Source organism: Protopterus annectens, chromosome 9.part0 (genome assembly GCF_019279795.1).
Source record: "Protopterus annectens isolate FY-2018-M chromosome 9.part0, PAN1.0, whole genome shotgun sequence".
Taxonomy (NCBI): Eukaryota; Metazoa; Chordata; order Ceratodontiformes; family Protopteridae; genus Protopterus; species Protopterus annectens.
In genome coordinates this window covers 1557511251-1557583339 of record NC_056743.1, presented here as the reverse complement: position 1 = coordinate 1557583339, position 72089 = coordinate 1557511251, and positions in this window count along the sequence as shown.

The window sequence follows — 72089 nt, the reverse complement described above, 5'->3', positions numbered from 1 at the left end:
GAGTCACACCACTAGTGATTCACTAACCAATTTGCCAAGTGCAACCTGATGTCAAGATTATAAAGGGAATATGCACTGCTACCCTGTGTGTGGGATTCAGACATTCACACCAAGACACTAACTACTTAAACATGTTTATATCTGGCTAGCAATTTGGGACCCTTTCTCACCACTCTGTCTGTGTCTTCTAGTGTCTCTTACTCATAGTACTAACTTTCAAACAAATTATAACACACACACACACACACACACACACACACACACACACACACACACACACACACACACACACACACACACACACACACACACATGCACTTTGTGTAGAATTTTATAGCTCCCCATAGCTCTCTTCCTTACAAGGTCTGCCACTACCCTCTACATTATTGGGCTACAGACCAATGAGATACCATGCCACTCTTAATTTATAGCCAAATAAAATAATAATAAACACAAAGTGGCAATGTATGAAGCAGTCTGTCCAGATATAGACAGATACCACCAGCCGGACAACTTATGGTGCTAAATAATATTCCCTCCTCGATATTAAATAATGCATAAATTAACACAATCCATACAATATTAAAAATTGATAAGTAAAGCTTTACTTACTCAATTAAGAAACCAAGATAGTGTGGCCTTTGACTAAAAGTCTTTGACTAAGATAGATTAATTTTTAGCTGTCTCTAATTGAAATATGCTGAACCCTTAGCTATGCACTAAAACGTTACACAGGCAGAGGAAAAAAAAGAGCAAACTTACATAGATTTTATTACCTTAATGTCTTCAAAGCAAGGCTGACTAATGACCTACATTGTAAAACATATGAAGGAAAGCAGGAAGCCAGGAGTAGGTCCACCACTGTTTTATTAACTCAAATAACCGTAAGCACTTTCGTCAAGTTCATTACAAGACTTCATCAGATAAAATAATGAACTGAAAAGCCAAGTTTAAAAGTCCTTCCCATATCTGATCCACCCCAAGTTGATTAACTAATTAACTGATTAAAATCAACAGTATATGTGCAAAAGAAAAAAAAGAAAAGAAATCACATCATACAACATCTTAAAACACATAAATTTAAAACTTTAAAACCATGAATATATATATATATATATATATATATATATATATATATATATATATATATATATCAATCATGCGAAGAACTATAATAACTAAATCTATCTAAGTTGTGCCTTCATTTTTAATACACAACCAATAGATGCTAGTTCATTTAAACCAGGAAAACCCACAGCATTTAAACTTAATATCCAGTAAAGTTCCCAGAAACAACTGACAAGGTCCACCCCTTTTATTCCGTTTGACTTGCTCAGTCACAAAGAATTTAAAATAATGTGCAGGAAATTCCAGGATGTGCCTATAAAGTGCATTTGTATTTTTTTTTACCCGTATGTCATAATTATGTTCACAGATGCATTGTTTAAGCATCCGCTCCGTCTTGCCGATGTGAAAGGCAGGACATGACTGACACAATGCCCCATAAACTACCCCAGTACTATTACAGTTGTAATGTCCTTTTATCCTAAAACTGAAACCATTAATTTCAAACAGTTCCCCCACATAAATGAATTTACAAAATGGCACATGCCACATTGGTACAAACACCTAACTTGGGCATTGTCAACGTGGATTATAGGTCTTTCCACAAAAGTTTTAATGTTAAGTCCCCTTCTCCACACAATAGAAGGTTTTGTGCTAACTTTACCTCTAACCTCACCATTCCCGGTTAGAATACCCTAGTTCTTTTGTAAGATTTCTTGAATTTGCTGGTGGTCAACAGAATGTCTGGTAATAAAGGACAGTCTAAAACTAACATCGTTAGTTATTCTGTCCCATTTCCTTTCCTGTTGAATGTAGAATTACTAGTAACAGAACAGTTCTGGGGGTTTATCAAATTTCCAACCAATATGGGGGAATAAATACCCAGTTGTCTCTTAACAACTACTTTTTTAATTTCCTGTACAAAATCTGCAGGGTAGTCTTGTTTGTATATTCAGTGCTGTGATGCAGCTTCCTGTCTCGAGGGATCTTGTGAGTCACACACAGAGAAGTTGAAATGCTCTATTTGTTGAGTTACTTAAACGTCCTAATTTTATTTTGGTGATTTAAATTATTTCTGGATGCTTTTCTACTATATGTAACAAGGTTATAACAGAAAAATGACCCCACAGGGTTCAGGTCTATACCAAAGTATATTACTAACTAACTAACTGAGTGAATCAGTACCAAGTGTGTGAAATGATAACACAGTAACAAGAGTCCTAGGGCATACTATGAAACAAATCATTAGGTGAAAGCAGAATCTCTGCAATATTAGCTTTTAGGTTTTATTTCAGTAAGCAGACTCAAGTCAGCAGACACCTTCACCAGGGAACCATGCAAACTTTCTGGACAGGCTGAAGACCAACTGATAAACTATTGCATCACATGCTGAAAGAGAAAATTTGGCCACTTCTCTTGATCAGTTACTCTGAGCAATTCTAACCATTGAGTAAAGCACAACTGCAGTGTTGTACTTTGATATAGCTACTGGATGAACTAGAACAAATATATTAGGTTCACCTGACTAGTTAGAGGAAAGGTAACAGACTACGCTATAATCATACCTCTCAACCTGCAGATGTTGAAAACAGGAACAAAAGCCCTTGAAATGTAAGAAAACATCAAGCTAAAGATCTGCACACCTAATTATCATAAAATGTGAATAGCAAGTAGCACATAACTCTTTCTGTTTCCAGTAGAAATGAGGGATACTTTGCAGAAACACACATTTAAAATATACAGGGAGATAAAATCATGAAACAATATAAGAAAACATCAAGCTAAAAATCTGCACACCTAATTATCATAAAATGTGAATAGCAAATAGCACATAACTCTTTCTGCTTCCAGTAGAAATGAGGGATACTTTGCAGAAACACACATTTAAAATATACAGAGAGATAAAATTATGAAACAATATAAGCACATTATCAAATATAAATATGTAGACTTTAATGAACATTTATATTGGGAGATCTAAGATGCATATCCTCTTTCTTTAAAGTATCGTGGCCATTAGTATGTTGATCATGAGGTGAGGTTTTCTATGCACTAGACAGCTTCAAAGATCACATGTGATGAGAAGGAATTCAGCAAATTGTGTGAAGGGGTAAATTATGCCTGTAAATAAGGACATACTTCCAAAAATCGAGGCATCACATGCAGGGGTAAACCAGCTCTGAAAATAGGAACATTCCTCCAAAACAGGGACAGTTGAGAAGTCTGATTATAGTATGATTTTTCTGTAGTCAGCGGGTCCATTTATTATAAATTTTAGTGGTATATGATGAAGTGTGTCTAGAAAGCATTTGTGCAGTGAGAAAGACTGGACAGTCTTGACAGTCAAAGGACTCCAATATCTGTAATAGCATGCATAACTACATCAAATCTTGAGTCACACTACAAAATGTTGCCTGTAGATGTAAAATCATATTCCATACTTCTTAATTCAACATTTATTGTAGCTCCTAAATGCACCATTTTTCACACCCCTTATTAAGGATTCCTGATACTGGGTTACACTGGTAAAATGGAGTCAATCTAAATCTACATAAAGACCAAATGGAAGTGCTTGCCTATAGTCTGAAAACCTAGGCTTCCCTTACAAGAATGATATTCATGTCCTTTGTAGATAGAAGTTCTGTTTTTCCCCTGCAAGCTCTGTTGAAATAGTCTATTCTTTAGACCTGTACTCTGGCACTAATTTAGTCTATTTTGTTTACTTTACAGCCTGAGGCCTCCTCATGCATGTCTGTGTCCTTTACTCCTGAAAGCTATTGTCTTCTTCTTGCCATAAAACCACAAACAGCTAAAGTCTAATATGAAGTGAGCAGCTCAAATGCCATAATGATTGCATAGGCCTTCACTGTTACACCCACTCCTTCATCATAACATTTCTTCTGAATGTTAACCTTCACAAATCAGGGCACACACCACCAAACACAACCAGGAACCAAATATGTAACAGTGCGTTGTTCTCAAACACCGGTAACCATTAAAATGCTTTGTTTAATTAGATTAAAATTAAAAAAGATAAAACAAACACACAGTATTATAAAATACACACAGCCATTTAAGTGTTATTGTCTCTTCCAGGAGACTATATCAGAAACTGCATGTTCATTCAACTAGCTTCCTTTTAAACCTCTCCGTGAACATGCAGTTTCTGATGAAGTCTCCCATGAGACTTAACCTAATTAAACAAAGTATTTTTAACGGTTGCCATTGTCTGAGCTCAACACACTGTTACATATTTGGTTTCTTCTGAGCTGCCCAAATTGACTTTTTTATCATTCTGAGCTTTGCACTTTTAAAGGGTAAAACTAAACCATTTTACAGACAGTAAACTGCAGAAAGATACCCTGAAATATCACACCACAGTTCACTGATCTTTACATATTTAACTGGTCAGTGTGCTATAGTTTACAATTTTCTGCTGCAATCATGGCAAGTGATCTGCCAAGATGTGTGCAATGCCGCACAAGTTCAAAGTTCAAGGACTAGTTCATGCAAATTCTAGACCTAGAACATTTTTGCCTTCCAGCTCTTACTCCACTTCTGCAATCTACTTCCTCTGTTTCTTTTCTGTATATACTTTCAGTGACGCTGCAAGTTTAACAGTATTTCTCCTAATGTAAAGGCCACAAGCTTATCCTGGCCTGAATACAAGAGCTTATGTACTGAAACTGTATTAACTTGCAATAACAAAAAATGTGCAGCAAAAGCTTTTTTTGCAGACAAGATACTCAACCTTAAATCACTAAATGAATAATTGGTTCGTTATTTGTCCTATATCTGAAACTACATTTATTTTCTAAACTACTAAACAGGGAAGTAAATTCAAATGATTATCGTTCCACTTGTCTGCATAGTATGCACAATGAATGTGCATGTTTAAAAAGAAACAATATGAACTGAGAGCAGAATTAGAGCAAATATGCGAGTTAAACCCATGAATGACAGGGTAATTTAATGCAAGGCAAACAATCTCTAAAATCTATGGTTGTGACCTTCAAATCATTTTCCCACAACCAGCTATGTTCAAAGCTCCTGTGAAGCTCTTTACTTCTTATGGTCTCACATGGATGATTTTTTTAGGGTTTCAAACTGACATCACATTTCTAAGCATCTGACCGTTTTTCTTGCCCTTCTAATTTTTCCTCGCATGCTTCTTTGTTCCCATTCTGGATTGTCAGGCCCACTTTGGATTTTTGCATTTTCTATGAGGAAGTATGCTCTTCTCTCCAAATTCTCTGTGATAGCCCTAGTGAAATAATGGACAGTAAGCATATCATCACTGTACTGTAAGGCATTTGATTTTAATTGCCCTCTAGTTTGGCAGTACCTGCTTTAGAAACACCTTCTGTGTTATTTTACTTGGGATAACTATTAAGTATCATATTCTGAACCCAACACCCCTATTTCGTCAGCTTGCTTTAAGCCTATCACATGGAACATTACAGATATCCTATATTCTAGGTAAACCACCAACCATTCTCTGTCCAATGTTTTAGCTATATATTCTAGGTACACCACTGACCTTTCTCTGTCCAGCGTTTTAGCTATATATTCTAAGTACACCACTGAATGTTCTCTGTCCATTGTTTTAGATATATATTCCAGGTACACTACTGACCATTCTCTGTCCAATGTTTTACCCACCTAAAGAACAACAAAATTGTGTTTTGAACCAGTGCATGCCCGGATGTTACAACTCATTTATATTTAGGTGTTTCAACATTTCTTTATTAGACCTTTCATCATTTTCCATTCATGGATATAGAGCCCATATACGAGTACTTTCAGGATTCATTCATGCTGTTACTTTGTGGAGGTGTACTACTATACTGTACAGATTTTTGCAGAATGTCCAGATTTTTGCCTCATATTTTTGGTCCATTTTTCATAACATTTTGGTTTTCTGGCAAATTAGTGGCAAATCATTAAAGACTGAAAATAATGACAAACATTTGAGTTTCAGACTTCATACTCTTCAGAAAAGTCACGTTATTTTATCAGCTTTCTGTTTGTAAGAGCAATATTTAAAACTTGTCCCTATTTTAGGGCCTTTGTCCCACTTTTATTTATGGCTTTGTCAAGATTTCTTGCTCTAAGAAGTTGAGAGGCATAGTTATCATTATTCCTTCTCACTTCTAGAGAGCGAGATAGAAGGGGTTATGCAAGGCTGCCTTTCATTGTAAAGGACAGCTGAAATCAATGCTCACAGTTTGTGAGGGAATACAACACAGCCCCATCTCCATGTAACTTTCTAATGAACTGATATCTTTCATGATCATTCCACATGTAATGAAGTTTGTAAGACCTTCTTAAGAATTATACCTTTTCTTTAATGGCACTCACTGCCAAAATTATTATGGGTAAAACTGAAACAAAATCACTTATTCGATATGCATGCTTTTCTTCATCTTCCTGAAAATGCAAACTACTGATTCTTTAACCTCACAAATAATGCAGTTTGTTTTATTCCCCTATTTTATTTAAAGGCTGGATAATGCTTTGTCTCTCAGTTTTACTGACATGACTGACTCCTATTTGTGTACATCTCTTTTGTTCCCAATGGGATATCTCATCTTCCACATTTATCCCAGTGAACTTCTAGTTTAATTTTTTTCCACTGAAAGGAAGGCTGATTTTGTGGTTCAAACATCTTAGCAGTTTTTATATGAGCCATTGTGCTGTTGATAGTGTATAGTGTTCATGGTGATGGCCTTCAGACCAGCTTTCCTGACAGATAATTGGTACTGATTCACTGTCCCTTTCCAGTGTTTTAGGTTACTTTAGTTACAGTTACATGCTATACTAATGTTTTCAGCACCCCTACTTTCTCCTCTCCCTTGATATTGCCACACAGCAGACATCTTTGTCCATGTTATTTTCATTACAATATATTGTTGGATAATCCCTTCTTTTGCTACTGGATGTATCTATCCCCCTCTCCCCACTTTGACTAAATTGAATGTTAAATGACTTCTCATTTAGTATTTCACACAGCTGCAAGATTTAAGCACATGAAGGCTACCTACATTCAGAATCATCTGTCTTTAAGGCATGTCCCTGTCCCCAAGTCCCAAGGAATATTCTTACCACTGATAGGGAGTACTTAAGATGTCCTTCCTTAGATCACTGTTGCAGATCACTGTTGAAGTATTTCAAATTGTTGGTTCATCTCGCCAAATAACCCGGACATTTGGCCAGGCAACCAAATCCAAAACCTTCCATATGTCAGCCATATGTCTGATGTATAACCTAAGCTTGTGGGTATAAGGGTACATAAGTGGACATATGAGCATAAAACCTCAGATTATCTTACTGCCAGTCTAAACAAAGGTCTTGCACCCATTGGTCTGTTCTACTCATGGTTTTTGCACTGTTGGCCTTCATTGGTTCAGGTAAGTGCCCCATTGGTGAACTTTTCTTGTTTCTTTCTCATTTGCATTGCTGTTCATTGCTCTGTTAGATGTCATCTAGAAGGGAAACTGCAATTGCGGCAGATTTCATACAAGGATCTCCATTCTAAGTGCCTTTTTTGCTTAGGTGCAGAGCACGATTACAGAAATAATTTGATCTGTCAGTCCTTTTCCCAAAGACCTTATTAATGTGACTTTTCATCTCTCAACTCCTACTTGTAAATTCAGTACCTTAAGCACCTCACTCAAGCAAAGATGGTGGACCCTTCCACCTCTGACATCCCACACATCCAAAATAAAAAGTTTAAGAGGCCTTGGCCTGATATCACGACTGTCCAGCTGGACTTGGACATAACCACAGAGGTTTGTATACCCAGTGCTTGCTCAGATGACAACTACAGTGATCCTGCTGGAGACCAGTATGGTTTCTGAGGTTTGTATGTCCAAAACAACTGAAGCTACTGATGATGGTGAAAAGAGGGAACCACCTACACAAGACAGGAAAAACGAAGCAGGATATCCCAAAAATTGGTTCTTTATTGAGTCACGACACTGAAAGCACACCATAAACGCCTTAATCACATACAAGTGCGTTTTCGTCATAAAACCATTCAACTTCATCAGATGCTGGCAACTGTACAAAAACCCATTTTTATTTAATTACTTACCAGTTGCAACCTATCAGAATGCTTCAATTAAATTTAAAACAATGAATCAATTTTGTTTCCTTTTGAATTAAATATTCATGAGTAATTCATTTAAATATTCATGAGTAGTTCATTTAAAATACGCCCCTCATTCTAACGAATGTGTTCATTTAAAATCAATGTTACATGTATTTCTATAAAAGATTTTTATCATGTAAATAAGTCATTTAAATACAGTTTAATACTTTTATAAACCAGGTTAAAAAGTTAATGTCCAAAATAAAAAACAAATGCATGAACAAACAAATAAATAGATAGATAAATAAATAAATAAATAAATATATATATATATATATATATATATATATATATATATATATATATATATATATGTGCCCATGCATTTGAATCGTGTATTTGTCTTAATTAAACTAGTGCATTAAATTTTATTATTAGTCTCTTCACATCCTCACTTTCAAAACTTTCAACTATGTACATTATTCAGCTAATATAAATTGGTCCTGATTACAATTTAGCTGTTCTTAATTTTAGTATAGGTAAAATTGAGATGTATTCATTCAAACCTGGGGGGTTCCCTGCATCCAGGGTTAGTTGCCACCACAATTCCCTAACCTCAAATTTTTCTTCCCAGGGTCCCCCCCTTTCATCAAGCTTAACTTGTTCCAAAACCACAAAAGTATATTTTGCTTCAGGGCATTTTTTTAAATGTTTAAATAAAGCATTGGTGTCTTTACATGTAGCCATCTCATAATAATGTTCGTATATCCTCCTTTTGAGCTTTCTTTCAGTTTTTCCCACGTAGAAGGATTTACAAGTTATGCAGGAGGCTAAATACACCAAACCTTTAGATTCACAATTATATAGACCCCTGCTGACTAACCATTTATTTCTACTTTCTAGATAGAATCTACCTACATTCATAATATAGTGGCATTGATTACAGTGTCCACATTTGTAGGTCCCTGTTTTATTTTTTGTTGTTTTGTTATTTTGTTGATTCTCCAAAATTAACCTTATATTCTGGGAATTTTTGTATATTATTTTTTGAGGCATTTTGGATATTTTGTCTAGATCTGTAATAGCTACAAATCTTTCCCATTCTCTCAAAAATTTCTTTTTAACAATATTATTTATAGCATTATATTCTAAAACTAATGCATGTTCGTAGTTAGAACCATCAATATCTTGTCTCACTACCTCTGTTTCTTTCCATCCAACATTATTCAAAATTGGTTGAAACCTATTAGTCCTACCTTTTTCTACTTCTTCCTTAATGTCCTTGATAAACTTGGAAGGGTATCCTCTTTCAAGGAACATAGATTCTAGAAACTCACATTCTAACTCAAAATCTTCATCTGCACTCGTCATTCGACTCCCCCTTACAAACTGCCCCTTTACAATATTTTTCTTGCAGTGAAGGGGGTGGGCACTGTCGAAGTGCAAGAAAGAATTACAATATGTTTCCTTTCTAAATACTCTTGTTTCAAATTTATTGTTCACCTTATAAATTTCTATATCTAGATATTGCACATTTTTTCCAGAAATCTTATGTGTAAACCTTAAGAAATTAGTTGATTTATTCAGATAATCCAAAAATTCTTTTAGCTTTTCTCTTCCCCCCTTCCAGAAAATTATTATATCATCTAAAAATCTACGATATAAATTCCAATAGTTTCTGAATTCTGTAGGAATAATGAATTTCTCTTCCCATTTAGCCAAAACAAGGTTTGCAAAAGTAGGGGCGCAGGCTGCCCCCATAGCTACTCCTTGTGTCTGCTGAAAGCATTCCCCTTTGAAATACAGGAAGTTATTCCTCAATACCATCTCCATTAACCAAGTGTTGACCAATTTTTCTTTTTGAGTTAATTCTCTATCTTGGTAAACTATTTCTTCAAACATTTCCATACCTTCCTTCCGTGGAATGGATGAGAACAAATCCACTATATCAATGGTTACAAATAGCAAATTCTCCTTGTATAAATCATGAGAAATAGCCTTCAACAGATCCCAGGAGTCTCTCAATATCAATTCTCTACCTACCCATGTTCTTTTTAATTTTGTGTCCACATATTTGGCTAAGGGGTGTGTTTTTGACCCTTCAGCAGAAACTATGGGTCTGAAGGGAGGATCAGTATCATGTTTATGAATTTTTGGGATCCCAAACAGAGAGGGTATCCTCGGTTTGTCTACCTTTAAATATCTATAAGTGTTAAAATCAATTAATTCTTCTTGCACCATATCTAGTAAACCTAAATCAATTTTGTGATAAGCAATATTAACTTCGTTCCTTGAAACACAAGAGTACTTTCCATCTTCCCATAGAATACTGTTCATTTTACTTTCATAATGAATGTTATCCATTATGACCACCCCTCCCCCTTTGTCAGGTTTCATTACCCGAATCCTGGTGTTATTTTTCAATTCATCCAAACAATACTTTTCTTCTTTACTTAAATTGTCCTTGTATCTAATGTATTTATGTTGTTCTTTCCTTACTTCTTGTTCTACTATTTTTTCTAAATTCCTTAATTGAGGGTGAAGTGGGGGGTTGTAGGTAGTTTTCCGCCTCAATTCCTTTTTGTCTTTATTTAGAGGTGTTTGCATCACAATATTTAGGTTCACCTTTCTTAGAAACATCTTTATATCTATTAAGGTATTAGCAATGTCTCCCTTTTTGTAGGGAATGAACTTTAACCCTATTGAAAGCAGTTCAAAATGCCCCTTCTGTATATCAATGCCACTAAAATTATATATGGAGAAATTGTTAAATGTATTTTTAATTCCATTTGTGGTTACTATTTCACAATCATTTATAGTGGGGGGTCGGAGTTCATTCAGTACCTTCCTCTTCCTCCCCCCCCCCCTCCATTGAAAATTTGGCTTTGGAGATCTCTTTTTATTCATAAGCCTTTTGGATCTCCTTAAAGGTGGAAATTCTTCATCATAATTTTCATTGTCACCTCTAAACTCATTCTCTATACATAAACCCTCAAATCCCCCTCCATTTTGTTCAAAGGGACCATCCATCCTATCCCCACCCATATAATGGTTTTTGTATGGTGGTTTAGGATAGCTAACTTCATTATTGTAATCTGTGATATCTCTCTCCAATTTTTAATCTTTCTATTAATTACTTCTTTACACTTAAAATCAATATCTTTCCTTAACTTGAAGTATTTATCTTTCTCCTCTAGAATAGTGAACATAAGATCATTTTTAATGCACTGGTCAATTTCTTCAATATCTTTATATACAATTTCTAAAGCCCGATTGTTTTCTTTAATCATAAGTTTCAAAACATCTAAACCACAATTGTTAAATACAGTAAGCAGCTCTTTATGATACACAGATCCTGCCACAACATTATTCGGAAATTTCCACACCCTTAACCCCTTAGGAACAATTTCCCTGTTTAAACATTACCTTAGGTATTCGTTTTCAATATTCAGGTTCCTGTATTTGTACATAAGCTTGGATAAATTATCCAACATAGTAGCATAGGTGTTATTATTAAGATTGGAACCTTTCCTGTTGTAATTTAGCTTAAACACACATTTAGTCTTTAACCATACGTTCGTTTCTTCTTGAGAAATGTTTATCACAGTACCAGTAGTGTTTTTATTACGAGTAGGTGACTTCCCCATTGCACACCCCAAGCCATCGTTGATCTCTGTTCTCTCGTTGTTATGTCCAAAAGCATTCGGTGTATGCAAAGGATTAAAAGTTCCTTCATTTACATCACTAAGGTCGCCGGCGTCTCCCAAACTGCCAATAAGCTCCCTTCCTTCACGAATAACACCATCCACAGGTTTACTAACCCTTTCGGTTCTGCAAATCCTCCGTTTGCTTACGTCGCCATACATCTGCACCAAGGATTGGCTTAGGGGAGTCAATAGGTCAATCAGTTCCGTAAGCTGACCAATCAGCTTACGAGAAAGGCCCAAATTGTCCTGCCCCCTAGAATCAGGAAGCGAGGTAGTATCCATCTTTGTTCTGCCAAAAATCCACAAGTAACCAAAAGTAAGCAGAATCCAAGCCAAAAGTACTAGTAACCACCTACACAAGCCAGGAAAAACGAAGCAGGATATCCCAAAAATTGGTTCTTTATTGAGCCACGACACTGAAAGCACACCCCATTCCAAAAGAGGGAACCCCATTTAATTATTTCTGATGAACTCAAAGGCATACAGCATCTCCTCATTGGAGAGGGAATTCCAGAGTCAATCACTGAGGTACATCAGGGGCTGGAACCTCCACATTTAATCTAAGAGGATGTCACACCAAGGAAAAAGAAACAAAAAGCCAAAATGTTTCTTCCCCTCAGACATCCAAAGAAAAGGAGTGGATGGAGTTTTCATGGGGCCTGTTTAAGGCCATAATGGTATTCAGGCCACCATCCTTTGCAGGGCCAATTGCTACTTCTATTTCACCTACCTCTCATTAAAAAGAGATACTTAGATTCTTCTTCTTCTGGGGATGAAGATAATGAATCAGATTCAGATGAGCATTCCTTGGCCTGCTCTTCCCAGATCCAATCACCAGGCCAAGTGACTTTTGATGAGGAAGACTTGCTTCCTCCTGACTACCCTGTTGAAGAAGCTTCATTTGGGGAAACTATTGTTAATATGATACAACATTTTAAATGGGAATTAAAGCAGATTTCTGAGGTGCAACAGAGACACTATAACCTCCTGGCAGTAGGCACCCTGATCCTGTACCTGTACGGTCTGTTCTAGAGGCTTTCCTTGATGCTTTTGTATCCATTTCCACTGCACCTGGCTCACAGCCACCAGCCTCTAAAAGACCTGATAGATTTTACAAAGTACCTGAAGATTTAAGATTTCTGTACAAAACCCTGTGGCAGACTCTTCCGTGTTTTCAATATCTACAGACAAACCCTTTAAGCTACTTCCTGCTGCCAATGCTCTTCCCTCTCTAAAGACAGCACAGCAGTAGACACAATAGGGGAAAAGGTTTATATATCTTCTAGAGCTTTGATTTATTAGACCCAAATGACTAAATACTTAATGTCTATTTTGGGGGATTTAGATAAAACATTGTCCTTCCCTGAGGAAGCATGTAGTAAACAACAAGCAATATCTATGGTGGTTCAGCCCTCCCAAGGGCTAGGCATAGCATAAAATTTAGCTGTGATGCACCAGAGCAGCAGGTACAGGTTTGGTGATCAGGAGGTATATGGTCATGCTCTCAACCCCTTCCAGAGGACATAAAGGCAAAATGTTTAGACTCCTCTTTCAACAAAGACATTTTGTTCAGTCTGGATGCTGCTAGTCTTTCTAAATATTTACAAGGACAAGATAAAATTATGAGGGACTGTAGACAGATCTCTCTTACTTCTGTTCCCAGATACCAAAGAAACTGCCCTACAAAACCCACTTATTTTGTTCACAAGGAGTCTAGGCCTTCTCATAAGGCCAATCGAATGCCTAGGAAAAGATTTAAAGACAAACCAGACAGGGATTCTAGATCTAGGATGCTTGTCTACCCAGACAATTCTACATAACAATCTTCTGCCCCCCTGACTTATCCTTGCTAATATCCAAAATGCTCATCTCCTCCCTAAAAAAAACTAGCTCCTATCCCTACAGACAAATGGGTTCTTTCCATCATTCAGAAAGGGTACAGAATGACTTGGAAGGAAGTCGCCCTATTCAGTGGCATCCCTCCTCACAATCAGATACAGCTGTTTTCTCCCATCATTCAAACTTTGCTGAAACAAGGCACAATAGAACCGGTTCCTTCACAATATGTGGGGACATGGTTCTATTCAAGACTATTTCTCATTCAGACTGGAGACCTATACTGGATCTCCCCAGCTACAACAATTTTCTCTATGTTCCATCTTTCAACATGTTGCCCCTATAAACTCTTCTACAATTCATTCTTTCACAAGCCTTCCTAGTGCCTCTGGAAATAAAGGATGTGTAACTCCACATACCTCTTCACCCTGTTTTCAGGAGATTTCTGAGGTTTTTAACTTGCTCATCTCAATTTCAGTTTTCTGCTTTGCCTTTTGGAGTTTCTGCAGGCCCCAGATTCTTCACAAAGTGCCTTTCTCTAGTCATCACTTACTGCAGGATTCAGGGAATCCAGATATTTCCCTATTTGGACAACCTACTAATACAGGCATCTTCTCAGCACACTATTGACTCATCTGAACTTCACCTTGTCCCTACTTTAGCGTCTGGGATTCACAATCAACCTAAAGAAATCAGCAATGGAACCAACCTAAGAATTAGATTTCTTGAGCTGCAGACTAGACACCAAACTCATGCAGGCTTTTCCCCCACCATACAAAGTGCAGAGCCTCACCAATTACTTCTATTCTCTTCTTCCTCTTCAGATCTGTACAAGAGAGATCCTGAGAGCTCTGGGGTTCATGGCAGCAACCATTCCCATGGTGCCTTTTGCCAGACCCCATATGAGGAATATCCAGTGGTATCTGGAATTTACTTGGTCCCAACATTTCCATCCTCTAGACACCAAGATTCCTCTCTTGCCTTGTCTAAAGAACTAAATGTTTGGTGGGTATCACAGATAAAGCTCAACCTGGGGCTATCTTTCAAAATTCAAACCCAGCAACAGGCATTGCACACAGATGCATCAGTCAATGCACGTGGAGCATGGCTGGTCAACCTGAGAGTTCAAGGGAAATGGCCAACAAATCTAAGATCAGAGCACATCAATCTGAAGGAGATGTGGACACCAATATAAGCCCTGCAACTCTTTTCCCATTCTTGGAACCCAGGTCACTTAAGAATGTTCACAGACAACACAATGGTCATATTTGTACATAAACAAGTGGGGGGGGGGTGCCAGATCCTATCCACTGTCCAGACTGTCTCTTTTAGCATGGGAGTATACCACAAAAGCAAACATGTCTCTCCAAATGGTTACATTCCCTCACAAGACAAAGTCCTGGCAGACCTTCTAAGCACATCAAAGGAATAGCCCCACAAATGGATGCTGAACCAAGAGAGCTTCTTAGACATAGTCCACAAATAAGGGGGGGGATTACACAGATAGATCTATTTGCCTCCATCAACAACAAACCACTTGCATTATTTTGCACCAGGATATACTCTCCTCAAGTTTGGAAAAATGGCTATAATGTCTTTTCCTTGGAAAGGTTGGCTCTTATATGCATTCCCTCTAGTTCCTTGTTAATCCCAAGGTATTAATAAAGATTCAAAGAGACAACTCAAAGGTCTTAATAATTAGTCCCTTTTGGCTAAGGCAGCATTGGTTCCCCTTCTCTTCCACCTAGTCAAGGGCTATCACCAGATGTTATCCTCCACAGTGGACTTGCTTACACAGAAGAAGGGCTCATTACTTAATTCAACCTGTCATCCCTCAATCTGACATTATGTATAATAGGATTATGATCCCTTTTAGACAGCAGTTTTCTGTGAACGTGCTATAGGTTCTCCAGGAGACAAGAAAACCTACCACCAGGAAATCTTACATAGCCAAATGAAAAATATTTTTCATATGGTGTCATCTGCATAAACAGGACCCAGTGCCATCAAACACCCCTATGGTCCTCTGTTATTTGTGTGAGCTGTTGAAATCTGGCCTGGTGTACTCCTCTATTAAGGCATATCTCTCAGATTTTTCTGCTTGTCTATCCCTAAATCCTCCTTTTCTGCCCAGACTAGAGGTCAAACATTTCCTAAAAGTTGTACTGCACCTAAAACCTCCTATAAAAGCTATCCCCACTTACCTGGGACCTCAACTTTGTGCTGGAAAAAGTCACTGTTCCTCCTTTTGAACCAGACTCCTCTGCTTCTCTCAAATTCTGTGCTTGGAAAATCATCGTCATGGTGGCCCTTACTTTGGCTTGATGAGTTTCCTAAGTATAGGCCATTATGTCAACTCCCTTCCTTCCTCATTTTCTGTAATGACAGAGTGTCCTTGAGGGCCAATCCCTCCTTTATGTCTAAAACAGTAAATGATTTGTCTCTCATTCAAGCCATAAATCTTCCCACCTTTTTCATTGACCGAAAAAACAAGGAAGGGAGGATTTTGCATTCCCTTGCTGTACATAGAGAAGACAGGTTCTACTTGGATAACACCAAAGATTGGGGCTTTTCTGAATCTGTTTCAGTGTACTTGAGGCAGTAGGATATGGCTGAAGGACTTGATAATATCAACACTGGTTGTTCTGGCACAACCTCTATAATGAATATGGATCATTTTCAACATTTATGGGTTATGGATACTAATCCTTTGACGCGTGTCTCCAATGAACTATAGGCTACAGAAGTGAATGTTGATGTCAAGGAAGATGTATCTTTTATGGTGGCCCTGAAAGACCTGGAGAACAAACTTTTAAATTTAAGCAGCTGCAGTAGCAGTGCTTACACTTTGAAGCAGCTTTACGTTTAAAAGTTGTTCCAAGAGGTCTATAAGTTTTAAAGATGCCAATGCATGGTGACTGAGGATTCCCTGATGGTGATATTAATAAGGCTTAAAATGACATTTTCTGTAAGTTTACTTCTGAACATTGTAAGGCATCTAGTGATGAGATGTTTGAGGGTGTTGTATCCTATGAACAACGGCTGCAATTAACCAAGAAAAAGAAAATACAAAGGAATCTTTATGACTTTAAAAAGGGCAATATTTTTATGTGGCCACATGAAAGAACTGTTATATCTGCACAGACCAGTGGTGCTATAGCTCAAGATGAGGTGAATACTGAACCACTACCTTTGGCAGCATCATCTTCGGGAACTTTGAATGAATCTAATTGCAGTTTTTTACAATCATCTGGTGCAGCTGGTATTTTTTAGCAGATCAGCAATTGTCTCTTGTACAACCACTTTCTTTATCAACAGAGCATACTAGAGGGAGATCTCAGAGCTGAAACAAGAGGGGGCATGTTCGCTCAGCCAATCACAGCAATGCATTCCCGAGAATGAATATGAGAAGCAGGAATTAGTGTTTAATCTTTCGTCTGTTGCTCTCTCACCTGAGCAAGTTAAGCTTTTAAACAAGGGTTATCCTTTGTCCCAGCTAAGGCAATGGATCCAGTGGACAGTAGTATTGATTTTAAAAAGTTTGCAAGGGACGTTTCCCTGAAACTTATGTTTCCTTGTCAGGAGGTACGTACTGATATTTTTAAAAAACCTAGTAGCTTTACACCACAACTGAATACTGCCATTGACTCATTTGTTAATATGTGTGAGAATGACCTGTTTCAGGCTTGGAATAATGGGATTAAGCCGCATTATTATAATATGACTTCTGGTGAGCAAGAAGCTCTACCAATACTTCGTGAGACTCCACATTTAGCGATATGCCCTGCCGATAAAGGTGCGGGTGTGGTAGTTATTGATAGGCATTGTTATATGAGTAAAACATAAGAGCTACTGTATGATGATACTACTTACCTACGTCTTTTTAAGTTTCAAGTAGATGGCATAGTCAAGAAAGTGGACTTGTATGTATATGATTTGCATGTTACTGGTTTAATATCCATTGAAATGTATGATTATCTGTCTGTGGCACACCCAGTAGTACCTGTTTTGTATGGATTACCAAAGATCGATAAGAGTTTAGTAGATCCTTCCATGAGACCTATTGTCTTGCGTTGCGGGTGGGTCACTGAACTCTTTTCTATTGTTGTTGAAAAAATGATTGGTCCAGTTCTTAATGGGGTTCCAAGTGTCTTGAAAGACACTAAGAATGTCTTACAAGATGTCTGAGTTAGAGATCATTTTTTACTTGTTACGCTAGACATTGTTTCTCTTTTTACAGTCATTCCTAATGACCAAGGTATAGAAAATGTTCGTCTTTTTTGACTAGATGTAGTAATTTTTCTAATAATAAGGTTATACTTGTTTGTGCCTTATTGGCGATGATTTTAGAAAGCAATGTCTTTTTGTTTGATCATGATTATTTTCTACAACGTAATGGTGTGGCCATGGGCACTGTCTGTGCTAACTCATATGCCAATCTTGTGTTGGCACAGTGGGAACATGATCATGTTTACAATAATAACATTTACTTTGAACACAAACTTTATTACAAGCGTTTTGTTGACAATATATTTATTGTTTGGAAGTGTTCGGCTGAAACCTTAAAAACCTTTTTGACTACCTTGAGAATTCTACTTCGTATCTGAGTTTTAATCTGAATTACTCCTTATGAGTCCATAGGATTCTTGTATGTTAATATTAACATAAGTGATAAGGGTACATTTGTCACCAAGGTTCATAGAAAGGCATGCAAAAGGAACAATTTCTTACATAGATCTAGTATGCACCCTGGGCATGTGCCTAAAAATGTTGTTAAAGGCCAACGTTTGAGAACTATACGTTTGTATAATGATGATAGCATGGCTGCTGAATCCCTTGAGCATGTCTCTTCTGACTTTATTAACAGAGGATATTCTAGAAAGGAAGTGAGTGACTTAGCCATGGAGGTCCTATTATCCAGGGATACTGCAGCAACACCTTTTTTCTCAGATAGAGTAGTAAGTAATGGAGATATTATGAATAATACTACTGCACGTTCCATCTCTCCACATATGACCCTTACTTACTCGAGCACTATTGGTATAGTCTGTGACATAGTGAAGAGGGATGAATCTGTTAGAAAAATTGTTGGAACAACTCCTAAATTTGCATTTCACAATAATTTATAGGTTCATAGGTGTGTACTAGACCAATGGCCCTGGAGTCTTTACAGGCCTATCCCCAAAAAATTGTCCAGGCACTGTGCCACCTGATGTTAGTTCACAGTGCCCCTATCCAATAGGGCAACTGGAATGATCCCTAGAGTGAACTTTCTGCTACCCATCCACTCATCAAGATTTCTCTTGAAGAGAGACAGCGAGGTGCTCTGCTTGACATGAATGGGAAGCTTATTCCAGAGTATGGGCAGTCTTTGGGAGATGAACCTGTCCCTCCAGCATGTTCTGTTAATTGTGGTAATGAAGTTATGATCGCTGGAGCGTTAAATGCCAGTTATGCTATAAAAGTTCTGTTCGAAGACCAAGGACTCTTGATCATATTGGGACGTTCGCTTACAAACATTGTGCTGCTTGTAAATGGGTTTGGACTACTAATGTATTTGTGCACCCTAGACTTGGTCATAATATTCAGGTTAATTTTTATGGTGACTGCAGAACTACTAATGTGGTTTATTATGCTAAGTGCACAGTTTGTGAATGTTTTAATTTAGGTAAGACCAATCGTATGTTCAAGGATAGGATCCTAGACTATATAGGTGATATTCGTAATGATAAGTCTCCCAATCCACTGGCAAAACATATTAAAGATGCTGGGGGGCAGAATTCTTTTAAGTTTGCTGTTCTTAAAACTGTATTTGATAGCTTGAGGGGTGGTGATAGTCATAACAGAACTGAACTTAGAGAACTTAAATGGATTGTCTCTTTTAAAGCTGACTCCTACCCTGGCCTTGATGTAATTTCAATTAAGCCTGCCTGGAAAGCACGCCCATTGAGGCATTGATTTTACTTAGATTTAGCTTAAGCTGTTTGATTTACTATACTTGCTCATGTAATATGTTAACTATGTTTGATTGGTTGATTTTTTTTCTATAAATGTATACTGTTTGCTGTTTTTTATGATGGTCTGATGAAGCAGATTATTCTGTGAAAGCGCTCACTTTTTTTGTATACCCTATTGATTATTTTAGAATTAAATTTCTTTTTATTTTCCTGCCTTCTTTTCTTCTGTGGTGCTTCGTATTTGTTGTTTTTGCAGCATAAGACCAAGGATACCCATACATCTGACTAATTGTTTGTCTGTTTACAACATTCCAAGTTAGGGAATCCAATATCTGCAAACCATTGCTAACTTGATTTATAAACCCATTACCTTTTGCTACATTCGGCATGGTAAATCCTTACCTTATTCAGCTAAAAGACATTCTACTACAGCAGTGGCCTCATTTGGAGCCATTGACAAGGAGACTGACTCTAGAATCTTCCTAGAAGCAGCTAATTGGTAAAGGCATGTACAGAAGACCAAGCATTACAGAGTGGATGCCTTTTGTAAATCCAGAGCAGCATTTATCAGGTCAGTCCTGTCTGGATTACTGGACAGTTCTGTTTCTAATCCAGCCACCTTTCACACTTCATAAGCTTTGGAAATCAACCAACAGCTCGGAACACTGTTAACAGTGATCTAAGGAAGGACATAGTACAGTTATGTAAGAATTTACCATAACAGCAGAAGTCCTACTGATCATTGTTGCAGTATTCTTTCCCTTCCTACCTTTCGACTTTTCTTGGGCTTCCTTTCTTTTCTTCATGGACCGAGGTTGACCACTGTGTCTCTGCCTCTTCCATCTTATCTGACCATTTTGTTTTGTTACTCAAGCTTCTACAAGCTTACTAGCTTGGAGATAGCCTGAGGTTCGATGCCCATATGTCCGCTTATGTACCATTATGCCAGCGGGCTTAGGTTATATGTTGGACATATGGCTCTATGAAAGGTTTTGGCTTTAGTTTCACAGCCAGTTATCCAGGTTATTTAGCAAGATAACCCAAAAGTTTGGATTACTGCAACAGAGAAAGTGATAAATGCAGCTACTTGCCAGACAGCCTACTCTAGTCCCCTATTTTGATTCTTTCTTACCTCTGATTTGTATTTAGTCAAATTAAGTGTTCCTAAATAGTGCTGTACTTTTGTATAAAGAAGTATTAAAGGGTACAGTTAGTGGCCACGTCTCTATCCCATCATGTAAGAATGTTAAAGTGCCGCTGATTGGAGTATAACTTAAAAAGTCCAGAAGAGTGAATGTTAATAGACTGATTTCCACTGTGCAAATTAGTGAAATTTGTAGCCATCTGGTGAATATTACTGTCATATATAGTGGCTTTGATTATACCACATGGTTAATATGTAGGCCTGGGACAACAATAGTCACTAACAGCCAATGGAGATACAGTGGCAGACTTTCACTTGTGACCAGTTTACCCAGTGAATAGGAAACTGCTGGGCCTGAAATGCGTATGCAGTTTATAGTTGCATGCCCATGAGCTTTTCTGCATCTGTAGACATTATGTTCACACACACACACACACACACACACACACACACACACACACACACACACACACACACACACACACACACACACACACACACACATAAATATAATCAAACATAAGAGGTGTGCCCAGCTACCAACATATGTAACACAGTTAACATATTGTGATCTGTGCACCAATATTACCTGTTCATGGCTTCTGCTTCTCATTTAGATTCTAGCATGCTGCTAAATTTATAGATTAATCAAAGCAGTATGGGGTCACATTCTGAAAACAATTTGCTCTGGTTATTTTATGAAGTTCACAAATATGTCAGTGCTGCCAGCAGATGGAGCCCTTGCATTATACTAATTATACATGTTCAAGTTCTGTCAACAAGTAACTAAAGCTTTATTTTGCAAAAGGAAACTATGGGAACCTGCCAGAGGACTTACAACTCTATCTTTCTCATCCCATATCACTATCTTTTCAAAACTGCAACAGACGGAAAGAAAATAGACTTCTTTTGCTTTTTTTATTTTTAAGCATGCACTCTGTCAATGGGTTAAACTAATAGTGATTGATAAAACTAATATACAGAGCAATAGAAAGTAACATGGGAGAGGAACAGTCTGAATTCAGATCAGGATGCAGCACAACTGACCTAAAATATCTAGTGAGACAAACTGAAAAAGAAGCTAGGAATGAAGACATTCCCAGAATTGGATAAAGCATATGGCATGGTCCAAAGAAAGCTGAGTTGGGTGGTCCTGTGGTGGTTTGAAGTCCCAGAAACATTGGTAGAATTAGTGCAGGCTGTGTAAGGTTAGGGTAAAGGGCAGGGTAAAAGTTAGAGTTAGCATGCATTAGTAAAGTGGTGCAAGGGACCAAGATATGTACATGCACACACACACAGATATTGCCACCCATTTTAAATTAATTTTGCTATGCCCTTTTTCGAGGTTAGTATACTGTGCCTCTGTCTAACAGTGACACAGAAGTGATACCCGGGGTAAACCTACAATCTCCCATCCACTCATCAAGATTCCTCTTGAAGAGAGTCAGTGAGGGACTCTGCCTAACCTGGACTGGGATTTTATTCCAGAGTGAAGGGAGCCTCTGGGTTATGAATCTGTCCCTCCAGCATGTCCTATTTATTTCAGTGCTGAGGTTCAAGTCTCTCGAGCGTGTAGCTCGATAGGATTTGGATTTTCTGAGGTGCAGCATGTCCATTAATTCCAGGTTGGACATGGCTTTATACGTCAGGCACAGATCATCTCTGAGCAGGCGGTATGCCACTGAGTAGAGCTGGAGTTTTTTTAACCGGGCAGCATATGGCATCTGTTTGAGCCCTTTGATTTTCTTGGTGAGGTACTTTTGGGGTCTTTCCAGTTGCTGCAGGTGTCTGGTAAGGTACATCCCAAAAGGGGCATTGTACTCAATTATGGGCCTGGTGAGGGATGAGTAAAGAGGCACGATGACCTCCCCTGATCTTGATGTGAATCCATTCATGATTAGGTTGGCTATATAAAATGTTTTTCTAACCACTTTGGCCACGTGGTTGTCAAATGAGAGATTGCTATCAACTTGGGTCCCCAGGTCCCCAATTACGTCTTCTGTACTTAATGGATTACCACCTATGTGGTAATTTGTGGGCATTTTGTTTTTGCCAAAGGGGATGACTATACACTTTTTGGTGTTTAGCTTGAGGCCATGGCTCTGGCACCAGTTGTCTGTTTCTATGAGGCCCTTTTGGAGGATGCTTGTGTCGGCTGGAGAGTTGATTATGGCGCCCAGTTTGCAGTCATCTGCGAACTTGGTCAGCCACAGTCCTTCCGTGTTGGCCTGTACCTCCGAGAAATATATACCGAACAAGAGAGGTCCCAGGACTGAGCCTTGTGGGACGCCACTTGTAACTGGTTTGGAGTCTGACATGGCTCCAGCAATTCTAACCATGTGGGTTCTGTCCTTGAGCCAGTTTGCAACCCATCTAGTGACATAGGGGTTTATATTTAAGCTGGTGAGCTTATCTATAATGCCCGAGAGGGGTATTGTATCAAAGGCTTTTGCGAGGTCCAGGTAGGCTGTGTGGACCACCTTCCCCTCGTCAATGGCCTTGGTGACTGTTTCAAAGAAATCAACCAGGTTTAAGAGGCAGGATCTGCCCTTAACAAAGCCGAACTGGGTAGGATCCAGTGTCTGTAGGTCCCCAATATCTTTATTTATGAGTTCCATGATGATCCTTTCCATAGCTTTGCAGACCAAGCTAGTCAGGCTTATGGGGCGATAGTTTCCAGGATCCGTTGAGGCATCACCTTTGTGGAGAGGGACAACTGTTGTTGTACTCCACTCTTTGGGTACATATCCTGTAGTAAGGCTGAGATTGAGCAGTAGTTTTATGTTTGGGTTTAGCTCTTCTTGGAGTTCATGTAGGACACAGCCCGGGACACCGTCTGGTCCCATTGATGCTGTGTTTTTTGCTTTGAAGAGGGCGGCTGTTACCTAAGCATCTGAGATGTCAGGGGGGCAGCACTCTGCTGGGATAGATATTTGCCCTTTTGGTGGGGGGGGGGGGAGAAGTTTGCACAGAACCTGTCAGCTAGGATGTTGGCAATGTCTGTGGGTTCGGTGTATTTTTTGTCATTTTGGCTAATTCTGAGCATATCTGGGATATAATTCTATATTTCTTTTATTTATTTTAGCTGGATAGTCCGACTGGATACATGTACATTTTCAGCAGAGGCCCGGGGAGAAAAGCTCAAATAGACAAACTTACATAGATTGCACAAGAAGTTAGATAACATTAGAAAATATAAAACAAAGTGATTATGTATAATGGTTTAGTAGTGTTCCCTAGTATGGACTCACAATTCTCATGGACAGACACAATTAAAAGCAAGAGACATCAGATTGGAAGCAGAGCTTGGTTAAGTAATTACATATTACGATATTTACAGATTATGCTTTCAGTTTATAACTTAATCAGGGTTGGTACATGGGCAAAGCCAGTTCACTTTGAAATACTGTTTGAGGTTTGTTTGAAGAGACTTATGGAGGATTGTAGGGTTATATAGTTTGGCAACAAATTCCAGGTTTTGCCAACAAAGTTGGTAAACAGGAATTCACCAGCAGAGTTATTAGCTTTGTGGGTTTGGACCAGTAGTTTGTTGGTTGACCGTAGGGATCTCAGGTTGCTATATGGTTTAATAATATTTATAAGTGAGGGGGTATCCTCAGGGTGGTACAGAATTTTGTGCGCTATTAAGAGCTGATTGAATTGAATTAAGCTGTGCAATTCTAGCCACTCTAGTTGTTTCAGGTTCTGGCAGTGGTGGGTTCTATAGGTGGAACCAGTGGCGAATCTGGCAATACGGTTGTAGCTATGGGACAACTTACCTAGTTCGGATTTGTTGAGGTTTGGGAGTACAGGCAAGGCATATAAAAGAGTAGAGAGTAGGTGTGACTGGGCGATTGCAGTCCTAGCCAGTGGGGTTAACAATGTCTTGTTTCTATACAGTGATCCAAGCTTCTTATTGATGATCTGTATGGTTTTGTTGACCTGTAGGTCAAATTTGAGATTATTGTCTATGATTACCCCTAGAAGTTTGGTGTGTTGATCTGGGGAGATAGTGGTACCATTGTTAGACGTGACAGAGAATGAAAGTGTGGCAGATCTACTAGTGGGGGTGAAGAGTAGAAGTTTAGTTTTATTGGGGTTCAGCAGTAGGCGTTGGTTGGCTAGCCAGTTCTCAATAGTGTTAAATGTATTTTGGGTTAGGATTTGCAGTTTGGGTGGGGAGGTGGCTGAGCAGATCAGTGTGGAATCATTTGCATATTGAATGTAGGTAGCTTTAGGGATAGCAGTGTGTAGGTTGTTGATAAAAATAGAGAACAGTAGTGGACCTAGTATGGAGCCTTGAGAGACACCAAGTGTGAGAGGTAGCTGGCTGGAGAGTTTGCCCTGCCATAGTACCGCCTGTTGTCTACCAGTCAGGTAGGACTGGAACCAGTGGATTGCATGCTTATTGAGGGAAATTGACTTTAGAGAAAGAATGAGAAGTTCATGCTTGACCAAGTCAAAGGCTTTTGATAGGTCAAGAAAGAGGGCGGAGGATAGCCTATTGTCATTCCTGTTTTGGTTTACGGCATTAGTAAAGGAAAGGAGGGCTGAGGTGGTGCTGTGGTATGGCCTGAAACCATGCTGGGAGTTGGATAGTAAGTTATTCTGTGAAAGGTATCGCATTAGTTGCTTGTGTGCACATTTCTCCATTATTTTGGCTAGTGGGGAAAGAATGGCAATGGGTCTATAGCTGGATATGTCTGTAGAACTACCACCTTTATGGAGTGGGATGACGTGGGATATTTTCCAGAGGGAGGGGATAGCGCTTTCGGATAAGGTTCTGTTGATAAGGATATATATGGGATATGGGTGTGGTTTAAGTTTGTGGGAGTTAGTTGATTTGCTAAGGATTGGATTGTTTTAGTGAAAAAGTTATTATAAGTGCCAGCTATGGTCTCTAGGGAACTATGGGTGTGATTAGCCAGGGTTGGGGTGGTAGAATGACCTGGATGAAGTAGTTGATTTAAACCTGCCCAGAACTTTTGAGGGTTCTTTTGGTGTTTTTGTAGGAGATTTCGGTAGAAGCTTTTTTATCTAGTAAAATAGATTTTTTTGTATCATTCCTGAGATGATGATATTTTAGATGGTCAAGTTAGTTGTTCTCCAGCCGGCACAGGCTCTGTTTTTAGTTTTGATTTTAGATTTGGTATCGTTTGTGAGCCATGGTGCTGTGTTTGATCTAGATTTTATTGTACGCGCTGGAGCATGGGAATCAAGGATACTTAGGAATTTAGTATTAAAGTGAGCTATAGCCTCTTCTAATGGTAGATGTTTTTAGTTTTGACCCATCAACGGCTTTTAGTTTGTTTAGGAATATAGCAGTGTCAAAGCTTTTTCCAGTTTCTATGTGTTTTATATTTGGTCTGGTGAGGGTTTCCTGCCTTATGTTTTATGATATAGGTTAGTAAATGGTTGCTAAGGTCATCAGGGAGAGTGCTAGCTGTGTACAGTTGGGGTTGGTTAGTCTAGGATACTTTCCCTGTTGGTCAGTTTGTTTATCCTAGTGGGAGAGATTATGGTCTGTTTAAACCCAGATAAGTTTATAGGGGTGAGGGGGGGTTTGGAGGAGCAGGGGTGCCAGTCAGTATTGAAGTCACCAAAAACTATGGTTTCTTGGGGATAGGTAGTGGATAACCAGTATAAGATATCCTCTAGGGTATTTAAGTTGTTGCCTGGTGGAATGTAAGCACAGACGATGTTCAAGCATTTGTTCTGGTTAATCTGTAGTTTGGTTATGAGGAGTTCTGCATTATTGAATTGGGGTGGTTGAATGGTACCTCTATTAACAGTTAGAGTATTTTTGTACAGGACTGCTATCCCACCTCCTTTCCTTGTAGCACAGTCTAACTGGTGAATATTTTATCCTGGAGGTAGTATCTCATTATCAGTAGTACTAGGTTAGTACAGTCTAACCAGTGAATATTATACCCAGGAGGTAGTATCTCATTATCGGTAGTACTAGGTTAGTACAGTCTAACCAGTGAATATTATATCCTGGAGGTAGTATCTCATTATCAGTAGTACTAGGTTAGTACGGTCTAACCGGTGAATATTATATCCTGGAGGTAGTATCTCATTATCAGTAGTACTTGGTTAGTATGGTCTAACCGGTGAATATTATATCCTGGAGGTAGTATCTCATTATCAGTAGTACTAGGTTAGTACGGTCTAACTGGTGAATATTATATACTGGAGGTAGTATCTCATTATCAGTAGTACTAGGTTAGTACGGTCTAGCTGGTGAATATTATATCCTGGAGGTAGTATCTCATTATCAGTAGTACTAGGTTAGTATGGTCTAACTGGTGAATATTATATCCTGGAGGTAGTATCTCATTATCAGTAGTACTAGGTTAGTATGGTCTAACCAGTGAATATTATAGCCTGGAGGTAGTATCTCATTATCAGTAGTACTAGGTTAGTACAGTCTAACCAGTGAATATTATAGCCTGGAGGTAGTATCTCATTATCAGTAGTACTAGGTTAGTATGGTCTAATGGTGAATATTATATCCTGGAGGTACTATCTCATTATCAGTAGTACTAGGTTAGTACGGTCCAACTGGTGAATATTATATCCTGGAGGTAGTATCTCATTATCAGTAATACTAGGTTAGTATGGTCTAACTGGTGCATATTATATCGTGGAGGTAGTATCTCATTATCAGTAGTACTAGGTTAGTACGGTCTATCTGGTGAATATTATATCCTGGAGGTAGTATCTCATTATCAGTAGTACTAGGTTAGTATGGTCTAACTGGTGAATATTATATCCTGGAGGTAGTATCTCATTATCAGTAGTACTAGGTTAGTATGGTCTAACCAGTGAATATTATAGCCTGGAGGTAGTACCTCATTATCAGTAGTACTAGGTTAGTATGGTCTAACTGGTGAATATTATATCCTGGAGGTAGTATCTCATTATCAGTAGTACTAGGTTAGTATGGTCTAACGGTGAATATTATATCCTGGAGGTACTATCTCATTATCAGTAGTACTAGGTTAGTACGGTCTAACTGGTGAATATTATAGCCTGGAGGTAGTATCTCATTATCAGTAGTACTTGGTTAGTATGGTCTAACCGGTGAATATTATATCCTGGAGGTAGTATCTCATTATCAGTAGTACTAGGTTAGTACGGTCTAACCGGTGAATATTATATCCTGGAGGTAGTATCTCATTATCAGTAGTACTAGGTTAGTACGGTCTAACCGGTGAATATTATATCCTGGAGGTAGTATCTCATTATCAGTAGTATTAGGTTAATACGGGCTAACCGGTGAATATTATATCCTGGAGGTAGTATCTCATTATCAGTAGTACTACGTTAGTACGGTCTAACCGGTGAATATTATATCCTGGAGGTAGTATCTCATTATCAGTAGTACTAGGTTAGTACGGTCTAACTGGTGAATATTATATCCTGGAGGTAGTATCTCATTATCAGTAGTACTAGGTTAGTATGGTCTAACCGGTGAATATTATATCCTGGAGGTAGTATCGCATTATCAGTAGTACTAGGTTAGTACGGTCTAACTGGTGAATATTATAGCCTGGAGGTAGTATCTCATTATCAGTAGTACTAGGTTAGTACGGTCTAACTGGTGAATATTATCGCCTGGAGGTAGTATCTCATTATCAGTAGTACTACGTTAGTATGGTCGAACCAGTGAATATTATATCCTGGAGGTAGTATCTCATTATCAGTAGTACTAGGTTAGTATGGTCTAACCAGTGAAAATTATATCCTGGAGGTAGTATCTCATTATCAGTAGTACTAGGTTAGTACGGTCTAACTGGTGAATATTATATCCTGGAGGTAGTATCTCATTATCAGTAGTACTAGGTTAGTACGGTCTAACAGGTGAATATTATATCCTGGAGGTAGTATCTCATTATCAGTAGTACTAGGTTAGTACGGTCTAACCAGTGAATATTATATCCTGGAAGTAGTATGTCATTATCAGTAGTACTAGGTTAGTACAGTCTAACCATTGAATATTATACCCAGGAGGTAGTATCTCATTATCAGTAGTACTAGGTTAGTACAGTCTAACCGGTGAATATTATATCCTGGAGGTAGTATCTCATTATCAGTAGTACTAGGTTAGTATGGTCTAACCGGTGAATATTATATCCTGGAGGTAGTATCTCATTATCAGTAGTACTAGGTTAGTATGGTCTAACCGGTGAATATTATATCCTGGAGGTAGTATCTCATTATCAGTAGTACTAGGTTAGTATGGTCTAACCGGTGAATATTATATCCTGGAGGTAGTATCTCATTATCAGTAGTAGTAGGTTAGTATGGTCTAACCGGTGAATATTATATCCTAGAGGTAGTATCTCATTATCAGTAGTACTAGGTTAGTACGGTCTAACCGGTGAATATTATATCCTGGAGGTAGTATCTCATTATCAGTAGTACTAGGTTAGTACGGTCTAACTGGTGAATATTATATCCTGGAGGTAGTATCTCATTATCAGTAGTACTAGGTTAGTATGGTCTAACCAGTGAATATTATATCCTGGGGGTAGTATCTCATTATCAGTAGTACTAGGTTAGTATGATCTAACAGGTGAATATTATAGCCTGGGGGTAGTATCTCATTATCAGTAGTACTAGGTTAGTACGGTCTAACTGGTGAATATTATAGCCTGGAGGTAGTATCTCATTATCAGTAGTACTGGGTTAGTACGGTCTAACTGGTGAATATTATATCCTGGTGGTAGTATCACATTATCAGTAGTACTAGGTTAGTACGGTCTAACTGGTGAATATTATATCCTGGAGGTACTATCTCATTATCAGTAGTATTAGGTTTTAGCCAGGTTTCCGTAAGACACATAATGTCTGGGGAGTGGGTTGCTAGGAGGGCGTGTAGGTTGGGAATCTTATTGTTACTACTGCTAATATTTAGGTGAAATGCTAGGAAGGAACTGGTGGGAGTAGAAAGGGGTAGCTTGACTGTGGGGGTTGTGGTAGGGGAGTGAAGATTATTGGGTGTGGTATATATAGTAAGCAACATCAGAGATAAGATGAAGTACTAGTGGATGTACATAATCAGTTACAAGAGTTAAATAAAATGTTTGCACTAATTAGGCACTAGCCACAAAGGACAACAATACAACACATAAGCACCTGGTAGCTACTAATAAGAGTAGATGTGCAGAACAGGTGTAAAAAATGAGACCTAACCAATGTTAGCATGGCCACACAGCTTATGATTTATATTTACTGTCCTAGCTTGAGTGAATTGACAACAAACTTTGTGCTGAAGTGAGTTTACAACTCTACATTCAAACTACTGAATGGAAGCTGGTGAAACACAACTGATCCATCACCTACTGATTGAAAAACAAACAAAAATTGTTTAAATATATATTTTTGGAAGTGGGGCAAGCCCCCTGCACTTCTCACAGCCCTCCTACTAATTACATATACCAGCTCTGACATTGCAATAAAGTGGGGAAGGGTAAATTCCCTAATTCCCATTGTACTACCATCTGTCACTGAAAAAAGCCGGTACATGCAATAAGCTGTTATGGCTTTTTTACAGTGTAAAAAGCTTGCTTATCAGTGGATTGAATGCAACCAGCTGAAGCATATAAATACCACATATCATGTAAACTGGAGTTAGATGTGAAGAAGCCCATTTAAGGTTGAAAGTGGTCATCAATTTAATATATTTTATTTCATATAAGGTAGTATTGATTTCTAAGCAAGTTGAAAGTGCTTGATTGCTTTGAAGTCTCCATTGAGATTGTGTACAGTTCATGGTTCTTTTTCCTGATTAAAGAGGCTCAGTCAGCAACTTTATTGCTCACAAAGTACTAGTTTTCCCTGTGGTTTAATGTTTTTCCTTATGAGTGGGAGATGTCTTACCTCCTAAGGCTCGAAAACCATTGCATGTCACAATGAAGATCTGTTTGTTTATATATAACTTATATATACATATATACACACACACACACACACACACACACACACACACACACACACACACACACACACACACACACACATGCACACATATATATAGAGAGAAAGATGAGTGTATTGACTTTGGTCAATACACTCAAATGCTGCCGTCTGCAACACTGACCAGAAAACATCATCACTGTAAATATTGACATGCTACTTTGCATGCACCAAGCAACAGCTTCAGTGCCTGCAAACATAACAATAAACTATATATATATATTAAAAACTTTGTTTTTGCAAGGGGCATGCCTGCCTGCACCACCTTCTAATTATAAATACTAACTCCAAGATCACACGTCAGGGAAAGTACATATTTCTTAACCTTGAGAATTGTGCGATCTCGCAAAGCTGTCGGCTGTCTGTGCAGCTGACAAAATTTTGTCAGCCAACAAATGTCAACCAAAACTAGAGTTGTAAATTAAGTATTACCACATAGATATATGTGTGTGTGTGTGTGTGTGTGTGTGTGTGTGTGTGTGTGTATATATATATATATATATATATATATATATATATGTAAGTATATATATATCTCTGTATATATATATATATATATATATATATATATATATATATTAGCAGAAGGATGTTGCTGCTGAAAGTTGATACAGCTTCTTCCACTTATGCTATTCTTTGGATTCCATCTGTGGCAATGCATGCACTGAGCTCATGTATTTAGGCTCTTCCTCCAGTTACATAGTAATAAAACACAGAGCCAGATGCGCCAACAGCAAATACCGTGATAGTCGACCAAACTGAGAATGAGTTGCAGTAACAGTTAATACTAGTACAGCCCTGTGGCATGTGTTCATTACTACCCATGTCGTACTGCGCAATCTGCAACAAGAAGAGCGGAACATGCACTCATCTAATAGAAACAGAACAGTCTAGAATCTAGATATACAGATAAACAATGCCGTCAACAAGTAACCCTATCATTCAGTTTTTCAGATTTGACCTTGATGTTTATTCTTTAGTAGTCGGACCAGTCTTCAGGTTGTATTTAATAGTCTGAGTGTACAAATTGACAGACAATAGAGCTCCGATGAGTGGGAAGTCACTGACTTGACAATGAAGAATGGGAAACACAGATGACTCATAAAATGTCTGTAAAAGATTGTTATGCTAAAGTGTTGGTGGTGCGGAGGGAGACGATGAGACTAGTGCTACTCACCAGAACTAATGACTGATTATCTGCAAAAACACATCCATGGAAACTATGAAGTACAAGGTCACAGTGTACTTGTCTAGCCTTTATCGACAGGACTGTGTGTTGGGAATTTATAGGCAAGCTGCTTACTTACTTTCTGCAGGCTAGTTCCTAAGCAACAGTATGTCTATTGTAACATTAAATTATGGTAACTGTTAATAGAAACATTAATTGCTAGGGCACAGATTGGATTATTGTATAAAAGATAAAAAAAAATCAAAGTGGCAGAAAAAAGGCAACTACATAAAATAACAGTATTTAAAACTGTTGGATATATTGTGTATTTCTTTAAATTATTGTTTTTTTTTTCTTCTTCTTCTGAAATGACTAATAACAGATAAGTTATTTAATACTGTTACATTAATTTCCAGGTCCCATTATATCTTCATTTTGTATCACTGAACTGATAATTGATATATAAACACGCAAAACTGTAAAATGTGCCCTCTAACTGTTGCTACATCTATTAATTGATACTGCTCATTTTTTGTTGTATATTGTTTCTTTCTGCTTTGTTTTTGGTATGCACAACTTACTTCTTCTCTGTTCCACTTCTTTTCTTCTTTGTGAATTTTTTCACCCTGGCAGTACCAACAAATGGTCAGTTGTGATTACTCGTAAACAAATGTAAAATAAAATAAATAAAAAAAAAAATGATTGAATATGACTAGCATGTGCAACATCTCTTCAAGGTTGGATTTGTGAGAGTGATGCATATGCCAGGGAGATAATACCATAATAAACAAAGGCAGATTATGAGGCATAAAAGAAATGGGGAACTTTGCTGTCAGCTAAGGACTGGCTGGCCTGCCTCATCACCAAAGCCATTTCCTTTCTAAATGGAAAATTTATTGTTTACTAGTAACCAAGGGTCTCTCTCCTATGTTTTGCTAGTCTTCTACTATATGTGAACCAACTAGCACTTAGGGAGACTGTTGCACATATTGACTAATTTTCTAAAAATAGCAACAGATAGAAAACATGCAATGAATGAGTATCTTCTGATAAGTATGTGTATTTTTTAAAAGAGAAGTGGCATGTTCTGGGGTATCAAACAATGTAATTGCTTCAGCTGAAAACAAAATATACATACTCAAAAGGCAAACAAGCAAGTGATCTTTCAGTTAGCAAGAAAACAAATATTCATAAGGAACTGAGTAGCACAGAATTCACAAAGGAAACATAATGAAGAGGCAGCAAATAAGAAATATGAAACAAGGAATTCTGGCATAGTAACCATTCTATGGGGCTTCCTTTTGAGGCCATTCTTGGGGGAGGAGTTCATAATTCAATGTTAAGTAAAATTTCAGTCAATAGACTACACCCATCCATCCTCAACCCCTTTTGTACATGGGGTAGGGGTGTCACTTCAGCCGCAGTAATCATCTTGTGCCAAAGTTTACACTGCTGGGTGGCTAGCCCTGCTGTGGTAATTCATTTGTACCACACACTCGCACCTACAGCCAATTTAGAGCACCCAATCCACCTACTGCATGTCTTTGGAATGTGGGAAGAATCTGGAGCACCTGGAGGAAACCCATATGACCACAGGGAGGACATGCAGACTCAGCACAGAAGGCACCCCAGCCAAGAATCTAACCAGAGTACTTCTAGCTATGAGGCGACAACACTAATCACTGTATCACCACAGCCACCCACTACTAAAAATTAAATATTTCTAAAATGAAACTCCTGTGTTTAGCAAGCAAAATCTCATATACTGGTTATGCTGGTGAACTAGCTTCAAGCTCTGGTGCCAGGAATGGAGGGAAGAAGCAGGAGTCAGGAAGCACAATATCCCTCCTGGCACCTTCCAGTATAGAACCAACTGAAGAGATATACGTGTGATGTCAGTGAATGAAACAACCTAAAGAAGCACAGGTAGATAATACAACTATATTTGTCAATACACTGGTTTCCTTTTATTTCTTTGCATGGGATTTTATCGTGGGTAAGTTGTGCAGCATTTTATCAAGTTGTATTAGTTTGAATCATTGTTGGTTGAACTGTAAGTCTGATGGGTACATTTGTTATGAGTTAGTGAAATTGAATGGATATTTGTCATTCATGTTCACTGCTAACTGGGGAGTTATGGTAAGGGTCAGGGAGGGGGAATTTGGTCTGGAGGAAGCCTGTGTTAGAGTCACGGAGTGTGATAGGAAATTAAGACTTAGGGAGTAATCTGGAAGCTTTGGTTTAGGGAGTGGGAGGAGTCTTAGGGTTAAGGAGTGATCCAAGACTTTTATTTTAGGGAGCAGGAGGGTTCTTAGGGTTAGGGAGTTATTGGCTATATTAGGTTTAGGGAATGGGAAGGAAGTCCTAGGGTTAATGAGCAATTGTGAGCTTAGGTTTAGGCTGTGGCAGCTGGTGACTTCAAATTAAAGGGGGGCTGCAGGAGACAGCTGAATGGGTGGGGCCAATGGGAATGGGGTGTGGCCAACTAGAAAGGGGTGGAGCTATGCTCAAAATCACAACAACTGGAACTTTAATTAAATACACTGCCCTGGGTGCCAAACCGTCATTACGAGAGTCCAATCAAGACAAAAAGAAGTGTAGAAGAAAAAAATATTTCAATGCATTGGCTACATGACAACTTACTTAATATCTAGATGGAAACACAAAGGTTATGAGGCATGAAAAATAAATTGCTTTTTAAATACATTACTGGAATGCCAGTCAAAATCAAGTATATAAAAAAAAACAAGCAGCACTCAGCTCAAACCACTTCTCCTTGCACTGCAGTTCTAATTATAATTTATATTCAGCTTTATAAAATTACCAAGTAACATGCTGAAAGTAACAATCTCTGTGATACCCCCACTTGTAAAAATGTTTCTTATCCAAAAAAAGACCTGCTGCCTGACAACAACTATCTACTTGTTTTATGGGGAACACATGATCAAAGTAAAAAATGAACAGCGAACAAGAAACAAACTCAAGATAAATTGCTTAAAGGATTACTGTACAAGTTATGGACCACACATGATAGATTGGCATTCTGTTTAGTTTACGGGTAAAGCCTGCAAAGATAACTGCAAGTCTCCAACAAATGTAATGAGCTTCTGAAAATACTGTAATCCTGTCCTTTATTTCAAATACTGTAATATGCATTTCAATACCTAAGGCTTATTTGTTATCTAGTTACGTAAATATTCTCTGCATGGCAACAATGAAAAGCCTTTCAGTGTTGGTAATTTTTTAACAGTATGCTTTTTAAAGCTTACTTGCATCTTACAATCTCCAACTAGCTTACCTGATGGTCAATAAAGCATTGCTACTTTAATACAGAGCAACAGGGCACTGCAACAGCATGCATTTTCTGAATAATAAGAAGCATAAATCAACAGTATAAAAATATGACAGAAAACCAGAACATTCTGCAAAATCAAGGACAGATGAAAAGCCATGGTCATACTTGTGGTCTACCTTAGATGGGGGAATACTCTGGACACTTACACTGCATAACTGCTCCTTGCCTTGCTTGGACACATCCAGAGTCACTACAATGGGGAGTGGGGTGCAACAAATAGGTCACAGTTTGAAATGTCTCTGGCTGATGGTGATGTCTCTGACACTCATACCTCTCAACCTTAGAGCAAGAAATCTGGACAAAGCCATACAGAGAAGTGGGACACAGGCCCAAAAATAAAGACAATGTTTAAATATTGCTCTTATAAACTTAGAAAGAGAATAGTAGTAGGTCTTGCATTAGTATGAATTTTTGAAGGTATGAAATCTGAAACTCGAATGTCTGCCATTATTTTCTAACTTCAGTCTTTAATGATTTTGCTACTAATTTGCCAGAAAACCACAATTTTATAAAAAACAGACCAGAAATGTTATGCAAAAATATAAAATTGCCACACAGTACAGCTGGGAACCTGTCAAAGAAGGGATGCCTTTTTAAAATTAGTACTGTTAACTTGAGCAGCTGACAAAATAAGATCATCTACATGCATTTCTGAAATAAAAGTAATCTATAACTCGGATCATTACAGTTATTTATAATTTTAAACCCTCTGCGTTTTCTTCCAAAATTGCCATTTTGCAGAGGAATTATTAGGGGGAGAGCAACATTTTGAGCCAAAAATTGGGGACAGTTGAGAGGTTTGGATATTCCTAATTCTATAAAGTGATTTATTTGCATGTACCTCTCAACCTCTTAATGCAGAAAATCTGGACAAGGCCAAATATATTGGGGGAACATGCAAACAGTACTAAAAATTACTCTTGTATAAACTTAAGACAGTTGATAGAATAACAGATCTTGCTTTAGCTTGCATTTTTCTGAAGGTTATGACGTCTGAAACTCAATGTCTGTCATTATTTAGTGACTTCATTCCTAAATGATTTGGCAGAAAACCACAAACTTTATGTGGAACAAACCAAAAATAAGAAGCAAAATGTATTCATTCTGCAAAATTCTGGACAGTTGAGAGGCATAGCTCAGCTGGGGCTGTATGAGTTTGCTGCCCTTCCCCCCTCACAAAATCATTGTCGAATGGAGCGTTCCACCCTGCAGTCATTCCAATTTCCCATTCCTTGGTTATTTCGCCCCATTTGCCATAAACACTGTAATGTGCATACTGCTTTACTTCTGTGATGATATGGATTTCATTTGAACGTTTTATTTTATATTTTACAGCATAAACCCTAATAGATATCTGCTAAACAAAGCAATGCAGTCTCACAATGAAAATAGACTTAGCATTAAAACTTCTCTGCTCTTGAAACTTACATTCATTGAAACAGCATTGAAACCCACATTCAAAGAAAATACATTTTGCCAGTGGCAGATAAAGATTAATTTAGGTTGTTTTTAAATCATAGGCCCCTTGAATACGAAACATGCACATGCTCTTTGATACACCTTCCTGACTGTATTAAATTATATTCCTTGTACAATACAGTACAGTTGTTAGAGGGCATTTTAAATTTATTGTTTTGAACATTTTTCCAGTAAACAATGAAACAGAATGCATGCACCAATAATGACAAAACTGCCCAATTCAGATCATTTCCATCATAAAAGTCTACTCAAACTTCAACAGTCCACCAGTATCAGTATATATGCATGATCTCTGAAGAAGTAAAAGTCATCTAAATAATTCCACATTAAAGAAATCTGTTAACTAATGAAGAGATTACTGCTAACAAACAACTGTATATGTCATTGTTTATTCATCTACAAATAAAGTGCCTGTTGCCCTTGAGGAATAAATTGCTTATGTTGCATTAAAAAATTATAATGCTAGTAATATCACAATAGGGAATGGATGGCAAACTGATAACAGGTTCATAATTACTAGGTATCTTCACCAAAAAGAACTGCAGCATTCATCCCCTTTACAACAGAATACAGTATAATCAATGGATCTATCTACTCCCACAGTCTTCTGCATCAAAAGCAAGTACACTACCTGTTGTGCTATTTACAATGTAAGCAAACTCAGCATAAGCAGCACTAAACTTTTGTTCCCCTGCAGCTCTCAGCTCCTTGTAAAATCTACTCGACACTCAGCTGTATTCCTGAACTTTGCAGCACAAGAAATCTGGACAAAGCCAAAATTTATTTGGGGGGACAAAAGCCCAAAAACCAGGGACACATTTTAAACATTGCTTGTATAATGTTGGAAAGTTGCTAGAATAAAATGCTGTGTTACCACCATACATTTCACTGCCAAGTATTGAACCCAATTCCCTGTGCAAAACAGCCAGAGCAACATACCACTATGCCAAATCATCTATTTCTATGAAAGAAAGGAAGACAAACTTAAATGGCTATCATTTAGTGAATTCAGTTCTCACCATAGCTGTCAACATCTTAGCACAAAACACCTGAACAAAGCCAATAATGGGGGAATACAGTCCCCAAACATATTCAGTGAGTTCAGTTATCACCATAGCTCTCAACCTTGGCACAAAAAACCTGGACGAAATCAATAATGGGGGAATACAGTCTCAAAAATAGGGACAAATATCCACTGAAGACACCAGAGCAAACTCACACAAAAACAGGGAGGACATGCAGACTCCACACAGAAGGCACCCCAGCCAAGAATCAAACCAAACAACCCATAGCTGTCAGGCAACACTGTTACCACTGCAGTACTGTCTGTGTTAAGTAACAAAAATACAGAAACCACAGATTTTATGAGGAACAGAACAAATATGAGGCAAAAATCTGCAAATGTTTTACAAATGGTTGTGGGTAAGGAATTCAGGCTCTTGTCACTTGGGCCCAAGGTACACACACGCATGCACGCACACACACACGCACACACACACACACACACACACACACACACACACACACACACACACACACACACACACACATCTCCAGAATGGCCTGCCATTGCAGCAATCACCTGTCTCCAGAATGGCCTGCCATGTGATCCTGTACTCTGCAGCAGCCTGATCAGTCCTCCATACTGGCCCATGCATGCTGTGGTCTCCCAGAGTTTCCTGCCTTCCACATCCAAACTGCCTAACTGAGCAGTCTGGAGCTCAGGAATGCCTGACCATGCATGCTTGGAGTTCTGGTCTGCCTAACACAGCAGTCTGGAACTAAGCATGTGTGTACGGAGTCCGAGATATTTTTTAGTTTTATATGTTCTACAGTAAGCACGCATGTGCGGAGTCTGAGATATTTTTTATTTTTATATGTTCTACGGTGGGGGGAATGGGGACTTTATTTTATGCATTCTACAGGTGGGGGACCCATTTTACAGGTGAGAGGGCTGCAGTCCCGCAGTCCTATAGCACGAACCGCCCCTGGGCTTAGGGACTGGGAGTGGATTCTTAAATTTATGGAACAATTAGGGAGTTTAGGTTTAGGAAGTAGGAGAGATAGGGTTAGGGAGTAATCAGGAAGTTTAGGTTTACAGAACAGGAGGGGAGTCTTAAGGTTAGAGTCAATGACCTGGGAGGGCTATGTAGTTCTGTAAGATCGGGTTGTGTGAGAGGGTTATGTAATTTGGGAGAGTAAGGATAGTTGGAGGTAGAGACTTATGATTTTAAATTATTTTATATTTTTAGTTGGTTTCTGATAGGTTGGGATTCTGTGAAATTTATATAGATGTTAGTGGTTTTCATTTAAATGACATCATTTAAATGACAAAGTTCTGGTACACTTAGCATACTAAAACCACATCCACAAAATTAAAAAAATATATAACTGACATTAAAATACTGACTGAAGGAAAAAAAGGGGAATGGGTTTTTGCAAGACAGCAAGACAACTATAAATACAACATCATTATAACTATATACAAACTCTAAGGTCACTCAGCCTTGGGAGAAAGAATACTTCCTTATCCATAATATTTATTTAAAGACTAAGAATACAATTTATGCATTTCTTATTAATAAAAAATGGTCTTACATAGGTACAACAAAATTCCAAGGTACAAATGTTTAATGCTGCTTATATAACTCAGCCATTTTCATATATAACTACCTACCTTTCATAAACTACCTGTATACACTGTTTACACTAGGTGTTCATTTCAGCTAAAACATTTGTTTAAAAGGCAATTCTAATAAACTCAATAAACTCTATGAAATTATATATAAATTATGTTAATAAAGGATACTACACTGTTTGTTTCAATTTTCTCAAATAAATATGAGATCTTCAGTCAGAATTTAAAATGTATTGATTCAGAATTTGATTTTAATTTTATTGAGACCTCAGACTTGATATATTTCCTGTGTGTGAGAGTGTGGTATCTGATGATCTTATGTCAATAAAATGACAGTCGAGTGATGTCAACAAATACAGTGCACTCATTATGCAACACCTACTACCAGTCCTTGCGATATCATTTTCATACTTGTGCAGGAGAAAAACCTAGAAATTCCTGTCACACCAGCTGAGCTTACATTACACAGAGTGAGTCCGTCTCTGAGACTGGCAGTCCGGAATAAATATTTCTGGTTTGCAACTAGCCTGAAAATGGCCCCTGTGGATTAGTGTTCTACCAGGTTAACAAATTTAAGTAAACTAACAAAAATAAAACACACAAAAAGACATGCTAGAGGGCCATCCAAAGAAAAGGACTGAATTCAACAGTTATTTCTCTCATGGATGTAAAAAGAAAAGTCATTTTGCATTGCCTACTAGCCCCCTAGTATAGACCAGAGACCTGTAGCAGGCCAGCAGCAAGTGCAGAAAGGCTGTATCAGATGTTGGCAATGGCACCCACATGTGCACACTTCCCTGACTGATGTTCAAGCACATTATCTGCCTGATGGGGAAGGGGGGAATACTACTTCAAAACACTGACATTTCATAATGCTGAAATTCAAAAGACTGAGGCCAAAATAGCAAAATCCCAAAACACTGAAAACCCAAAACAATGAAAACTCAGAACATGGAAAGTGTGCTTCATAACATTGAAAACTAAAGTGCAATGTAAATAACATCCCTTCACCTATAACAACACCTAACCAACAAACACAGTCTACTACGTTTCTGTAGGGGGGCAAGACCCCTTACACCCCCCTAAATTAAATATACCAACTCCAAGAATGCACTTCAGTGGGAAAAAGTTAATTTCCTAACCTCACTGTATCGCGATCACCATACACTGAGGTTAGAAAATTAACTTTTTTCCACTGTAGCGCGATCTTGGAGTTGGTATATTTAATTTATGAGGGGTGTCGGGGGGAGGGGGGGCAGAAAGAAGTAGTAGAAAGTGTGTTATGTGTTGTTATAGGTGGAGGGGATCTTATTTACATGTGCAATGTAGTTTTCAGTGTTGTAAAGACAAGTTTCAATGTTCTGAAGTTTCATTGTTTTGGGTTTTCAGTGTTTCGAATTTTTGATGTTATGAATTTCAACATTATGAGATTTCAATGTTTTGAAGTAGACCTGAATACTCAGGGTAGGGTCGCAGGCAAAAAAGCATTGACTTGGAGTGTCTCAACATGTAGGACCAGCTGTTCCACAATTATCCTTAATGAAGAGAGTGCATGAGCAACATGGAACAGAAGGGGTTGAAGTTACTTGAAGTTTGTACAGGCAAAGTCAAAACATTATTAAAAATTATTCTGGAGGCCATCCCTCTAACAGCACCAGTACTAGACTATCACACTCTGTATTTGTGTGTGTTTGTAATTTGACAATAATCACAATGCTAGGGGTTTCCCAGCTAAAAGGATAACCTATCTCTAAAGAGAAAACTCAACACCTATCTGTTCAGAGGCTCTTGTTGGGCTAGTGGCAGTGACAACAGCATGGTATGCCGGGAGTCTTGGGTTTAATTTCTAAATGAGAGCTGATATCATCCCTTTACTTCAACGTTCTGTTCTGTGCTAAGCAGAGTGCTTTCTCTGTATTTATGTGTGTATATTTGTAATCTGAAACTTGAATACAGTATTTAGTGGTGATCTACAAAACAGAAAACAATTTATTCTCCTGATAACTGAGAAGATATTTTAATGAACATAAAAACTCAAGATTTGTAATTTGATTTGTTTCAAATCAAGGTTACATCTTTATGTAGCAGTTATACTCACAACAGAATGAGCATTACACCCCCTCAAGACACTTCAATTTACTCTTCAAATGCCACAACCTTATAGCAAACTAGCACTTGCATTCAATTCCCAATGAGATTCCATTTGTGTGCTGTCTTTAGTAAGAACCTTGAAAAGAATAATCAGTAAGGTAGTACATACTTTTTAAGATCCAATTTCATACAAATTAAAGCTAAGCATAACATTGTTCAGCTGAGTTTTTCAGGTGTTAAATATTGGTCTCTCTGCCATTACTTCCCTATCCCCTTCATTTCATTCTCTTCAATATTTGCACTGGACAAGAGAAAAGAACAAGATACAAACAATGACATTTTTATTTCAGTATGCTAATACCACATTACTAGATATCACATCAACACACATCCACAGGTCATGTAGTTTACTCTTCAATGGCCTGGAACAGTTATCACCATTCTATATTCCCACATATTCCTTCAGAGAAATGTACGCTGTTACTTCAATATTAAACTTGTATTATGTGCACATAGTTTGCTCCAATATTTTTTATTTTTGGTGGAGGGGCAGTGGGACTGTAGTTTAAAAACTCTCTTCACTCACTAGAGCTTATAGATACTAGAACAATCCTGACCATACCATCTTGAGTCTCCCCTACATATACACTTTGGACTTGGCTACAGATGAGACTACTTCTGTGCAACTCAGCTAAGCTGCTAGCTGCCCTCCTGAAGTAGACCAGTGCTAATATCACTAAGACAATCTGCTGTTATGCAGAACTTACATAGTTACTTCTGATTTTGCCTCATGTTTAGGGAGGCCTGCAATTATGACTCACTCTAGTTGGATTTGACAGTCCGAGTAGCGAGAACAGGAGGAAAGAGTGGACTTAGGCATTCTCTGGAGTGATGTACTTTTCCAATAACCTATGGTAATCAAATATTTTAATTATGAATGTAAATAATTTTCATAACTGGATGAGTGCACCACAGAAACTAACACATATTCATTCAACAAATGAATAGTAAAATAAGTTCATGAGAAAACTAATTTTCATGAGCAACTAATTTACGTCACCAGAAGTTTTAATGAAATCAGTGTCTTTGAACCATATTTATTGTTGTCTTATCAGTTAAGTACTTATTTGAAGACACAGTGAATTGAGATTATTTTTCACATTTTGTTTTTGTTTGTGGCACAGTGCCCATCCTCAGTCCCCAAACAAGGTGTAGTGGAGAGAAGGTCATCCCAGTATGTCACTATCCTAAGAGCAGAAGAGGCTTTTCCCCTTTGTCTTACTCTTAACTCCATTCCACCCCTTCATAAAGCATGCAAGGGCATCAGTATGGTTTATGTGTATGTGCTACCATACAAACACCTACTGTCCACTGCAGATAGTTTGTCTGTGATCCCTCTACGTTTGCCTGCCTGATCAAGGACACTCCCCAGACTCCATCAGGGGCTGCAGTCAGGCAGGAGTCCCATCATCTTTTGGAACATGCAACCCAGGATTGATACTGCTTGTTCTCACCCCAATGCCTCAGTGTCCAGACACAAAACTTGAACTCAGGTCTCGTAGGTCACAGTCACTGCTCAGTTCCTGTGAATCATAGCCAGATAAATCAGACTCACAGATGGTCATATGAAGCAGAGGGGCTGTGGTGGCTAAAGGCTTCTTCTTGAAGTTGGTCTTGTGTTGTATTTATAAAGGAGGCAGACATTAGCGCAAACACACCTAATCAGTAAAGCCTGTGCACAATCTGAATAGTGTTAAAGGAGTTGCATCAGTTGGGCTTAACAGACTAAATAAAATTGTAATTCTGTTCCACTCATTAGATGTTATATCATGAAATGCTTAGAATTCCTTTGTCCAAGGTTGCAATGGACATTAGAAGATCTGTAAAAATGTAAGGGATCATGCATCCAACCTTTACTACACCTTAATAATGATCTGTGTCAAGTACATGATTCAAAAGAAGCAGATCTTTGCTAAGTCTTAAAAATGGGTACCCATCCTGTTTAAGCAGTAACTCTTTTAACATAGTGATTGGGTTAAAGGGAACTAGTGCAACTACTCTCCTGAAAATTCGTGAAAGGGTGTGGTCTGCGCTAAAAAGACCCTTTTTCCTAAGATACGGTATTTTGTGATTTAGAATCATATTACCCATAATGAGGAAAGATTTCATTATCAGCTAATTTGCATGCCTCTGAATTGCAGTTACCACCGCAATTTGTAGATCATTGTTGATCTGCACATTGTGGTAGAAAACTGCTCCTCATGTAAACATCGGCACCCACCATCAGTCTGCCATACACACAAGTACATGTTCATATATACACAAAAACACACACACACACACACACACACACACACACACACACACACACACACACACACACACACACACACACACTAACTCCCTGTATGTGTCTCTGATGTGTCTGCTCTTCCCGTATCTAGTGCTTCCCCCACCCTGATCCCCATACTAGTTGAAGTGTAGTATACCTGGTGGTTAGTGTTTCCCACCATTTTCTGATTCTCCTTATATTTTATGCACCATTACAGCATGAGTGTAGTTTCCATATGTTAGCTAGTGTTTCCCCCCACCCACAATCTCTGTACTGCTGTATGTGCCATTTAAGTCCCGGTCAAAGGTCTCAACTAATCAGGGACAGATTTCATTGCAATCAGGGACAAATCCAGAAATAATTAGGGACAATCAGGGACACTTTTAAAATATTAGTACTATTAACTAAAGACATTTTCAGAATAAGATAATGTGAATTAATATACATTTTCTGAAGTAAAAGAATTCTATAACTCTATTTTTATCATCATTTATTAAGTATAATTAATCACCATTTCACCAAAAGTCACCAGTTTAAGATGGGATTATGGACAGATATAAAATTTAAGTCAAATTCAGGGACGTCCTTAAAAATCAGGGACAGGTGAGAGGTATGGTCCTGGTATCTAGTGGTTCCTCCCACCCATGATCCCTGTACTGCTGTAAGTGCCATTATGGCAGTAATTCTGCAGTAAACCCTGGTGTCCATTGGCTCCCCCCACCCCCGATCTCAGTACTCCTATCATGTTTAGGAGATGAACATGGCTGTTAGCCACAATCACTACCATCACAGGGTGGGTGTTGGCTCTGCTGATCTACACAGCCAAATGAGTTCATAAATTGCTTAGTGTGTAGATGCCCTCCTGGAGGCATTTTTGGAGGGGAGAGCAAATGGCTAATCAGTATAAGAATCTCTTCTGGACTGCCTCATTTGCATGCAGCATGGCTTCGGAACCAGCCCTGTGCAGTGCTGCATGCCTTCATGTTAGAGCACCATGCAGACCAAGTTATGGCCACTGCTGAATACAAAAAAGTTACTGCAATGTGTACACAAAGGTATATACATCATGGTATCTTTATGAAAGCCTCCAGGCGTAAAGTGGGAACCAAATCAAAAGGCAGTAATCTCAGATGAGATAGGTGATGTGTGATTTGCTGAGAAACTAGCGTATGAAACAATAAATTACATATGCAGCATTACCAAAGTAACAACATAATAATATATATCATGTTCATTATTTTCACCTACTGACAAGACTTTTGCTTACTACCTGTCTTGTTGTAACATACGTACAGATGGCAGATTGATATGATTCACTAGCATATAGCAGAGATAATAAAAATGAAAAAAGAAAATCCAAGTCATCTAAAATAATTTGCAAGAAATGGGAGTTCCGTAGGAGATATACTGTAAAGTGTCTTGGGTATATTTAAATACAGCTATTAGCAACCATACAAAAATTGTATTTTTAGGTTTTGATGTACAAAATGCATTTTTCATACTTAGAGCCAGATTCAGGAAACTTTGCCATATCGCAGTAAGCAAATTTGCAGGATGAACGGCAACGAACCAGGTTTGCATGATTCAAAAAATCAAACAACACAATATGACCAGCTGAAATAACGTCTGACCCTATTATATGCTAAGAATTGCATAATGAAGTGTTGTGTATGATAATGAGGCAAAACAACATGGTGGAGCAACTCAGGAAAGTTTAAATGTTGGAAATTTATGCTGTACCCACTTTAGATCCGTACATGGTGATATGCTCACCTTCAGGCAGAGTAAAGTAGTGTATGATATTAGTGGTTGCCACAGCTGTTGCAAATGTGTATCTGCAAAGAACTCATATAGTAGTCACTGCAGCTGATGGTGAGTGACTTTGCTCCCAGAAGTGTCTTGTCTGATGCCCTCCATGACAACATTATGGATCATTATTGTGTGGATGGAGGCACCATGCAGCAAATTGTGAACATGTGAAAGCATCATCTGCAGCCCTGTAGGAGTCCAGGGGTACCTATCCCAATGGAGTCAAAGGTATGTGTGGTTTTATATATTTTAGCTACAGGAATCTTTCAGCAACCTTCTGGGGATATAGTGGGGTATCTCAAGCATCTGCCTTGGGAATACTAAACCATTTTCTGAGCACTATGCTATAGCATGTGCGGGAACATAAGTGGTTCTTATGCACCACAGAGGAGAGAGCCCAAAAGATGTGGGATAAAGCTAATTTTACTGAGGTACTGAGGGGCTTAGCCTATGCTAACATTAAACTAAAGTCTCCACCTGGTGAACTGGGAAGGAATTAATTCAACTGCAAAGGTTATCACTCTATCCACTGCCAGCGAGTTTGTAATGCACAGGGTATCGTTTACAGTGGGTGTTCAGGACACCCAGGTAGTTTTCACAACTCCCATATATGGCAGACATATAATCATTACCATCGGTTTGTGAAGGTTGACTTCCCACAGTGGCATCTTGCGGGTGATGGTGGATATACTCTGGAACCCTGGCTCATGACAACAATTAGAAATCAAGATAATCAAATTGACTGTGTATATTTTTGCCCTAGTTTAAACTAGAAGTATCATAGAGCATGTGTATGGGCTGTTGAAGTCATGGTTTTGCTGCCTGGATACATCCAGTGGTGTCCTGCTGTATGACCTCGTGACATGTGCTAAAATACTGACAGTGTGTGCTATGTTACATAATATTACAGATAAGAAGCAGTTACATCAGGGTGGCATATTACATTTTCCACAGTTTCCAGCACCACTGGCAGTAGATACTGAGACAGACGAGGAGGACCTAGCAGCAGGGGATGACCATGCCAGACGAAGGCGGCACAGTACACTTGGCACTATCAAAGAAGCAGCAGATTGTGCACAGCTTTACAATATAACTACACAAGAGTTAAGCGGATATACATACAACAGTGAAAGCAATGCATGCATTAATACATGAATGTAATTATCCTTGGGCTGGCCACACTCTGCATAAGGCAACCCAAGTAACAGCATACATAGGACAGGGCAAAGTTGTTATCATTTGCACAGGTAGACAAGGGAGTACTGGAGTGCATGTCTTTCACCAGGCTGTGTGTGAGTGTCAGTGCTGAGCTGTAGTAAGAGAAAAGGGTGTCTTTGGGTCATGTGATAACTGGATTGGGTGGTGGTTAACATGTAGAAGTTGCATGGTTGGTGGATGTTTGGGACATGCTGGTGGCTGTGTGTGTGAGTGTGTGTGTGTGTGTGTGTGTGTGTGTGTGTGTGTGTTTGTAGGGAAACAGATTCAACACATGGTACAGTATGTGTCTTGGCCTGCTAGACAGGTCCAGAGATGTACAACAGTTTATCTTCCCATGCATGCCCCACACATGAAAGATGACTCTGCCAGGATTTTCACTGGCTGTGCCATTACCTAGGCTAGAGGTTGGTATGCTACCTGATTGTGATCAGCATCTGCTAGAGGATGTCCTAGCATGACCACAACCATGAGGTTGGCCTCTCCTGGGTGCAGACATACCCACAACCGATGTTGTTGTGAATGTGCTAGCAGTGTGGGAGTACGATCTCATTCATCTATGGCCAGATCAGATAACATCTGAGGATATAGCAGATGACTGGCCATATGGATGGCCCCTTGTCCCTGAAAGATGACCCAAAGAAGACACTGCTCTATCCAATGTATGATTCAGTCTATCCAATGAATCACATATGGGTCATACGTTCCCATATGTCAGCATTCACAACCTTGATCACCCTCACTAGCTCCAACTTGGCTCTGGTGAGACAAACCTATGCCTCCATAATGGTCCTGCACATATGCTGGTGGCAGCTACTGACACGCTAACCTTGGGAGATGGCAGTTACAATACCTCTGGTGAGCATCATTACTAACACCCATGTGTGGACCCCTGTGCCAATGAGTGATAGAGACAGATTCAGATATCTCACCACTGGGGGACACTGCACTTCTTTTATCTGTATTATTCCCTTTAGACTGTCCAGTATCAAGTGGCAGTGTGTCCAGAGTATCCATACTCTGTGTAGAGGATGTGGGACTCACACTCCTTGTGTCCACCACACACTCTGTACCTTCTTACTGCCCCCATCATCATTCTCAGTGGATACAGTTCCTCCAACATCAGACAGGGGTATTTCCACTAATAAGGATTCAACAGCAAATATGCCAAAACAAAAAATATCTATTGTAAGTATAACCCAGCATCACAACTACATCTGCAGCTGATATCCATACAACTATACAGAGTATGATATTGTGTAATAAATGTGCCCATACTTTGTGCAGATAGACATCACACCTGGATGCCAGATGTACCTGTATTCCAGAAGTGAGACCACTATTATAAAATGTAATGAGACTAACCAGTAAAAACTGGGGCAGACATTAATAGTAGGACTTCATACCTGGGACATCATCAGCTGAACTTCTCTGGGGCCTATCCAGCTCTGCCCCGAGATCTAACACTGCACTGTGGAACTCTGCAGTGGTGGCACCACATTTAAATGAGCACAGGAACTCCTCTGTCTCTGTAAGCAGTGGTTCAGTAGATGTTCCATCACCTGTTGCCCTCAGTTCCCATAAAGTATATCAAACTAAGGGTATCACCGCAAGGGGGCTTAGGATATGTATTCAACCATTAGTTAACCAAATAGATGATACTTTGGCTGAAGAGTGGGTTAAGGCCCAACAAAATGCATCCGTGGGTTTTGTAAATATTCTTACCTCTTATTATGAACGGATGATTGAAAAGAATATATTAGGGGTGAGATCTATTTGTGATGAGGTGAACATTTATGAAGGGGAAACATATTATCTTACATGCTTTAATCAACTAGCTAAAGAACTACTTGTGTTGGAGAAACAATTGAAGGATAAAAAAATCCAGAAATTTAACAGGGACATGGGGGATTATCAGAGGGGCAAGCATTTTGTATCTCATAAGAGTGTCAAGTTTGTAAGTTCAGAAACTATATCTACCCCACATAAAAGGAAATTAGGTCTATCCTTAAAAAATCTCAGAGTGGTCACAGTGGGACTTCAGGTGATGAATCATCATTAGTCACTGATGTCGAATTTTGCCACATTCAGGGCTCCCCTACACCTAAAACACAGAGCATTAATAACCCTTTAGGTGTGGGGTGGAAGAAAACATAGGAAAAACAGACAATATCAAAACTTTGCTCAAGGTAATGATACCTCAGTAAGTGATGTATGTAATGTGCACAAAATGTCTGCTGTGGAATTGACTGATGTTCAGAAACAGCTGTTGAATAAAGACCTTAACTATGTTCCTGTTTTTTTTTTTTTTTGTGGGAGAAGACACTTTTGTTAATGATGTTATTGCTTTTTTGCCACCTGCTTACATTTTGGTAATGATGATGTGTCTCAAAGATCTACTGAATTTCAGTTGTATAAATCCACCTACATGCCCCCCCATGAATAAACATGTTTCTGCTTTTCAGGACTGTGTTCTTAAAGACTTACATTTCAGGATGAATGAATCAAAAATTTTGCCACATAATTTATCACAGATCAAACAGCAGGAATTTACCAACTTAAGGAACAATAAGAATATTGTCATCCTTCCGGCCGATAAGGGTGGGGCACTGGTTGTGATGGATTGGGCTGCTTATTTTGCTGAAGCCCAAAAACAATTATTTAATGCTAGGTTTTACATGCATATGCCTTTGGATCCTACTACTAGATTTAAGCAAGAAACTGATGTGTTTTTACAGAATGCTGTGGAGGAAGGTATTATTACTGATTCTGATCTGTATCATCTAACAGTGGCTGATCTCCAATGGCAATATTTATATTTATTACCTAAGACTCATAAAAATCTTAGGAAACCACTGGGGAAGCCCATTGTTTTGGTCAGAGGTTGTCTCATTGAACCTCTGTCCATCTTCTTGACACAGTATTTACTACCATTGTTAAAACTTATTAGATCTAGAATTCAAGATACCACACAGTTTATCAAAATAATTTTGGATACGCAATTGGATCCTGAGTGGCTGTTATGTACCTTGGATGTCACAGCCCTTTATACCAACATACTTCAATGGGCTGGTTTGGAGGCTTTGCAGTACTGGTTGAATAGGGCAGATTTATACCCTCCTGGATTTAATACTCTTTTAGTATGTCTTGCAGAACACGTCCTGACTAAGAATGTGTTTTATTTTCATGGGGAATGTTACTGTCAGGTTAAAGGGACTGCTATAGGGGCATCCTTTGCCCCCATTTATGTGGAGCTATTTATGGGTTTTTTGGAGGAGCAATTGATCTATGATATCAATCACAACATAGTTTTGGGAGGGATTGCTTATATGGAGGCGATATTTGGATGACTGTTAGAAGGTTTGGCTGGCGGATAGGGTTTATCTATAGGAATTTGTTCAATAACTCAATGACAATAAATGGGGTATTGAATTTACGGTTAATTGTGATATTAAACAGATACATTTTTTGGATGTCACCATAACTAGGAATTTGGATGACACTGTCAGTAGTTGGGTTTTCTGTAAACAGCCTACTACATGCTACTAGCCTCCATCCATGTCACATTGTTAGAAACATATCAAAATCACAATTTTTATGGATTAGGCGTATATGCTCCTCGGACGATACCTATGAATATTATCAAAAGGACCTTATTCAAAGATTTCAAGTCAGGGGTTATCAATTTGATGACGTGATGTCTGTTAGTAAATGGCCTTCAACACAAGATAGGGTGGACCTGTTAGAGTATAGAGACAGATCTCACCAAGATACTTCTATTATTAGATTAGTTACTACTTTTAGGTGAAATATTAATATCATTAGGGATATTGTGGCCCGACATTGGAATGTTCTACTAGCTAATGATGTATTGCCTCAGTTTCTAACACTGAGATGCATGTTTTCTTATTGTAGGGGTCAGACTTTGGGTTCTCACTTTAGTCACTATAAACATTGGAGAGGTCTTGCACCATCTAGTCAACAATTGACACTCACTGGGGATAGGTTGGTTGGCTCTTTTCCTTGTGGGTATTGCTCTTTTTGCAAATCTATGCTTAAGTCCAAACAATTTTCTAGCAAAAATACTAGTATGATTTATCATATAACATTTTTTGTCAATTGCAGCACGGACTGGGTAATCTATTTGATCACCTGTTCATGTTCTGCTTTTTACATTGGCCAAACCTCCCATCCACTCTGTGGACGTATGTCAGAAGACTTGAGTGACATTAGGAATAAGAGGATTTCTAGTGCCTTATATAGGCACACTGTCAAACATAGTGCTGCTACATTCAGATTTATGATTATTGATAAAATTCAGGGTGATAGAACCAACAAACTAGGTTGGCATACTATACTTAATAACAAGGAAAGAAGCTGGATTATCAAGTTAGGATGACTTTTTCCTCCAGGGCTTAATGATCATTTATAATTAGAAGTAATACGATAAACTGATAAAAAAAAAAAAACTGTTGCTAGGAACCAAAATTGCACGCAGCCCAGTAGGAAGTAAAAATTTAATGAAAGACTGCTCCTTTTACACCACAAGAGCAAGTTCACATAAAGCACTTTTCGTTTGGAAAATGCCCAAACTTCTTCAGATGCTAAACACAACACACTGGACTGATTTAAAATACCACTCCATGACGTAAATAATTAGTTAATTGATTAAAACACAATTAAGTCACAGTGATCATTTACAGCAAAACACAATAAACTTTTCTTTAAAATACTAAAAGACATTTGACTTGAAAAATCAATCCTTTTAAAAAACTTTTACAAAAATTTAATAATAATAAAAAAACCCAACCAAAGCTTGATGTATGAAAACATGGTATCACACCTATTGAAAAAAATATATTAAAAAAAAAATATATATATATATATATGTCACAATGATGGTTTAATCCCCAAAATATACTCTAAACCAACCTATAAAAAGCCTAAATAAACCACAGGAAATACAATTATTTAGAGACCAATGATATATTGTTTTATAAAACACATATGAATTAGTAACTAATTGATATACCATTGAATCTACCAGTAGTTAATAAATAAAGAAATATTCCAATAAATTTTCATAATAAATTACCTAAGTAAACTTTTCAATTTCAAAATGCTTGCCAAAGAATACATTTCATTAATACCTGGGGGGGGGGGGGGGGGAGAGCACAGGAATTAAGCTGCAATTGCCATTTTAATTCACTCTCTTCAAGATGCAACTTGACTATGTTACTATCTAAATATCTCACACTGTCGTGTGAGATTACTTGTGATATAACCCTAAACTTAAATACATGACCATGGTTGTCTTTGCCGTGCCTAGCTAAAGCATTGTCCATTTTTTGTTTATTAATAGCATAATAGTGTTCGTATATCCTGTCACGTAACCTACGGTCGGTCTTGCCGACATAAAAGGCTGGACAGGTTTGGCACTGTGCAAGGTACACCACTGATCTAGAATTACAGTTAAGTTTGTCCTTAGAGTAATAAATATTGTTTTTCACCCGGAATTTATTGCCTGTTTCAATGTAATTACAATACCGACATGCGTCACATCTATACATTCCCACGTGCCTATTGGTCGGTTTAATAGTTGACGCCATCAGTTTCTTTAAACTGTGTCCCCTCCTATATGTAATAGTTGGATGCTCCCCTAACTTAACAGAGATCTCTTTATCCACCAAAAATAAATGCCAGTATTTTCTATTTTCTGAATTTCCTCAGCTTCTGAACTGAATGTAAAAACAAAGGAAAGGGAAAAAATCCTGAGTTGGTTATTTCCCCCCTGCTGTTCACTGACTGCACCTGTTAAATGAAAACTCAAATTAACTGAACTATGTGGTTCATTTGTAGTGCAGTTGTTCAAAATGGGCTTATACATACCTTGAGATCTTTTTAACTGGACCTCATTGATGATCCCGGCCACAAAATTAGGGGGATATCCTCTATTAAGAAACATGTTCCTAAGTTTGGTACATTCCAGTTGAAAGTCTGTCTCACTGGAAACCATCCGGGCTGGTTGGACTAACTGTCCTTTTACAACAGATTGTTTCTGTTGTAGAGGATGGGCACTAGAAAATTGCAAGAAAGAGTTTGAATAAGAACTCTTTCTATGAATCTTTACCATGTATTTTGATTCCTGGATGTTTTTGGAAAGCTCAACATCTAAATAATGAATTGAAGATTCCTGGTAATCTTTGGTGAACTTTAAGAAGCCAACCGAACTATTAAAGAAGTCAACAATGTTAGTAGCTAAATTAATATCACCTTCAATAATCAAAAAGATATCATCCAGGAATCTGGTATAGAAAACGATGTTTTCCATCCATTGACTAGAAAAAAGATAGTTGGTTTCCCAAAAAGCCATTACCAGGTTGGCGAAACTAGCTCCACAAGGGGACCCCATGGCTACTCCTATCTTTTGAAGATAAAATTTATCGTTGAACAAAATAAAATTGTTTTTTCAAGATAATACCCAAGAGGTCTTCAGTAAGGTGTAGTTAATTTTCTGTGGCCCCTCTAGTCCTAATAAATTCCAACACCCATTCCGTACCTATATCTTGGGGAATGGACGAATAAAGGTCACATACGTCCACAGTTAAAAAATTACATTCCTTTTTAAAATTCAGGGTGTTAATTTGCTCCAAGAAGGACCACGAATCCCTACAAATTTGAGTTGCCTTGCTGACATACCTCTTAAGAATAGAGTCCACTACTTTGGCACATGGGTATGTGATAGATTGTCGAGCATCCACTAGTGGTCTCATTGGTGGATCGGAGGTCACCCTTGTGGATCTTAGGAACACCAAAAAGAGAGGGTATCCTGGGTGGAGGCATGGACAAATAATGATTAAGGGTGACATCAGTTAGCCCATCAATGAATAAGTCATTAATAAACATTCTAATCTTGTTATAGGCAATGTTTAATTCATTTAAACTAACCTCTATATAGGTGTCCTTCTCTAATAACTGGTTAATTTTTTTATTATAATGTGCAATGTCCATGACTACCAACCCTCCTCCTTTGTCTGGTTGCATTATGCGTATAGAAAGACTCCAAAAATTAAAAAACAATTGCTTTTTTTCAGGTGAAATATTGGAATTTAGTACATTTTTCTTACTATTATAAAGCAATTTCCTAAATTCAAGCTCACACAACAGTTCAAACATCTCTATTAGAGGGTTAACTGGAGGGTTAAAAGTACTAGCAACTCAATTCCTGATTACTATAAGCAGAGTTACCCAACAATACTGTTAAGTTCAACTTTCTGGTGAATAATCTGAAATCAATTAAGAGTTCAGATAAACTACTTTTGTTCGTGGGTCCAAATGTCACACCTTTAGTAAAAAGTTCAACTAGCTGATTTTCAATAGTATACTCAGTGTAATTAAACACTTTAAAGTCACCTTTTTTATTAAGAATTATCCTACATGGGTAAACTGCTTCCATCACTGGTAGATTGTCCACTTCCAGGTCTAAAATTTCTTGTTGCTGCGTGTATTGTACACTCTCCTGGACTGCATCAAGTTCGAGTTTCAGTTCCCCCCCCCCCCCCAGTAGTTTTTTTTAAACTGTTGAGGTTGATTGTTGGAGGAACTACTTTCACCCCTGCCATCAATTTCATGTTGTTCGTTCCCCAAATCAGGGTTTGTGTTAATAAAATTAACACAACGAGTGTTATGTTGACCACCAATAATGTTAGAGTCAGACTCCGACTGGACTTGCCCACCAAAATTGGCATTGTTACTTGAACTTGTCTTATGAATGCTTTTGTTCTGCAACTCTAATGGAGCCTGAGAAATCAGTGGTTCAGGAAACTCATCATTTATAATTAGCCAATGGGATAGTGTTTGCTTGTATTCTTGTAGTATAAAAGTGTTTGTTGTACTTATGTTATTGTTGTCACTGAGGAATGCAGTTTTTTCCCGAAATCGGTCTGATTTTGGGTGTAGTGCTTTGCACTTCACATTGTTGGTGTTGCCACTATAGAATAAAATAATTTATTACCACTTTTTTGGTGCTGGCTACTTTTTATTTTACTGCCCTCAGTTCCCATGCCATGGATTCTGCTCTATGGATGGCAGTAAGAATCATATCAACCGTCTGTGGTGACCTTAGTAATTACAATTCAGACCACCCAAAGCATTAACAGTATTGACAAGTTCAAGCCAGACATGGTTAGAGACGGGCTGGTCAGTAGAATGGACTGCAAAGAGCTGTCCACCATGGAGACAAAAGACTTCTTATACAGCATCATTTTCAACATCAGTAAATTTGTGCTTGCAGGTAGATGTCATTTTCTACACTTGTTTATTAGGCATAGCTCTGCTAGTATGGAAAACAATGGAATTAACAACTTTTGTCCTAAACGGGTCATGGAAATCCTAACACTAATGCTATTCTATTAGGCCATCTGATATGCTTTAGAAGGGCCAAACACTAACATATGTATATTCACAAAATAATCTTTACTTGCATGTCAGGTATTATGTGTCTTAAGCACCATTTCGTCCAACCCCCCCCCCCCAAAAAAAAAAAACATACAAATGACTGCAAGTTAACAAGTATGCAACTTAACAAGCACATAAGCATTAGAAATTACTGCTCCCCAGGCTAGTGAAAGTGGATAAGGTACACATACTAAGCATAGAGTACTTGATAACAGTTTTCACTCTTACTCACAAACACTGGCTAATGTGCAATGTATGTACTGCACCTATGTACTATGTATGTATTCTACCTATGTTCCAAATTTCAGCTGTACACCACAAATCTATTAATTACCTTTATTTTTAAATTAATGTTTTCTTGTTTCTTCTCTCCACTGTAACTATTGATGTTCTGCATCCCACTGTAAAAACATGTCTACTGTAATTTGTGTGCATACTGATCATGTCTAAATATCTAAATGTATCTGTAATTATTTTTCTGTGTGGAGCTTTTCTCCCTGGGCCTCTGCTGAAAAAGGACCTTTTCAGCTCAGTCAGACACCCCCAGTTAACAAATGTAAAATAAATAAAAAAATATATAAGTGGTACAAAGGTTGTGGATAATCACACAACAGTACAATGGTGTATAACACAGTACTGTTGCTACAACCTACCAAAAGAAGCATGCATACTACTATGGTTAATACATTCGAAATGCAACTCTTAAGAGAGTTTTGGCCAATATATTTAAAAACACTGACAAAATAACATAATTTCTAGGCCTTTCATTGAACAAGCACACAAAAAGCTACCTTTGGATAAAGAAGTAGGTGTAAAAAATACCACTTACCTTATGTAAATAGATATCTTCTTTAGCAGCTAACTATTGAGATAACATTTAAACACCATTCACTTTGTAGTTGTTTTCTTCTTGAGTTGCCTGTCTGTGCCCACCATTGCAGGGAGGCTAAGACATATGAGAACTGTTTGGATGACAATTCCCTGCTGTTTTTCCTGAAATCTTTGAAGATGAAACAATTATGGCTGGAGAGAGTGGAGGTCATGTTGCATTTGGAGCACAGAGGTGGTATGAGGAGGTCTCCAAGATTTTCCTGGACATGCCCCAAAAGTATTACAGCCTTAGGCTCCTGCAGAAGGGCTATACTGGGTAACATTATAAGGCTAATGCCTGCAATAGTTTAGTCAAGGCCCATCACCCATGCTACTGACAATTTATGCATGAGAGAACAGTGCCATCAGCACCACAGTGACTTGAGTTGATGCAAGCTTAATCCCTTGGCTGATGGGAGTCTGCAATTAGAGTGCAGTCATGACCTCACTACTATATGTATACCATCTTTTAGTGAAATGCAAACCACCATCCAATTTCTGATATGCCCTTTTAATATCTATAGCCCCTACAGAAATCTAAAGGAAACGGGAGACGCACAGGAGCAGACGAGTGTCTAAGAGAGTGTTGGGAGAAGTACACCTCCTGTCTTGAAAGCTTTGACTGGTTGCATGGTAACAGCTGTAGTCATTAAAATAAGTATGTATAGCTTTTATACAGCAGTACCATATCTGCCAATACTAGCACATCTTATAGTATGACATAGTATGACTATACAATGCTATAAGCGAGCTTCTGCATGGAACCCCGGTTTAATTTCTCCACATGCTTAGGTTTATACATACCTTAACAGGAATGGACCTCATTCCTAAGTCAAGGTATGATTAAAGTTCATGAAATCAGTTTTGCTTCTGTTTTTCACATTTGATATGAGTGCCCTTGTCAGCACCTACAAAGTACCCAGGATTGTCTCTTTTTTGCACTTCTTAAGGGTTACTTTTATCTGTAGCATATTTAGATATGTTTGAAGATTCATTTTTCTTAGCCCAGTTGACATAGGTGCCGGAAGCTGTTGAAGACTTGGGGGGGGGGGGTAGAGGGTGAGAAGGGCAGTTGGTGATCTAAAAAGGGCAAGTGAGAATAAATGTGATCATACCATAGATAATTTGAGGGGACCCGTGTAAGGGATGCAGCATTTAGGAACTGTCTGTATCCATTAGTGGCATGAGGGGCAATCCTGGAGTACATTTTCTATTACCCATCTTTAGATCCAAGTTGCATTTGAATATGGAAAGGGATGAGCTTTGTTTTACTTGAATGGATAGTCTGTTCTGGCACAGTGGTAGCCTCTGCGATATATATCCATCTCTCTACAACATTCAGTTTAGATACCTGGACTGAGTATTTCTGATGCCAATTGACTTGTTGATGTTTACTAGGTCCATCTGTATTAAGTCGGAGGATGCCTCATATGCCAGACATGTCACCTCTAAACACTCTGTAGGATACTGAGTATAGTGATACATCTTTGAGGTGGTCCATGCAAGACCTATTGTTTAGGACTTGTATCCTTTTATTAAGGTATCTCTGTGAGTATTCTAATTGTTGCATGGGTCTGGACAGATACATGCCAAAATGGGCATTATACAAAATGATTGACTTAATGAGAGGTTTGTAAAGGGGACAATAACATCTCTAGAGCTAGTCACAATCAATTTGTTTATAAGCTGTGCAATACAGAAAGAATTTATGACTCTGGGCACATGTTGGTCAAAAGTTATGTCATTGTACACACAAGTTCCCAAATGCCAACCAACTGGATCAGTTCTTGGGGGATAGTGTCAATTTGGCTGTTCCCTAGAGTAGATGGACTTCCCAAAGGATAAGATAACATATTTTTAGGAGTTTAGTTTCAATTCATGATTCTGGCACCAGTTATTGTTTGGGACAAACCTTCCTACATGATGGTTAAATAATTTGGGGATTCAATAACTGCTCCTAGCTTGCAGTCATCTCAACCTTAGTTAGCCAAAGCCCTTTGGTATTTCCTTTTACTTTTGAGATGTATATGCCAAACAGAAAAAGTCTCAGCACCAAACCCTGGGGGACTCCATTGGTGACTGGTCTCTTTGTAGTTAGAGTGTGTTTTAAATTTATTGTTTTGAACATTTCTCCAGTAAGCAAAGAAACAAAATTTGTGAACCAATAATGACAAAACTGCCCAATTCAGAACATTCCATCATACAAGTCTACTCAAACTTCTGTCATTACACTCCACCGTTATCAGTAAATATGCACAATCTCTGCAGAAGTAAAAGTAATCTGAATAATTCCACATTAAAGGGATCTGTAACTAATGAAGAGGTTGCTGCTAGCAAACAACTTTATATTTCCATTGTTTCATCTACAAATAAAGTGCCTGTTACCTTGACGAATTGCCCGTGATACATTATAAAAATGATAAGCTAGTAATATTGCAATGGGGAATGGATGGCAAACTGATAACAGGTTCATAGTTACTAGATAACTCCTCCAAAGGAGAATACTCACAGGACTACAGCATCTACTCCCTTTAAAGTACAACACAGTACAGTATCAGCAATCCATCTGCATATAGTGGGAGTAGAACCCACAGCTTTCTGCATCAAAAGTGAGTATATTACCTGTTGTGCTACTAAGAATGCAAGTCAACTTGGCATAATCAGCACTAAACTTCTCTTCCCCTGAAGCTCCTTGTACAATCCACTTGACCTCAACTAAATCTCTCAACTCTGCAGCACAAGGCATCTGGAAAAAGCCAACATTTATTGGGGGTAGGAGGTGGGGACAAAGGCCCAAAACTAGGGACAAATTGTAAACATCACTTATATAATCTTAGAAAGCTGCTAGAATAAAGTGTTTTGTGTTACTATGCGTTTCTAGACTGAAACTTAAAGGGCTATCATTATTTAGTGAATTTAGTTCTCACTGATTTGCCAGAAAAAACACAAATTTTAAGAGGAACAGACCAAAAATATGAACCAAATATTTTGTGAAAATCTGGATAGTTGAAAGCTATGGACTCAACTCCTTGAATCACAAGTGGTGGCATAGGTAGAGAATTCAGGCTCTTGTTTCTTATACAGGGTTTAAGCCTGAGTAACACTGACCACCAGGTATACCTAACGGGGGCATTACACACATTTTAATTACCAATGTGCACATCCCTGTTGTCTTGTTGGACATTTGGGTTCGTAAAATTAGTACAATCCAACATTATTTAATGGTACACCGGGACTGCAGGTAACAAACTCGGTAGCATCATACCTGTCAACCTCTTAGTGCAAAAAACCTGGACAAAGCCCAAAACAATGGGGGGGGGCAAAGGCCCCAAAATGTGGGCAGGTTTTAAATATTGCTCTTATAAACTTAGGAAGTTTCTAGAAAAACAGGATCATCACATGAGAGGTCTCCAGTATACAGACACAATGAAGCATCAGATTTGCTTATACTGAGCATGCTGATTACACCTGCTATGGTAGATGGACACTAGTAATCTTTACTTTGGCTGCCCTTTCCATCTTTTGCCTGTTTTGGTTTAGGTGATAGTAAACATGTATGAATCTGTCTTAGGCTGGGAGACATTCCCATCGGGAGATTGTTCCAGGAGTGTAATCACCCAAGGATCCCTTTCTTTACATTAACATACTGAAGAAGAGGGCAGTCTTTTTTTCCTTCTGAACTTTTAGGAATTTCTGCTCCGTGTCTTGTCCATTCAGACAGCTTATTGACATATGGTATCCCACCAAACAAGAAGGATTCCTGTCTACGGATCTAAACTTAGTCAGAAATTCAAACAAAACATGCTAGAGAGACAGATATGTGTCTCAGAGATTGCCCCTTTTTGGAAAAGGCTTCATATTCACATTAAGCAGAGCCCTTCCCTGGCCCTCTTCAAATGCAATTTGCATCAATGGATGGGGAATCATAAATTCACACCTGGGGTAGCACCTTTGTCACTTATGGACAGAGCCAATCTATAAGATACTCAAGGCATATGCTCAAACCCATGCCATCCTCTTGCCCCAAGGGGCAATATATTGGGTAAAATTGGGTTATATTGGCTAGGCTTGTAAGGGCTAGGCATTAACCTAATAATCTCCTATGAAAGGGATCCTTGGGTGATTCCAAGGCCAGCATAAACAAAATCCACAAAAATTCTGGGGAGCAATTAACACCCTCCTCCACCCAGGAACAAATAGTACCCCATGCCCAAACCCAGAAAAAAATTCCTCTGAACTAATCTCACTCTTCAACACATACTTTATAGATACCATCGCCAAACTTACAGCTACCTTCCCTCTCACCAATACAGATCCATTAGGAACACCACCAAATCTTAACCCTTCAAATCCCCTAATGACATTCTCACTATCATCCATTCCCACAACCACCATTCAGAAGCTTCTTTATAAACTAAAACCCTGCACAAATGCCCCTGATAACTTACCTGTACAATATTTAAAAATGGCAGCCCCCTCCATCGCTTATCCAATCAGCATTCTCCTAAACAGGTCCATTAAAGAGTCATGTGTACCAGATATCTATAAGAAAGCTTTTGTCATCCCTCTTCATAAAGGAGGCAATAACCCTGACATCTCTAATTTCTGCCCCATTGCCATTCTTTCCCCCATCTCTAAAATATTAGAGAAATGCATCCACTCCCAACTCTCAAGGCATCTAGTAAAACACCAGTTGCTTTCCCCCACTCAACATGGATTCAGACCTGGACACAGCACAAACACAGCCCTCATATCCTTCTTAGACACAGTAAACAGAGCTTGCGATGCTGGCTCCTTAGTCTCTGCTCTCTTTCTGGATTTATCTAAGGCATTTGACACCATCTCCCACTCTCTACTAATTATTAACTCTCCAGCCTTAACCTATCTCCCTCCACCATACAGTGGTTTACCAACTATCTCAGCAACAGGCAGCAATCCACTAGGTGGCAGCACTCCTCCTCCCCATTTATTAATACTAAAACAGGAGTTCCTCAAGGCTCAGCTCTGGGTCCCCTCCTTTTCAGTATATTTGTGAATAACTTTCATAATACTCTTACACACAGTACAGTCATCCAATATGCTGATGACTCTACCATCATCTGCTCCTCAAAATCTGTCACAGAACTACAACATCTTACCCAAGAAGCATTTACCTCCACAGAGCACTGGATGTCCCAGAATCACCTAGCCCTTAACCCCAATAAAACAAAACTATTACTATTTACCCCTACAAAATCTAGCCCTATTAACAAAACTCAATTCACCGTAAGTGCCCAAAATAACACTGTCATTGAAGTTGTCCCTAGCACCAAACTGCTAGGGGTCATCATTGATGACAAGTTAACATTTGACCTTCACCTCCACAATAACATCAACAAAACACATCAAAGACTGGGTGCCTTATATAGGCACAACTATTTCCTCAGTCTCCCTGCAAAAAAAAACCTTGGCCTCATCCTTCCTACTTCCTACCCTTCTATATGGAGCCCCTATCCTCACCAACCTCCAATCCTCCTTAAAAAAGAAGTTGGACATTTGTTACAACAAAGTGGCTAAATTTGCTACCAGTGCAAAATATTCCAACCACCACTGCTTATCTCTCCATAAACTAAACTGGCTTGAATCCTCTCACCACCTTAGTTACATACAACTAACTACAACCCATAAGATAATCTTTCAACCTGAAACCTGCCCTTCCATCGCATCCATACTGACCACTTACCACCCAAATTGCCATCTCAGGTCTGAAAACAAAGTGTTATTATCCATTCAGAAACCTAAACTCTCAGCTGGCCAAATGCTGTACTCTCATTCTGCCTCCAACTAATGGAATAATCTCCCTCCCCCATTCAGATCAATCAATAATCCTACTTCCTTCAAGAAATCCCTCAAACTACATTTTTCCTCTCACTGGCTATGCCCCTGTACCCTACCTAACAACTCCAACACCTGAATTCCTTCTCTTACTATATTCACAGTTTAACTATTGCAATTCACTAAGGATTTTTATGTGTGTACTCCATCATAATTTCCCACCATATAACTTCCTTCCCAAACTTTACACAGTTTAACTATCACAAATAGTAGGAATCTTTTGTATGTAATTAATGCAATTAATATGTCCTTTTTTACTCAAATTCTTTTTATGATAATGTAATTATAGCAAAGACAATGTCCTGTTTTTTTTTTCTTTTCAAATTATCTTCTACTCATTCTATGTATCAAGATTGTTTCTTTTACTTATGTATGTATTACTATTGAATTGTAATTATATAATTCTATGGAGCTTTTCTCCCCGGGCCTCCACTGAAAATGGGCTCTTCTTGGCCCAGTGGACTTTCCTGGTCAACAAATGCAATAAATAAATAAATAAATAAATAAATAAATAAACCTATAAAATAAGTATTGTTACTCAGTACCCTGTTCCCCCAGATTTACAAATATCTTTACTTAAATATTCTCACTCCATTGTCTATTCAGTTTGGAGACAAGGTGATCGTTCTTATATTATAACAATTATTACTATTTTTACAATACCCATTAATAACAGAGGAGAATTAACATTTATGATCTAAGCCTTAATACATTGTCAAAATAAGTAGTAACATAATAAGCAAATAACACCTGAAGGTGACACACTTTTGCAAATAGCAACACAAAGAAATACAACTCTAGCAATTCAAGCCTCTCTCATTAATCCTGTTTTCTTTCATGTAAACACTCTTCTTTACGGCTTCACAAGTGACCACACCCTTATTACCCCATGGTACTTTATGTGCCAGCTCAATAGAGTCTGCAACAGCCCATGTAATTTTTATACAAATGGACATATGTATTGTGTCATTCCTGCAAATAACTATTATTCTATAGAATTATATTCCCATATGTAGAAAATTTGTTATCATGTAAGATGAAAAGTGTTGTAATCTAGTAGTTAAAACAAGTTAGAGTTTGCTTTTACTTGCAGCATGTTTCTGTTGTAAAGGCAAAGGAACCACTCGTGTAATGGCCAAATGATGGTTATTGTGTAATAAGAAACAATAAGATATGAACATATAGAAAAGCTGATCATTTTCGCTAAAAATACAGTTCTGGGAGTTTTGTTTTCCTTGCTAAACTAATGCATATACTATTGTTTAATGTTTTGAGAACATGATTTCTGTTTCTATCTTATATCGTAGGAGGTTACTAGCCTAACGGCCTTAGGGCCCTCACAAACCCGGGGAGTACTGTACTCTATTATTGGCCTGATGATGGAAGAGTACAGGGGGGTTATAACCTTTTTTCTGGAGGCAAAGCCCTTACTTATGAGAGGATCAATATAAAATATACTGAGTCGATCCAGTAGTCAGGGACCTGGGGACACACAGACAGTAGTATAGCCTTTGACCATCACCTGTTCACAGTAGTGAGAAAATAATTCTAGATTAAGCAACTTAAAGTATGGCATCTACATCCAAGAAGGTCACTTCCACTATATTTAGCATTCATCAGACCCATCAGAGTACAATGCCGCTTTTACTATTTACTCAACCAGGCACATCCAAAAATTGTAATGTCCACCAAGGCTCCTCACCAAAAGATGACAGGGTGTAAATAGCCTGTCCTATACAGACCGCCTCAAAGCTCTATCCCTGTATTCTAACTCTTACAGGCTATTGAGGGGAGATCTATTTCTGGCATAGAAGGAATTGTCATATCCCACCCTGCTGGACCTTGTGCAGATCTACAAAAGAAACAGACCAAAATTACTCTAAAGACTAACCTTGCCATTTGGAATCAAGTGAAGATGAAAGAAAAGAAAAAAACACAAACACACAAACGGATCATTTAACAAAAACAGACCATTTTCAATAGCTGCATTTTATTAAACCAGTTTTGCAATGGTAATTCTTAAAGCACTAAAGAGCAAACAGCAGCTAGATAATATTTTTTGACAAATTATACAATACCATCAAAAACCAGGTAAAGGAGACTCAGAAGCCAGATCTCCAGCTTTGCAATGCAGCAAGCTGGACCCTCCGGACTGCAACCAGCATTAAGTTCATAGGAGCTCGCCAAAAGATTGGCAATGGTCGAGAATTCAGTAAACAGCCAAAATGCTCAAGCAGGTTAAAGAGCCCTGCTGCTCATGACCTATGTGCATGAAAAAAACAGCGTTCTTACGAGTGGCCTAATAAAACTTTTGGAGACCTTCCTACGACATGGTTAAGGCATGGATGTCTGACTACGTACTAGAAGGGGATACTCCGCTTTGATCAAGTGAGATACTTTGGTTCAGATGAACTGCTTTTCAGGTACCTAATTAACAACATACTTGGGAACTCAAGAGATAGTATGCTACACTAACTTATCAAACAACCAAACAAAAAAAAAAAACAAACGACATCCGATCCAAATATTTACAGAAATGTGCTTAAAAGACTTCCAGAAATCTTCTGATAAGATGAATCCCCTGCAAAGCATGTGACCAAGCAAGCATACTACAGACAATAATGTTTAATAATTTTTACCTGGTGTTACACAAACATAAAACTGACAATTCAGAACAACAGAAACAATATTCTAGTTTGACTAGAAACTATATTACTTTGATAGGTAACGTAACCAGATGTCACGTTCAAAACATCAGACTTCAAACTACATTGGTTCAAACTTCCTCACACACATACGCAAAGACACACAGGGGCAGCAGCAAAGAAAACTCAACTCTGACTCCTGTATCTAAATAAACTTGTAATTAGAGAGCAAAAGCAAAATTCTCCTTACTGTAAGGAAGCATGGAACAGCATAATTCTCCTTATAGCTAGTTAAACTTCCTTGTGCTTAATCCATGTTAGTGTTCAACACATGCATGAGTTCTCCTTAAAGAAAAACTTCACCATTAAGTTTTTGTGGTAATTGCTTAATTTCCCCAAGAGACAGGTCTTGCAGCTGTAAAAGTGTGTGTGTGTGTGTGTGTGGGGGGGGGTTGCCCCCTCCCCCTTGCTCTATGGTTCCGGCGCCCTTGCCAGTTGATCCTACTACAACTGGAAATATTTGTCTATCCTTATTCCACATTGCTCTAGTTTCTGCTTGCAAGTCTTGGTATTTTACAAATGTATGTATTTCAGTTCATAAGGCACTATAGTCACTGGGTGTAGCAATTTCAACAAATCAATGTTGTGATTTCTGTTTTTTTTTTGTCTTGAAACTAGCTACCTTCATAGTTGTTGGTATTGGATGATCTGATTTAATCATTACTTCATTGTGTTCAACAATCCTTTTTTATATTTCCCATGTGTCCCAGCTAACTCTGTGTTGTAATGTTTACAAAGTCTCCAATGTAACAACCTTGCCACATTGCTATGACTTTCAATATACAAACCTTCTGCCATTAGTGTATTGCAACCTGCAAAACCTGCACTTGTCTTATTTCATACATTTTCTATGGAATTTTTGAGCCACCCAGCATGCAATCCACTGTCTTGGGCTGTCAATCATGTTGTAGTTTAAATTCACCTAACCTTAGCCATTCATGTGTCAACTCTTGGTCAACATGTGGGTGTTCCATTAGATCTTTATACTTCTTGCTATAATTGGAGTCTTTCCATGTATCTTTTCTTTTTTTGATCCTATTCTTTGTACTCTGTTTTGCATTGTATCACTTCTATTGCCACCTGCTTTTTTCCATGTTTGGCTGGTTTTCATGCCTGCTTGTTTCCTAAACGTTTCTGCAAATGAAAGTAAAGAGATCATCTTAGACTTACTTTGCTCATGTTTTAGAACTTTCAATATGCTTGCATCTGATGATGTTAATAAATATGTAATCCTATGATCTTCGACCTGTATGTACAGTTGATTTTGAGTAAGCCCATACTACCTGCAGACCATGGGATATATAATCATGGCAAACTCTGATTCTTATATATCCTTTAATGGGCATGAAGCAATTTTCTCATTTTCCTATAAAGCTTATCCAGCTCTTTTTGTGACCAGTCATGCAAAATCTGTAAGTTAAACAGGAAGTGCAAGTTGATTTATAGCTTGAACTGTATTCCTTGATGTCAAATCAGTTTTCAGTATTAATTTTAGTCTTCTTAGTCTGGGACGACATGTTCAACAGGCCTCATTGCTTCACAAGAGATGTCTTACACCTGTCACCCCTAGGCTTTTGAATACTGGCCAAGTCTCTTGCTGCCCCCATAGTGCCTTTTTTAGGCAAGGCTCAAAAGTCAAACCCACCTCCGTAAACAGCACAAATAAAAAAATGAGGGTTATGCTACTCAACGCCAGGAGTTTAAATCTCAAAATGCACACGCTTGAAGCACTCCTCAGTACGGAGAACGTTGACATTGGTGCAGTAACTGAAGCCTGGTTCAAGGCTCCACAGAGCACCCCAGCACTACCAGGCTACAACTCATACCACACATTTCGGCCACAGAACATGGACAAAACACAAAAGGAGGGAGTGTATCCATATTCATCAAGGATACCTACACCTCCAGGTTAGTGGCACAGCATGATACCTCCAAGATCATCCATGTGCAACTAACATCAGGCAAATCTGCAATGCAAATTGTGGCCTACTACAGATCACCCTCCATGACCCAGGACCACTACTCCACCTTTCTGGAGACATTGGCAAACACGAAGGTCCTATCGAACAGCCTGATATTGGGCGATTTCAATTACCCTACCGTTAACTGGGAAAACTACTCAAGTACAAACTCCCAGGTCCAGCGCTTCCTGGAATTTATCAACTAAAATGCCCTGGATCAGCTGGTAAACTCCCCTACCAGAGGTGAAAACATATTGGACCTGGTCATCACTAACATGGGCAACAGGTGTTCCACACCAGAGGTCTACCCATCACTGGTTAGATCAGGCCATAAACTAATCACTCTGGATTTCCACACCACACCACCACCTCCAACCAAGGAAACCACAGTGAAAAACTTTTATATAGCAAACTTCACCTTACTTAGACAGAGGTGGTATGTTTGACAGCCCCCACGCTAAAGGATAACAGTGTCCAAGATGCAGTAACCTTTACAAATGCACTCTGTGGGCACCTACAAGGATGCATGGATCATGCCATCCCTTGCAAAACCAAGACTCACTCCCCTAAGAGAAGGAAACCAGTCTGGTGGACCCCTGCCATAAATAGGCTATACAATAGAAGGAAGAAACTAGTTCAGAAAAAAAAGCAAATCCCAAGAAGGAAAAACATCCCTGATCAGTATCAGTAAGAAACTAAGGTCCCTCATAAAATCCTCCAAGGCTAACTTTGAAAGAAAAATAGCCAAGGATTCTAAAGATAACCACAAAGCCTTCTTTAGCTATGTCAAGAATCTAAGTGGCAACTCGCAAATATGCTCTGAGCTAGTGCAAAATAGCACAAAATATACTGAACTCACTGATATTGCCAACATAAAATAAAATAATGACATCCGGTCCGTTAGCTTTCTTTCAGTCCAATCTCCACAGCAGCTTAATATGCTTCCATGAAGTGGTGGACTCAATTTTCAGTGGACATTGTCTGTAGATAATCAATGATATGCTCACATACATGTACTTTTCACGTGAACAGCATGAGTTTTTGTACGATTCTGATTTGTTAACCCCCCCCCCCCTCTCACCCCCAAAAGGGCCCACAACAATATCGGAAAAGTGTAGTGTTCCAGAAATCACAGACGCACAGGTGAAAACAGCCCTTTCAAAAGCCAAAAGCACAGCATCAATGGGGCCAGATGGTGTCCCAGGCTGCATCTTGCGTGAACTACAGAACGAACTAACCCCCCCACCTAAACACAATGCTCAACCTCAGCCTCTTCACAGGCTACGTGCCCATAGAATGGCGATAGAGAGAGAGAGAGAGAGAGAGAGAGAGAGAGAGAGAGACACAGAGTGAGAGCGATCTAGTGATCCTTGTCAGCAGCAGCAGTTAAGAGGTTTGCATACCTCTCGACCTCTTAGCTCTAGGTGTCTGGATAAGCCTAAAATAAATAGGGAACAATGGCTCAAAATAGGAACATATTTTAAATATTGCTGTTACAAAATCACAAAGTTACTTGAATATCAGGGTTTGTGTTAGCATGCATTTACTGAAGCAGAGGTGTGTGTGTGTGTGTGTGTATGTTTATATGCGTGCATGAAATTGAGAATGAGATAGATCACGTTTTACACTCGCTAAGCAGCCTCTTTGCTGTTTAGCAAGTGTAAAATAAAAACAAATGTATAATTAAAAAATAGAAAAGTGTGTGCGTGTGTGCTTATTTTTCTGTCTACATGTGTGAGTGTATGGGTACTTGCGTGAGTGAAAGTGAGTGAGTGTGTGTGTGTGTGTGTGTGTGTGTGTGTGTGTGTGTGTGTGTGCATGTGAGAGAGAGAGAGAGAGAGATCGATCAAGCAGTGAATGCATGCTATTTAAAATTAAGAGGTATGCATAACTCTCAACTTTTTAGCTCAAGAAATGCAGATAAAGCCTAAAACAATGTGGGGCAAAGGCTCAAATGGACATATTTTAAGTACTGCTATAATACAATTAGAAACTTAGTGTAATAACAGGATTTATGTTAAATGCATTTTCTAAAGGATATTAAAGTCTGAAACTCTTATATAATTCATTATTTAGTGACTTCAACTCCAGTGATTTGAGAGGAAACCCCAAATTGTATGAGGAAGACACCAAAAAAATGAGGCAAAAATAGGGACATTCTGCTAAAATCTGTACAGTTGAGTGGTATGTATGAAACTTGTAGTAGCTGGCATTATTAACTTAGTGCAGTCTTGTGGTTTTAAAGGTACTTGCGTGTGTGTGTGTGTGTGTGTGTGTGTGTGTGTGTGTGTGTGTGTGTGTGTGTGTGTGTGTGTGTGTGTGAAAGAGACAGTGTGTGTAGACATTAAATAGGTAATCAAACTTATATTTTGAATGTAAAGTACTTCCCAACAGTTAATATACTTCAGCAAGTTTGAATCATTAGGCAGAGGAACTATTTTAGATCAAAAATATTAAAAAATAATAATAAAAACAAAAACAATAATAATTAAGAAAACAAACAAATACAAAACAATTTAACAGATAGCTCATTCCCTAAGCACAATAATGTCCTCCAGGGTGTGTGTTATTGTGGAAATAACACCCTTCCAGGGGTGTAGAGGCCCTCCACCTGTGGCGTCAGGCCTCAGAACACCCCTGGATGGGCATTACTTCCACAATAACACACAACTTGGTGAGAAATCCCTTGACCTGATGATTTTCTTGGAGTCCAACTGAATCTGTGACCTAAGCTGTGAAGTAAACAGCTTAACATACTGAGAGAAAGACAAAATAGGAATGGTGACAAAGAATTACCCTGAAATATTCCACGCTGGATTTTCACTCCCTGGATAACAATTTGTCTTTTTTATGGTTCAACTAAAAAGTGGTGTTAATGGAAGAAATATAATGCAAAGACAAAGACAGAATATTGGCTATATAAATACAATTTTTATGCCAAATCACAGCTCATGAGGGGGACCAAGATTTTTCAAACATAATCTCAAAGAAAAGACAAAACAACCCTTTTTATACCTTAAAAGACATTAGCTATAGTATGAGACACACATAGTATGATACAGTTTTAACAAATCAGAATCGTACAACAACTCATGCTGTTCACGTGAAAAGTACATGTATGTGAGCATATCATTGATATTTTGCTAAATAAGGAAAGATGAATCTGGTTGCATCTTAACTCTATTTACCATCTTACAGTCCTGCCTAGTGAACTTTAGTACTTGAGAAAACTTTATTAGGATAAGTTATAGCACAGGCTCCTCTGACAACCTATGTTGTTTTCCTAGTACTATCTAGAAGTAGCCCATATGGACAAATCCTCCCTCAATTTTATTTAGTAACACAGCTATAGAATTTGCCTAAAAAAGAGAGGAAATGGGTCTATATCAGAATCACGAAAGCTATCTTTCGCGAATACATGTTCATCAACACATATATGTCGAAGAACGAGAACAGCGAAGTACCAAAAGAGCGAAATGGAGAATGCCGAATGAATTTTCTTGGCCAGCAGGGTGATCGTGGGGATGAGGAAATGAATCCTTTTCCCCACTGTAGTGCGGTCTCGGAGTTGGTATATATAAGTAGGGAGGGTGTGTGTGGGGGTGCAGGGGGGCTTGCCCCCCTGCAAAAATGTTTGAAAAAGTGTTTTAGGTAAAGTTTGTACAGTTAGGTTTACCTTACCGCTATGGCGCTGCTACTTCCGGGAATGCATTCGGTGTTCTCCATTTCATGGTACTTCACTGCTCTCGTTTATGTTTATGTGTCGATGAACATGTATTCGCGAAAGACAGCTTTCGCGATTATAATATAGACCCAGAGGAAACATATGCCAGCTGCATTGTTCTCTGTTACAATGACAGGAAGGGAATGTAACATTTCATCTCAGGCTTCATTTAGAGTGTTTTGAAATACATCTCTAAGCATTCAGAATTACAGAATATAAAAGAGCTTACATTCACTATAATATGCTTTTTATTTGTTCCCATAACATTCCCCCTTTGACAACCCTTGGCTTTCCATCTTTGATCATAATACAGTATTTTGTAGGTTATCAACAACAGTGTTATTACAGATGTCAAACACGTATGCTCTAGGGTGTCTGTTTTGGAGAAATCATTACTATTGTTTTTGCTTTTGTTGTAAACAGTTCAATGCATTTAATTACAGAATATATTAAAATTGTAAGACAAATTGCAATTACTGTAACAATCAAACTTAAATTACTAGTTCCTGTATTTTCAAACACATTTCCTAACCGATGAAATAATGCCCATTTTGTTTCAGTTCTGGTTAAATTTTTAGTAAGCTGCTCTGTGTAATCAGCTAATTTTTCTTGTTCATCATGGAAATCAGAACTATAAGAGCAGCAGTGCTTTTCCAAGAGCCTGCAGACTCCACTTTAGCAGCCAATATCATATCTAGAGCTAATCTGTTTTGCCACACCATGGCCCTCATTTCAGTCATTTCTTTGTTACCCATACAAATGTGTTGAGCAGTTTTATTAGCTAGTTCAGTCAATACATGTGATAACGCATTCAGTTCAGCTATAGTTTTATAGATATCATAATGAGGGAGAAAGAAAGTCAGTACCTGTTCAGCTGGGTGTAATGAACTTTTGTTTCTCAACCGGCCAGTTGGTGGAGACCAAAAATGCTGAATGGCTAGGGTAATGTATCTTACATAGCAGTACCTGGACCAATTAGTGGGAAGCCAGGGATAGGCATGATCTCAACAAATGTATCAATGATTAGTTAGCATACTCATACCTTGTCCCCATTTATATGATTTTAGTTTGAGTTTATTAAAACATGTTTATGTTGAGTCACATTGCATTTGGTGTAACTGACATGAACTGTCCCCTGTCTTGCATAGCAGATGTTTTCTGGAGTGGATGCTGCTAGCTGAAAATATATATTTTCTGCAAAAGATGAAACATTATGCCAAGTTAGTTTTTTCTCAAACAACTGGAGTTCAAAATTAATTTAAAACGCTGGACCTGGAATCATAGGAATGTTTCCTCTGGAGTGTTCAGGCACAAATGCACAGACTGAGCAATTGTTGATGGCAAGATTTGCTGCATATTGATATAGTACTTGCAGAAAGTGGTCTTGCTTTTTCTTGGCTGGAGGAGTCAGGACCATCAAGAGTGATGTCATCAGGAGCAGACAGGGTATCATTCTTCATCTCCATGGATACTGGCCAAATATTTTTGCAATGGGAAGCATGGATCCTAGTTGGCAGGCCAGCACACTGAACAGCAGTATGAGTTGTAAGTAGAACAAGGTATGGCCCCTTTCACCTCGGCTCCAGGGGAAGATTTTTACTGAAAAACTTTTGTGATGCCCATAC